The sequence below is a fragment of the Typopeltis vanoorti genome, chromosome 5 (genome assembly GCF_054136105.1).
Source record: "Typopeltis vanoorti isolate ZY-2024b chromosome 5, IOZ_Tvanoo_1.0, whole genome shotgun sequence".
Taxonomy (NCBI): domain Eukaryota; kingdom Metazoa; phylum Arthropoda; class Arachnida; order Uropygi; family Thelyphonidae; genus Typopeltis; species Typopeltis vanoorti.
Genome location: NC_143553.1, coordinates 74,483,818 through 74,553,289, shown reverse-complemented (window position 1 = coordinate 74,553,289; position 69,472 = coordinate 74,483,818). Strand labels below are relative to the sequence as shown.

Here is a 69,472-nt window from a genome sequence, read left to right as displayed (position 1 = left end):
CCATACTGAGCTTGGGTGACTACAACGATGGCCACAAAGATACAGAAGATAAAGGCAAGTGTTGTCCTCTTCATGTTTGATATCTGAAAAGAAGAAAAATTAAAGTATTAATTTTGTCCAATTTTTTTCTTTTATTATTATCGTCTTCCACCAATGCGTCCATTTATAATCTCTTGTTAATAAAAAATTTTGTTATCAAGTACTCCCATTTTAGACAGCAGGTGTATGGAAACATAAGCACGATCTTAATGAATTGTAGTTCTATGAACTTAAGTATTATCTTCAGAGATTTTGTGTGTTTTTGGCATAGGAAAATCACAAGGGGACAACTGATACCGGCTGGCTCGTTACCAATAATTTAAATAATGAACAAACTAAAAGAACAGTCGCCCATGATAATAATGAACATACAGCTTTTAAATATTTATATGGTTTTGCCATTTTTTTTATTTCAGCCAGCTAGCGAAAAAAACTACTGGTGTAGAGTTTTTTTTTTTTTTAATATTACAGTGAAAAACAGTATTAGAAGATACGCTAACACATTGATTCTACTTTTTACGTTGATGTGTAAGTTATCTGAAGGATTATTAAACTAACACACTCAAAAAAACTATCCATAGCTTCTCTTTCACAATAGGAAGGAACTTATTAAACATGGATTTACATTCATTTTTATGGCAGTAATGCCGTTATAGTTATAAGCGCATACTTTACTAGAACGAGTTAACCAACATTTAATTTTAAAGTCTATATTCATATTTTTGAAATCCCAGCAAATGATAAATGAATTTTTTAACATTCGCCCAGCTGGTTTAATAGTGGACTTGAATGTCTATAAATCTCGGAATTTAGGAAGTATTTACATGCAATAGTTTTGAAAGCAGTACAAAGTAATGGTATAGAAATGTTTGTCCTCCGGGTACTCCGGTTTTCTTCTCCAAAACATAAATCCAATACACAGCAGTTGTGTATTGGGTTTATGTTTTATGACTAGGGTTACTCTCTTTGAGTGGAGGGTAATAAACCAGTCACACGTCGATCGCAGGTTGCACGTGAGTTTCTAGCTGTAGGGCATCGTAGCGTGTTGAGCGTCAGAAAATATGTGCGATGAAGACTTCATTAACACAATCACGTGACATATCTTCTGCGACTTAGTTGTATCACGGAGACATAATGAAGTACTCAATCCATCACATGGCATTAAAACGTAAGTACTAGACTCGAAATTAGTTCGAGGAGACATTTCTGTCATTCTCGTTTTTCTATCTTGATTTGCATAATGACGCGACTAAATCGGCTGGGAACACGAAAAGGCGCGTGGAAAGTGCAGGAAGAATTCGTAATGAAGTACTCTGCATTAAGATATGGCGAATTCTCACAAGTTAGAAATCACGAAATATGCCAGAGGAAATATTTCCAAGTTTCTTTATGTTAATAAAGAAATCTTAAGTACGTACTTATGAGTGCGTCTTCCTATTATCAGGCATTCCTGCCCTCTTATGAACCAGAACGGACAACATGCAAATGAAGAACATTCTAAAAAACAAAAACAACAAAATAATAATAAATAAAAAATCCGTTAGTGTCTCCACTGTGGTGACCTGTCGGACAATGACGTTGTCATAACTGTCATTGGATATCCGCTAATCCAAACATCCCACCCAAACTGTTTCTTGTTATTATTCTTCCCCTCGTTCAACAATGAGACGCCGGCTGCGAGAATTTTCCCTCAGTCGGTGTCTTATCTTCCCCCGCAAAACTGGTCTAAAGGGAAAAAAAATTTACGGAGTTCAAAGTCTTACCTTTCTTTCCCCGGCGGATCCCGATGAAAATTCTACGCAGACTCTGATTTCAGATCAAGTAACACAGCTTTTTATTTCTTTTTCATATCCTTGACCTTCGTAGAATTTTGCGTCACTTCATCACGTAACAAGTCACTGTTGTTGTGTCCTTCCCCCCCCCCTCCCCTCCCCACACACTTTTTTCTTTCCTCCGACACCTCCTTTAGCACTCCCGTTCGTCAAGGTCATTTTATACCCACCAAACACAACTGTTCTTCCCCCCCCCCCTTCCCAGTCTTTCCTTTTTCGTCCAGTGAAGTCAAAATACCCTGGCGGCAATCCGGTTTGTTGGCTTAATGAGTGCAGTAGAAATCGTGGGAGAGGGAGGCTTGCATTGGACGGGGGAGGGGGTGAAATGAGACGAAGCGAGACACTTAAGGGGAATACCCAACTGCATTGCACGCATTCAGACTAATGAGTGGAGGAGAAAGTCTCACTTTCTCATACTTTGGGTTACTGCTGGGAACCTTGGGGGGTCCCTCGAACATTTCAAAGGAACACGTTCAGAATATATCTCCACAAATCTTCTGTAAGATTGCAAAACACTGAATCGACATGCCTGCCTGAACTAATAGAAAGTTATTTTGTCAATAAACAAAACAGTAAATTATTTAAATTAGGGGGATATTAAATCCCACGTTGTTTCAAAACCGAATAAGAAACTCAAAGATCGGAATCCAAGAGTATCATGCCGAATATAGTAAACTATAAAAGTTTCGGCGGATTATAGCGTAAGCTAAAGCACGTAGTTCAACACTAGGACAACTTGTTGCAAAGGTGGGTAAAGTTCTGATCACTTTTCATAGTATTTCCCATAATGTAAAACACATCTCCTAGGAGATGTATGATGTTATACATTATGTTGGAAGGTCACTACCCAGACCGGTTCCGACCTTTATTGAGATCTCATCAGTGAGTAGATAGACCAAATTAATACTGAGGGTATAGCGAAAAGAACTTATATACTCTGCTATACGAGTTGTCACTGATGTCTGCTATACGAGGTCTCACTGATGAGACCTCAATAAAGGTGGAAACCGGTTTGGGTAGTGACCTTCCACCATAATGTATAACATCATACATCTCCTGGGAGATGTGTTTTACATTATGGGAAATACTAAGCATAGTGATCAGAGCTTTAGCCACCTTTGCTACGAGTTGCCCTAGTTTGTACTACGTGCTTTGGCTTGCGCTAGTATCCGCCGATACTTTTATAGTTTACTATCTCCTAGGACAGTGGTGGCAAACCTATGGCAAGCGTGCCAGAGGTGGCACATCAACGATTTACATGTGATATCCTTTTTTTTACGCTTATAAATTATTCAGCCTTTTTTAATTGTTACAATACGTACAAGTTAAATTTTGTTTTACAGGAGAGAGCAGCTATGAAGCCATGAATTCTATTGGTGTGGTATTAACAAAAGATCACGCGACCCTTTAAAGACAAATGGAACCGACAATTTTTGAGTTGAAATGCTAATTCTCTTCAACCGAATTCCATAGCATCTGTCATAACAACATTCACTATATATTTCTTAGTTTTAAGACATTCACAACGGGGTGTCGTTTATCGTTCCGACAGAACTTCTCATTACCGGGGGGGGGGGGGGGCTCTAATCACACAAAGTTTCAACCCTTGGTTGATTTTTATTGCCTTGTTTGCGTTTGAGCTGGAAGGGGAACTCGCACAAGCATTACATGGCATGTTTCAATTCGTGGTAGAATTTTGTTTGAAGTAAGCCTTTGTGATCTGTCATAATGACATCGAGAATTTCAAATGCAATCTAACAAACACTTATTTCATGTAATTGAAAAATTAGAAGCGTTTTAGTTAGATACCGTGTTTCGGGTGCAATATATGGTTTTGCTTGCATCTACAGAGCCTAGTTTCTGTGAGAGGGGTATATGTGATTCATTAGTTAGCACCTTTTTATTCCGGCTGTCTCTAATTGCACTATTTGTTGAGAAATATATTACACAGAGTGCAAAAGCCTTGTACCTTATTCAGGATACAATAAAACTATTTTTTTCCTTGCATCTACAGTATATAATGGCAAGTAATATTCGAAGGTAAGCGTTTGCCGACAAGTCGATATCCTTCTGCGGCATCCCCTGCTCCGCTGACTTCTATGGTGAGTTCAATGCATAAATATTTTTCTCACTACCTTTTTTTTTTTTTCAAACCAACATCATTAAAATCAATTTAATAACACAATAATCAATAATTTGATACTGAATAATATTATAAATTTTTGGTGATCAGAATGGGAAATCTCAATGAAACTTACCACGAGTTAATTTAATGATGTTGGCCTGAGGAAACTACAACATTGTAGCATTAGTCCTGTGATTGATAACTAATTTAAATGCCTACTTTTATATTTGTCGACATGCTATACCGTATACCAGGGGTTCCCAACCCTATGCCCGCGGGCACCATAGCGCCCGTCGACCAATTTGTGTGTGCCCACCGCAGTTCAACCGTGTGCCGTATAGTTTGAAATAATCACGCAACAATTCATGGCATGCTATATGACGCATGCGTTAATAACACATGACGAATATTAAACGCATACAATGTAAAGTAGACGCACGTTCGAAGTTGTTCATTCCAGTTTAGGAACTGGAATATCATCATATTCTCCTAATTATGAAGCACTGGCCAATGAAATGCAATGCCAAAGATCACACTAACTTCAATATATATATTTAAATTTTTATATAATGTAAACTTTTAAGTAATAAAACATTTGATTATAATGTAAACTTTGTATGTCTTCATTTAACAAAAGAATTCAAAAAATTTGCTTGAAAAAATAGATGGCGCCCGTCGCCCTATCGGTATTTTAGAATGTGCTCTAGGAAACAAAAAGGTCGGGAACCCCTGCCGTATACATTAAGTGTATTAATACTCTTTATGATTATGCCGTAATTAATTATTAATACTTATTTACTAAAATAAATAGCCAAAAGGCTTCACATTGGAAAATTATATAAATTCAACGTTATTTCAAAGCCGACTACAGAAATAATGTTGAAATAATGTTGGATTTAATATCCACTTAATTTATATAATATTAATACTTATGTTAGTTTAATGTATGAACTTTAAAAAAATGGGAACGGTATTTACGAGTAAGTTTGTTGGGACTGAACCCTCTAATACAGTAAGAATAAATAAAAATAGTCTATAGAAAATGAATTGAGAACGACTGATCCTTAGAATTCCCTGATTTTTCCCTTTTCTAATCGCACGTGCGTTTATTATGCATTTCGCACCGCGCATCCGCCAGTAGGCAGAAATAAGCAGCGGCAAGTGCATTATTGTTGCGTATGTGCACTGTTTTGTTTTTGCTACTGTAAATGGGAATTATAAAGATAATTTAATTTAGGCATATAATAAAATGTTGATTTTTTTGAAACTATAAAAAATGCATTTGATTTAAGTTTTAAATTATTTTGTTACAGTTCTACCGAACAAGGCTGGCGAAAATAAAAACGAAAATGATCACAGTCAAGCAGCAGAGAGTTCCAAAGCTGGTGGACTGAAGAGTATGGCATGATTAATAAAGACAATAAAGCAATATGCGTTTTATGTTCCGGGACAGTTGTGTACAGAACGTCGTCAGTAAAATGGCATTATGAGACAAACCATAAATCGCTCCTTGAGAAAAGCAAGGACGAACAGAAAGAATTTATTGCTCGGGCAATTAAAAATAGAAATATCCAGTCAACAACCCTAATGAAATGCTGTCGTTCAAATATAACTGCTGCTAGTTTTCTTTTTGCCTCAAATGTAATTGCTAAACACGGAAAACCTTTTAGTGATGGGGAATATATAAAAGAAGCATGGTTAAAATGCGCACCAGTTCTCTTTGAAGATTTTGAAAACAAGGAAAAAATTATTCAAAGAATAAAAGATATGCTTTTGGCTAGAAACACGGTGAAAGATAGAATCATAGAAATAACTAAAAATATAACTCTTCGGCAAAAAAAAAGATATAAAATCTTCTGGTTTAATTTCTCTTTGTCTTGATGAGAGTACTGACATCACTGGATCAGCTCGTTTAGCAATTTTTATTCGTTATTCTATTGGGAATAACATCAAAGAAGAATTGATAAGTTTAACATCATTAGCAACAACATCAAAAGGAATAGATATTTGCAATGCAGTTGTAAATGCACTTGCTGAAAGAGATATAGATCCCTCCAAAATTGTATCAGTAACTACTGATGGTGCTCGCAGTATGACTGGAGAGGAAAATGGGTTCGTCAATTTATTTATCAAATATATTGGACATTCAGTTCTGGGTTTTCATTATATTATACGTCAACAGGTTTTATGCGCAAAGGCTAGTTTCAAGCCACTGGAATATGTTATGAGCATTGTAACAAAATTGGTCAATTTTATATCGGCACGCGCTTTAAATAAACGAAAATTTATAGAATTATTAAGTGAGGTAAACTCGGTGTACAACAACGTCCGATGGTTAAGTCGTGGGAAAGTTCTTTAAAGATTTGATGAGTGTTTAGATGAAGTCAGACTTTTTTTACATAATGAGAAAATCATTGAAAAATACAATCAATTAATGAACGTCGAATGGCTTTCGAAATTAATGTTTTTTACTGATTTCTGTTTAATTTAAACGAATTAAATTTTAAACTGCAAGGTGTTAACAAGACAATTATTGTCATGTTTAATTTAATCAAGGCATTCGAAGCTAAATTACCAATTTTTAATCGTGACGTCATTTCCAATACCTTCCGATATTTTCCAAATACAAAAAAAGTCTTTGCAGATCTAGAATCCCATGAAAAAACAGATCAAGTTAAACTGACAAAAGAGTTTTCTACAGTTATTCAATCGATAATCAACGAATTTTCTTCAAGATTTACGCAGTTCAGGCAATTTGCAGAGACATCAAAATTTATTTTGCACCCGGACACAACATCAACAGATAAACTCAATTTGGAGATTTTCGAGTGGCTGAATTTGGAGGATATAGAAATGCAACTAATCGATTTTCAATCTACTTCTATATGGAAACAAAAGTTTGTCGATTTGAGAAATGACTTGTAAATAATGGAAAATGATCGATTATTGGGGGCAATTAAAAAGAATGCAGAAGAGGAAATATTGAGAACTTGGAATGCCATTCCTGAAACCTTTTGTTGTTTTAAAAAACTAGCGATGGCTATATTATCAATTTTCTCCTCTCTATATGCTTGAGTCATTTTCCGAAATGAATTTTATAAAAGACAGTTTAAGAAATAGAATGACTGATGAATCTAGTTCCGCTTGTGTATTACTAAAAGTGACAAAATATGAACCTGATATAAAGCATTTGGCATCTAATGTACAACAGCAAAAATCTCATTAATAAATTGATATATTGATAAATTAATAAAAGGTTCATATTGATTTGTATACGACAATGTGTGTATGCCAAATTATGAGTTCATTTTTATGAAATTCTATATTAATTTTTAAGCTTGTCTCAATAAAATTCTGCAATTTTGTATTAATTAATGTTAATTAATTAATTAATTATTGTTGTATTAATTAGCTGCTGGCGTGCCCGGCACGCTAGCAACTTGACTTGTAAATTTTTTGGCACGCGCTGGCACGTCAGCAACTCCATTTGTAAACTTTTGGCACGCGGACATAAAAAGGTTCGGCACGACTGTCCTAGGAGATGTGTTTTACATTATGGGAAATACTAAGAATAGTGATCAGTGCTTTATCCACCTTTGCTACGAGTTGCCCTAGTTTGTACTACTTTGCGTGCTTTGGCTTGCGCTAGTATCCGCCGATACTTTATAGTTTACTATATTCGGCATAATACTCTTTGATTCCGATCTTTGAGTTTCTTATTCGGTTTTGAAACAATGTGGGATTTAATAGCCCCTTAATTTAAATAACGTTTACATCGCCGAAATGAAGCCTATTGGCTCTTTATTTAAGTAATAAAACAGTAAATATTATAGGATGATCCAAATCAGCATAAAGACTAACCAGTCTTGGAACATAGTTGATGTATGGGTTTTATAATCGGGGAACTTTAAGAGGATTCATCGAATTTTTAATATGCAAAACTAATTAAGAATGATCAATTCTTATAATTAACAACTTGAAAAGTGAAGTTAGAATCATAGATGTAACCTGTTCTACTTTCAGGCTGCTCACCTTCCAGTCAGTGATTTCAAATCAAAGAGGGTAAAATCTAAAAACTGTCCATTTCTGTCTATGCATGGCACAAAAGACTATTCAAGCATAGCAGTCATGTAATTAATTTCATTTCTATGTATAAAACTGTCCTCCATTAACTATCACAACTGTTTCTTAATATTCATTGCAGTGCGATCGTAACACTTTTCATCTACAGTTTGATCATATAAGAGTTCAACTTTTCTTTTGTTGTTCCCGTCTTATAGTTCATTTCCTAATTAGTTCGCATGCCCAGGGCCGGTGGAAGCGGGCATGCAGATCATGCGGTACATGCGGGCGCCGCTAGGTAAAGGGGGCGCCTCCACCGGGGCAGGGTTCATGAGTTCATTTTTAAGAAACAAAATTTTTATCATAAAAACAAAAAATTCTTAGAATGATCAATATTAAAATAAATAAGGCCGGATACACGGAATAAAAATTTTTAAAAAAATTGTATATTGCCGCCTCTTTGATCAGCCAGCCGTTTACAATTTTGCAGCGAGAGTAGGCTAAATGCTTGCCTAAAGAATGTTGTGTCTACTGCAGTCTATTTAATGTGAAACGGTGAACGGCTTTTATGCGTACCAGTCATATGGTACGCATCTGTAGGCTACTGACAGTAGCACAGTACGGACTATTATTTCGTCTCTGTGTCGTGTTGTGTAATAATTTCTTGTGGGTATAAAATAGAAATGGAATCAAAAATTAAAAAAAGTTATCTGGTGCACAAAATCGTAAGCGTCATGCTGCGAAAGAAGCAGATATTAAAAAACAAACTGGGGCTCTTAATAAATTTGTTAAAATATTGAAATATTCTGGTGCAGATTGTAACCAACTCGATACATCAGAAATCAGAGTTGAAGAACCGTGCACTTCATCCAGTTTGCATGAAAGTACTATTGCAACTATTGAACAAGATGTATGATTTAAGTGAAAAATAGTTAGGAGAAGATTTAGTTGTAGTTGACCATGGAACTAACACATTGTTAGTCTCTGTAAATTTAGAAGATCCAGGTGAATGGGGAAATATTGATGAAAAATTACGAGTTGTTTTAATTGAAATGGGGCCTGTTCAAAAGAAAAATATAATATATCCCGGAGATACATATGGTCGTAAATTTGGCGACACGTATTATAATAGAAAAATGGAAAACGGGTAGCTCGTGGCAAAAACATGGCTCATTTATTCCGAAACTTTAAATTTTGTTTTTTTGCTTTTGTTGCACCTACTGAATCAAGTAGTCTTGTAGAAGATTATAACGATTGGAGAAATGTAAATACAACTTTGCATAGATATGAGACTAGTTTAACTCACATGAAAAATTTCTTAAAATGGAAGGAACTTGATAAAAATTTAAAACACAAAACTACTATTGATTGCCAGACTCGAAGCATGTATGAAATGGAAAAGAAACATTGGACGAGTGTTTTAGAACGTTTGATTGAAATTATAAAATTTCTTGGTAGCCAAAATTTAGCTTTTCGTGGATCATCTGATAAATTATATGAAAGGAATAACGGCAATTTTTTTTTTTTTAAATTAGTCGAACTTTTTGGGAAGTTTGATCACGTTATGGAAAATCATGTTGAAAAGGCCCTAGAAACAAAGTACACTATTTGAGTAAAGACAGTCAAAATGAAATATTGGTAACGCAAATCAGGGATACAATTTTATTATTAATTCGAAAATCTAATTTTAGACTCACACCTGATGCAAATAAAACAGAACAAATGACCATTATTATTGGCTTTGTTTCCTGTGACGATGGAATTGTCAAGATCAGGGAAAACCTTTTAGGTTTTGCAGATATATGAGATTCCACAGGACGTGGTTTATGTGCAACAATAATGGAACAACTGGAAAAATGGAACATTCCGATTGAAGACATACGAGGTCAAGGGTATGATAATGGGGCAAATATGAAAGGGAAAAAAATATGGGCTCCAAAATTTGCTTTTGAACAAAAATCCTCGAGCTTTTTACGTGCCATGTGCTGTCATACTCTAAATTTAATCATTAACGATACAGCCAAAGTGAATGCAGATACAATTCCTTTCTTTGTAATTATTCAAGAAATATAAAATTTCTTTTCATCCTCTCACAAACGTTGGGCAATCCTTTTAAAGTTCGTAAAAAATTTAACATTGAAACAGCCATCAGAAACGCAGATAGGAGAAATTTATGATGCACTTTTTGAAATTTTAAATAATGAAAATTTTAATAAAGAAACTCAGTATGAAGCACAAACATGTGCTAAAATAAGGGACTACAAATTTATTTTCTCTCTTATAACTGAGCATGATTTACTTAACAGAATAAAGCCTGTGAGTAAAATGCTGCAAGACAAAAATATGAACATTACACTTGCTTTAAAATCTGTCGAAAACTTAAAAATGTTCTTACAAGAGATCAGATCAGATACAAATTTTAAAGAAGTTATAAAAACGGCAAAAGAACTGAGTGAAGAGGTGAATGGAGAACAAGAATTTAAGACTGGTACGGAAGTTCGACGACGAAAGAAGACACGACAATTTGACTACGAGCTCATGACGAAACGCCACAGTCGCCAGAATATAAATTTGGAGAGAATGTGTTTTATACTTCTAGACGTTGCAATGTGTTCGTTAATAGAACCTTTTGAACCACTAAAAACATATTATGATAATTTCTATTTCTTGTATAGATTACTACAAATTAATAACGAAGATTTACGAAAAAATTGTGACGATTTAGAGATTCTCTTGAAAGACGGCGACAATAAAGACGTAAATGCAATAGAACTATATGACGAGTTATGTGCTTTCCGGGATATTTTTCGGAAGGATAATTTAAATATTCAAAACCCTTTCGATATTCTTAATTTTGTTGATTCCAATAATTTATCTTTTCCTAACTTTTCGATTGCTTTAAGAATACTATTAACCTTACCTGTTAGTGTAGCGAGCGGTGAACCTTCCTTTTCCAACTTGAAATTGATTAAAACCTACTTAAGAACAAGTATGTCACAAAAAAGTAGTTAGTTTGGCGTTAATAGCTATTGAAAATGATGTATGTGCGGAATTAGAAGTTAAGACCATTATTTCTAATTTTGTGAATATGAAATCGAAAACATTAAATTTTAATAAAAAAAATTTCAAGTATATTTATGTAATTTAATTTATTTTCTGTTATTCTGTAAAGATGTTATTTTTTGAATACTTATATTAAATGTTCTAATTATTTCTGAATTATTTTATTATTTTCTCATCAATCTTGAGTTTCTTTTAATTTCCTAAAAGATAGTTCCATTTATAAAAATTATTAAAATTTTTTTACAAGTTACTAAGAATTTAGTAACTTGTAAAATGCAAGAATTTTTTAAACTTTAGTTCAAATAAATTTTAACTTTAATTAAAATTCATTTTAATTTTGTTAGCGATTCGGGTCGGTGAGAAGGCTATAATCCCTGTATCATTATATTCAACGATTAAAGTAAAGTGGCTTTATCAAAATTTGCTTTAACTTTTGAGAATTTTTTGAATATTCGGGTTTTTAAAGATTATCCTGCCTAGTCAACCCCCCCCCCCCCGGTTCGTTACATTTAGCGAACCAACGTGTGGCTGTTCTGTCAAAATTTATTTAAGAAATTTCAAATAATTTAAATTTTTATTATCTTAAAAGAACACCCCCGGATCGTTTCAGGGTGCGCTTAGATAGAAATTACATGCGGGTGACAAAGAATCTAGCGCTGGTTCTGCGTATGTCTAATTTAATTCTTGTGTATTTAGTGTAAAAGTATCTTTGCGAAGAAAGAAACTTATGATTTTTCCTTCCTTGCTATTGCCAGTTATTGCTTATTCATGTCTGATGCGGCAATTTCGTTGGCAATATCGTAATACTTGCTTACTTACCAAGATCTACTGCATTCTTCAAGTGAATTATAGCTTCCTTATTTCTTTCATCGTTTCCCATTTTAGTGGCTATTACATCAACTCTTGAACAAAAAGAGTAATTATAACTGCAATTGCCTTTTTGTGAAGTCTCCAACAAATATTTTTTTTTATTTTTGTTGCTCTTTCAAAATCATCCAAAGCATTGTTGAAAGTGCAATTGTTGATACGTGATTTGGTTCTTTAATTGTCATGTACGAGTATTGAGATATGACATCTGCAGGTCACCTTCTAAAATAATCGTAATGGTTGTTTTCGGCACGTGAATTGATGACACCTCATAATGCAATTGTTTCGTCACAATGAACCTCGCTTGCAATTGCGTAGGCGGATGGGAAACCAACCTTGAACTGTAATTGTTGCTAGCAGACCACGTTTTTACGGTTCAGCTTACAACAGACATCATCTGTACAATACGTAATGTTCTTGGCTTAAAATAGAACATGAAAATCACAGGGAATGCAAACTGGAATGTGCAATATCGTCTTGGTAAACACAAATGCACGCAAAAAGGAGAAAAAGTTCTTCATTTAACCGAAGTCTTCTAAAATGAATAAAATATGACTACAGCCAGAGAGGAGTGACATTGCGTACGGACGGACAGATGAACAAAATGCATCTAGAAGGTGGTAATTGGTTTGTAAAATGAATATAATCTATCTCTCAATTACAATAAACTGATTGCCATAGTATACAGCCGCATGGACTTTTCAATAGATTCAAATCTTCTTCTCTATAGGGTTATACAGCATCGTGGAACTATTCTGAAAGAATGTTCTGCTGACGTTCCTCTCACCTATCTTTATAGGAGATGAAATGAGTAGGACAACTCCAATGTTAACATCTCTCCATTTGTCACTCAATCCTTGGAATAAAATTGGATTATACGCTGATGCTGCTATCTCATTCTTATTCTCTCATCTATTTACTATCACTCACTATCTCGTTTGACAGATTTTTAAATCGGGAAATGTTCCTCAACAATTTTTTGTACCACATAGTGTGTGTGTGTGTGTGTGTGTGTGTGTGTGTGTGTGTGTGTGTGTGTGTGTGTGTGTGTGTGTGTGTGTGTGTGTGTGTGTGTGTGTGTGTGTGTGTGTGTGTGTGTGTGTGTGTGTGTGTGTGTGTGTGTGTGTCGTATGTCTTCCTCGGGAGTTTTTCGTAGGGCGAAGAACAGTCCCAATATTTACGTGAGTTCTTATTATGCAGTATCATTGATCAAGGCGGTTTTAAACTTCAACTGCCTACCGATATCTGAAAGTTTTCTATAATGAGGTCTTCTTTGTTTCTTTCCAACCTTCTGCCAATTACATTACCCTTATTATACCGTACAGTATAGCAATCTTTGATTGTCGAGATAATCATAAACGCATTTAACGAAGTTTTATTTTGTGAACAGAAACGAAGCTAACCTTAAAAGAACAATTATAGTAATTGCTCGTGTGTAGTGCGCCCTCTATACTCTGTTGATAATATATCTATCCTTGACGCCACTTCAACTTGTGGAATGTGTATGGGGATCTTTAATTAGTGGGAGAGAGAGAGAGAGAGAGAGAGAGAGAGAGAGAGAGAGGAAAAGTGAGATAGCTGGAAAGGTGTCATAAAAGATCACGTGATTCGGGAATAGGAGATGCCTGCGTGATAGTTGGCGTTGTTATGGAAACATATCCTAAACAGAGCACATGTGGAAAAGTGTTACCATCAGATATCAAATATAGTAACTGCATGGCATGTTAACTAAACAAACCCATATCATTTTTGTATGAAACCATGCCTAACTCACATTCATTTTGAAAAGCGACATTAATGTCTCTATCGCCCTAGAAGAGATTCCAATCCAAGGCTTTCTAAATAAAACTACATTATTATCATTCCATCTACACTACAGAGCAACGTATTTTATACATGTACCAAATTTTATGACAATACAAACCACTCGATCCCTGTATGGCGGATAGCACTTTATTTTTTTAAGGATAGAGAGTTAAATCGATCAGACATCTTTTCATTATACTGTGGAGGTAATTGAAATCAAGTAAAAAAATGACTTTTAATAGGATCTAACATGCAAATACAGTTTCTATAAATTAAATTTCAAATATTCACACATTCAAGTAAACACTGCAGATTTCTTATGTTATTTCATATAACAATTAACAACAATGTCCAGTTCTTTACAAAGTAAATGGATTATTGTGCCAACAATCGATCTGTATCGACTGTTGCACAACAGTATTTTTCATGAATGATTCTAACGATTACCTTCAATTATTCCTATAGCAGATGTCCTGAATTTATATATAATGCATTTGCTTTCGGTCACAGAAAGTTCGAAAACAACATGGAATGCTCAGAATTTTTTTGTTCATCTTTGACATTCTCGGTATGTTCAAATATAAGTTAGATGGGAAACAACACCTTACTGAGAAAATTAGTTTTTTAGTAAATAGCAGTACAAAGTGCTTCCACATACAATGGGTGATCAAATTATTAGAGCCACAGTGCGAAAAAGGTATTTTATGAGTTTTGGCTATATCACTCCTGTAGCTGGGGTAGCATCTTCGTCTCCAGTACCTTGATGTATTGATCCTACTTCACTGTTCAAGCCCAAGTCTTTGATGCGTCGGCAGCTGTCATTGAAGATATGCCAGCATCCTGCATCATTTTTGTAAGAACCCTCCGAGCTGCCTTCCTGTTTTCCACTCAAATTTCTCCAATATTTTCTTTCGTCCCGTGGAATGGTAATTTTTTTTCCTGCCACATTTCTTCAAACGCTTCGGTGCCAATTCAATATTTGCATCATTTTTTTTTATTCGGCCCACTGATGCTCGTGAAACATTAGCAATTGATGCTATCTTCCTTTGAGAATGTTCAATATTCATAATGTGCTTAATGTCGACAAAAATGTTTCGTGCTTGAGATTATCAAAAAACAAAGACGAATTTAAAATTGGATGAATCCTTTTTATTGCAAATGGTATCGTATGAAATAGTTTCCCACATACCACATAAATTGTCAACATTTTCATAGCAGTTTTGTAATTATGCTGCATTTCTATGTAGAAAATCTCATGATGCGTAAACGTGGTTATTTCTTGCAGGTCCTTTTACCTGTCCAGGTTCAATTAGTCACACGTCATAAAACTTCCACAACCAAAGCATGAACACATATATGTGAATGTATTACTTTAGGAGAGAAAAATATGAGTTGTTTGGCTACAAGGCGAGTTTTCTTGGGGGGGGGGGTACTTCAGTCTAGTATACTATACTCTGTAACGACTATGCATTCCTTTGGTTTGAGAGAGACCTGGTTCGAATGCGGTCTAGGACGGGAAGAACCTTTGTCAGCTGTTCTTATACCGATTTGGATGGTGTTTCGTCCTAAAAAAAAAAAAACACACGAACCCACAAGAAGAAGAAGAAGAAAGCAATTAATAGACATAATACCCTGGTATCACAGCCTTAGTTGCTCTTGCATTGGTTCAAATCAAACAAATCCAACCTGAGATTCTCTTTTTTTTCCCGTAATTCATTCACTAGTAATTGAACAAATGTTGAACGTTTGAGGAGGTTCGTCTCGTTCACCTTTTTATTGTATATCCCGGAATACAATACAAATAAATTAACTCTTAATGGAAGTTTCTGTTCACAGTATATAAATTTCAAATTCATGTTAAATCCTGTTCCTTGAACCCCATTTAGAAAAATCTCTTAAAGAATTTTCCTAAGAAGACAGACTGAGAGAGGAACTGATAATCTAAAACCACTTACCTGCTTAGAGAAATAAAACTGAACGAGTGTTGTCACTGTATTGTGTTGTACTTCTATTCCCGTCTTCTATTTATGTTCGTATCCTTGAAGGAAATTATGAAAATCTCAAGGAATCATAAGTTCCGAAAAGAGAAATATTCTATCAATAAATGTATTGTACTTCTTCATGAAAATTACCTGGAAGCTAATTAATTCACTTGAGCCGAAAATCCTTTTAATTTGTTCCAACAGCTCAACACTGCAAGCAACTAACAAAAGGTGATTGGTGGTAGGCATACGCATGATGGATTGGGTAGATATTTCCCGTATCTTCATGAAATCGGAGCGAGTGGGGGAATTCTTTTAGATGCGCCCAAGAAAGGAGTGGAATATGCAACACCCAAGTTTCTTGACAAGGCTATGATTGATGATGGCTTAAGTAACGGACAGTCAACTCCAATTGGTGAAGATGCTTCGATAAGGTACAATCTTATTTAACACTTAAATGCTACCAAAAGGTCTCTAAATCTGTTTGTCTGTTTAGCGATATGGAGTACTGTTTGTCTGAACATGAATCCACTGAACGATTCTCAATTAAATGTAATCGTTCATAAAATGTTTTATTTTATTCTTTTTTTCCTTTCGTTATGGATACAGGAAATGAATAAACTGAAAGGCTTCGGGAAAGACAACGCGAATGCCGAAAACGATAAATGAAATAGACAGGCCATTTTCAGGAAAAAAAATTCACATGAAAATATTATTTTTGCCATCATTTGCTACTATACGGCAGGGTCTTCAATAAAGTAATTAAAAAACAGATTTGAAAACAGATCGAATGTTAAACATTCTACACCCACAGACATCGTCAATAAACTACATATTTGATGACATCTACCAAAACACCAGAAAAACGTACTTTTTGTAAATTTGAAGAGGAGAGAAGTCATTTCATAGCAATCAAAATCATATAAGGGTTGAGGACTTATAGTATTCTGTAAAGTGGGTGAACTAAAACTGGAAAAACAGGATAAATTTATTAATTATTTTTATTTTTGATTGAATGACATCGCATACATCATGGCTGACCTAAACTGTTAGCAATGCATCATTTATCCCCAGTTGAATAAAGTCGAAAATACTGATCATGGTAACCTATGCCAGAAGATTAATGCAATGGATCGCACCTAGTGGGGTCAGAAATTCGACTGTTAAGTGTTGCGAATTCGGTTATAGTATGGATGTTCATGACTTCTGGGAAGATGGCTGTTATTAGAGATGTAAGTAGTAGGGTAGCCACTTTGAACAAGATCAAGATCAAGATAAGATAAGGAATCGTGACGTGATTGGTTGTTCATTTGATGACGTCATTGTGGGTGTGACGTCATGAGATTGGAATGCTAGGAATTTCCCTGGAGGCATATGTGTCAGTGACGTCAGTTCTTGTGTTTTGGTTCACAAATGGAACTATGGGTGATGATAGAGAAAAGAATTTGTGTTGTGATTGGTGGGATACTTTGAACCAGATCAAGATTAACATAAGATAAGGGATCGTGACGTGAACGTTTGTTGTTATCAGATGAAGATAAGTGACATCAATGTTATTTGAAAAAAGTGACGTCATTTGTTAGTTGTAAATAAGTGACGTTGTTGTGAATGGAAAGGGAGATATATTAGTGTATAAGGAATCGTGTCGTGATTGGTGGGACACTTCTGACCAGATCAAGATCAAGATAAGATAAGGAATCGTGACGTGAATGTTTCTTGTTATAGAGTTTGGAATGTTTGGAATTTCACTGGGGCCCTCGTCTGTCAGGGACATCACGTGGTGTTTTTGGTTTGCTTAATGCATTGTGGGTATATTTAGAGATAAGATTCGTGACGTTATATGTTTGGAAATTTCTGGGGAACATATGTCTCTCTGTGATATCACATGGTGTTTTGGTTTGGCTATGGAATTGAGGCGATGTTTTTGAGATAATATATCTTGCCACAGGGTGACACACATCTGTAATTGTCATCATGTTTTGTGCTTGGTTGTCTATTGATGGCTGTAGTAATTTTTCAATACATTTTGAGGCATTTCTTTCCTGTTAAAGGGTGGGAATTCTTAGAGAAGAGTAGAGTCGTGATGGCGGCTGTGTTTATGGTTTTCTGAATAATTTAATTATATGCTAATGTGACTCAAACATAGAGTTTTTTTCCTTCTATAGATGACAGTACTAAATTTCCAATACATTTTGAGGTATTTCTTTGCTGTTAAAGGATGGGAATTCTTAGAGTAGAGTAGAGTCTAGTGGTGGCTGTGTTTCGAGCTTTTCTGAATAATTTAATTATATGGTGGTGTCCCTCAAACACACACACACATTAGAAAAATACGAATTTTCAGTTATCATTGGGATAATTGATTGCCAATTTCATTTGAATAAGACTTCAAATTTATTTCCTAAAGAAATTTGTATTTCTGATGGAATTATTATAAGATATGCATTGACAAAATCACCTTGTATTTGGAAAGAATTACCTGAAAGAGTTAAAAAACAGAATCATTGGTTAATAAAATATAACCATCAGCTGAAGTGGGAAATTGGTTCTCTATCTCTGGAAAAACTAAGAAATTTGATGATAGAATCAACATGCAAATATCAAATATTACTCGCCAAAGGAAGAGAAAAATCAAAAACATTAACGAGGGTTAACAGGGAGGCCTGTTCTTGATTTAAATGAAATTGGATGCCCAAAACGTGAAAACATAACATGCACTTTTAAATGCTTTTGGAAACATAACGAAATATTCTGTGCTTTTAATAATTCTCAGAAGTATATGTATTGGTTTCAAAAAAAAATAAATATGCAACCCTTAATTTTACTATAGTAATAAATTCCCAACAATCACCAGATGAAAATTAACTTTCAGATGAGAGTCAAATTGTCAAAAACCACATGATGTTAATCCTACAAGCATGGGAAGAAGCTTTGATCAACAGTGCAAATTTAACAATAAGAAGATTAAGGGAAAAATACATTGTATTTTTCACTTTATTTATTTCTGTATGTTAGATTCAGTAAATACAATTTGTAAATAATATTTCATTCAAATAAAATGTGTAAATTTAAATGAACAATTTGGGTGTTGTTGATGTGGTATACAATTTAAGTAAGACCATAACATTTTTTTTTCTCCTTGCCATAAAATTCATGCCACAAACTAACCAGAGAATTTTTTTTAAATCCATCAGTGAAACTGTGTCAGTTCTTGGAAGCAAAAGGAAATGGGTATTAAATTAATAGGCAGAATTTTAGTGGAGAATATTGCATATGAAAAGTGATATTTAATTTATTATATATGTAGATACCTGTCATTTTCACTTTATTTAATTTCTGTATGTTAGATTAAATAAATACAATTTGTTAATAATATTACAGTTAAATAAAAGGTAACATACAAATTAACAAAGTGTATATTACAGAGCTAATATTCATTTGAAATAATAAGAAATAATTATTTATTTGTTGTGCTGGCAAAAGAAATTTCTAAAACAAAACGCTATGCGAGTTCAAAACCTTGTTTGTCACATATCTGTTACTTAAAATCACTAATGCTAAAGAAAAAAAAATAAATTTCAGTTACAGAAATAGGTTAAGAGCACAAGGAATCGCAGGTAAACTTAATAGTCAATATTGGTTTTAAAAAAATTAAATGTAAGCATTAATTTACTACAGCAATAATTTCCCACGGAAATGAAGAGTTCCAACCTAAACACACGATTTCTCTCCCATGTACAACAAAAATGGCGACCGGATAAAAGAGATTATAGAGCTCATATTCGTTTGAAATAAATTCCAGTTTTCTAACTACACCAAATGTAAACAAACAAACAAGCCATCTACTTGAAAACAATAAGTATATAAAATCCTTAATCAGAAATGAATAATTTTAGGATATGTGTCATAAGAATTTTACACTAGAAAAACAGTTGTACTTCCCTGAACTGATAAAACAGCACAAAACATCAAAGGGAGAATATGCGTCATGAAAAAGGTGACGATTGGATTGTGGTGTGTGATGTATTATCTAACCCTCAAGTAAGACCAGGAGAATTCCAATCCTTCAGATGAAAACGTTTAGGACATCTGTGATCACAATCATGTGAATGCTAATCACTTAGTCATATGCAAGTGTTTGAGAAACAACCAACAGTGGGAAAAAGATACCTTTGAACAATACTGTAACAGGATGTGATTAATACAAACAGATTAAACTACAGTTCCATAGTCGTTTTTGTGTTGTGAATATATGTTAGCCCCAGTAACCTGTAATGAAATAGTCAACTGTATTTTCAGACTTGTGTTTCTGTTCTGTGCTGTGAATATATGTTAAAAAAAATCAACAATTTGGAATATTCAGAAAACTTAGATAGTACCAAGATGTTCCCATTCTGGAAAGAATTGTAAGTTTATTTTTTTTAAAACTTAAACATAACAACTGGTGATTGTAATTTCAATAATCACTGCTCGCATATTTTGGTAAACGTAATTCTAATACTGAATAGTTTTTTTTTCATAAGAATAATCATAGGTTACATATTAGAATATCAACATGGACACATTAGCGACTTATCACGTCTGATGTGTGTGTGTGTGGGGGGGTGTATGTGTGTGTTTGAGGGACACCACCATATAATCAAATTATTCAGAAAATCTCGAAACACAGCCACCACTAGACTCTACTCTACTCTAAGAACTCCCACCCTTTACCAGGAAAGAAATACCCCAAAATGTATTGGAAAATTAGTACCGTCATCTATAGAAGAAAAAAACTGTATGTTTCAGTGATATTAGCATATAATTAAATTATTCGGAAAACCCTAAACACGGCCGCCATCACGACTCTACTCTACTCAAAGAATTCTCACCCTTTAACAGGAAAGTAATGCCCCAAAATGTATTGGAAAATTAGTACAGCCATCAACCAAGATAGACAACCAAGCACAAAACATGATGACAATTATGGATGTGTGTCACACTGTGGAAATTCCTAGATATCTTATCTCAAAAACATCGCCCACAATTCCATAGCCAAACCAAAACACCATGTGATATCACAGAGAGACATATGTTCCCCAGAAATTTCCAATCACATAACGTCACGATTCTTATCTCTAAATATCACTCGCAATCCATTAAGCAAACCAAAAGCACCATGTGATGTCCCTGACAGACGAGGGCCCCAGCGAAATTCCAAACATTCCAAACTCTGTAACAACAAACTTTCACGTCATGATTCCTTATCTTATCTTGATCTTGATCTGGTCAGAAGTGTCCCACCAATCACGACACGATTCCTTATACACTAATATATCTCCCTTTCCATTCAAAACAATAACGTCACTTATTTACAACTAACAAATGACGTCACTTATCTACATCTCATAACAACAAACATTCACGTTACGATTCCTTATCTTATCTTGATCTTGATCTGGTTCAAAGTGTCCAACCAATCACAACACGAATCCTTATTTCTATCATCACCCATAATTCCATACGCGAACTGAAACACAAGAACTGACGTCACTGACACATATGCCCCCAGGGAAATTCCTAACATTCCAATCTCATGACCTCACGTCCACAAAGACGTCATCAAATGAACAGCCAATCACGTCACGATTCCTTATCTTATCTTGATCTTGATCCGTTTCAAAGTGGCTACCCTCCTACTGATGTAAGGTCAGATGAATAGTGTACATGGAAATATTTGGAGGAATGGCGAGCTTCTGTACGTGAGGAATTGAATTGATTCAGTAAAAGTTGAAATGGTTAATCAGACTGGTTTTCTGTTGAACAATAATTACTGGAAACCCCAACAGAATGAAAATGCTGTTTCATCGAGATGCTTAATCACAGACTTGTAGAAGGATAAGAAGTTCTTCAGGTTAAAAGTATCAGATGGAGCATAATACGAAGTCCAGCTTTTTGGACATTGAGACAGCTAGATGTGTAAAGTACGTATGCCAAAAAAAGACACCATTTTTTTTAAAAAAAATTATATCTCTTGTTGATTAGACATTGGGTGGTATCCATTATAAGATCAGGTCACGAGGTTTATTTGACGAATGGAGATTATGCGAATAGGATTTGTGGTCGGTGAAATTCCATTCTACAGTTTCTTCTCATTATTGGATTTAGAGAACGTAAGCGAATCCAATGAAAGCACCTTTAATAGTACAGTAGTCCATCTAAAGATTTCAAGAAGTCCACTAAGAAGATTAACGAAATGTAATATAAAGGAAAGAGATATTAGTGATAAAAATGAAGTTTAGATATCAGAGGATTGTGGAGAAAACTGAAGAATAAAATTAATTCAACAACGTAGGCATAAACAGAGATTCCATCAAATTATAAGATACAAGAGGAGCATCTTAGAGTAATGTTTAGGAAGTCTTCACTCAAATGTCCATAGAAATCGTGACAGTAATAATTTCTTTATGTCTTTCCAAGCAGCTGTCCAGAAGTGCATTAAAATAAGATAAGAATATCTCTTGAGGAATAACTGTGGCAGAATCCTAACTAGCCATCATTAGCGGACAGGAAATATCCAGGTAGTGCAGAAGTGCCTATTGATGATTTTTTTTTCTTTAGTTTCCACAGGAGACTTAATGGGAGAAAAATAGTTGAGTAATTGGCAGATACGGATTTGTCTCAGTTGTCAGTGGATTAGGTAGATATTGACAAATTTCCAAGATATGATGTAGTCGTATGTTAGTAGAATTGGAAAGTGTAAGAAAGCTACGAAAACCGTGGGGAGGGAGGAGGGGGGGAGTTTTGTAATATACTTTTTGAGAAGTGTTTGTCGGATACAGTAGAGACAACGTGGATCGATATTTTCTGATGATTCACTGGCAGTAGATTACTAAGGTACTCAGTGTGGTGTGATGGTTTCAGAAGATGTTTTCAGTGTTCATCCAAGTTTGAGAGTGATAGGCGGTCACTTTTGCATTTGGCTATGTTACGAGACAAACTATTCAGATATAGAAGAGAAGAGACAAGAGGAATATATATATAATGTCGTAAGAAAGCAAAGTTTTCACATTGAGTAAGAAAAAAAGATTAAAGAATAAAATTTCTTAGCAAATTTCATTTAAATTTTAATCAATTGCAAAAAGTTTAAAATTTTCTTCTAATTAAGAATATTTTAAGAATAAGATAATGCACCTGTTTATTCTTTGTATATATGAAATATACAGAATCTTCATTAATTGAATTTGCCATCCACACTATAAAAATTTGGTGTGATGCATAACATGAATTCCTGGCGGGTAATGGATAGCAATGCTCTAGCCAATGAAGTTTTAACTGAGGCTCGGCTATTGCTGTTACCCTCCTGCCATGATCAGAGCTTTAATAGCTCAGTAACACCTTATCCTTACAATGTCCTCTACAGATAACGGGGAAGATGAAAAGCATGTTTGCTTCGCCCGTTTAAGCCAGTCCTTATAAGGACTAACATGAATTCCCAAGATGTTAAAAAGTAGACTAGTAGTCGTGGTGATTGAGAAAATATAATACTGTATTTGAAGAATTATAACCCACAGGTAAGTAATAGACATTGAATGCGATGAGTAACAAATGCAGATACATATTCATTATTCCAGTTTTTCAAAAAAAGGCGAATACCTGGACTTAATCGTTTTTTTTTCAATCAAAGTAAGCCTTATTTATTGTGTTATACTACTTTATTGTGTTTATGGAAGAGGCAACTAAGCCGCCGAGGCTAGTATATTATACACCACTTGGAAAGAAGTCAACGGACACTCCCATCAGCAGGGTACCTCTTGCATTTATACCAGCTAGAAACACGTGACTCGTTACGTACCACGTAACGAGTCACGTGTTTCTAGCTGGTATAAATTGGAGGAATACGATGCTCCCAATTCAGCTCAACTTTGTCCGGATGAAATGGCTGCCAGAAGGGAACTGACGGAGTTTGAAAGAAGCGTTGTGAGAGGATGCCATGTTGTAAGCCTATCTGTTCGGCACTGTTGACAAATTGACCATCGTAGGTCAATAATCAGTGATACCATACTGAGATAGAAGTGCTGAGAATCAACAGTAAGTAAGAATACCGCAGTGGACGACCTGCCACACTCACGAATGTGACCATAGAGTGCTACAAATGATAATACGTAAAAACCACCATTCGTTGGCCGACAAGTTGAATGTCAGGACATTGACTGGAACATGAATTTGCACAAAAACATTCAGAACCAAGGCTCACAACATGGATTTCCATGGCAGGATCGCAAATATGCAAGACCTGCATTATCGTAACCAAGATGCAGCGTCGTCCTCAGTGGTACAAAGAGCGTGTACAATGGGACGTGAAAGCTTGGAAAGCTGGTTTATGGAGCGACAAATCACGCTCTACAAGGCAGACAGACTGGTTTGGGTATGGGGGATGCTAGGTGAACGTCTCTTACCATAGTGTGTAACCCCAATTATGAAATTCGGAGGTGGGGGGTTGTGATGGTATGGTCCTATTTTTCCTGGTTTGACCTTGGACATCTATTTCTGGTGCCACATTGAACTCGGAGAGGTATCTAAACATTCTGAACAATGCAATGCTTCCTACTTTGTGGTGTTTCTACGGAACTGACCATTGTCTCTTTGCGCACTGTCTTGCTGAAGGAGACAATGGTCACTTCCGTGGAAATGCCACAGCAGTGTCATAAGGCTGCTGCTGTCACGGTGTGGTCTGTGGACATGAACGTCACCACACTTTATGGACCTCCATAAAGCCCTGATCTGAATCCTATTGAGCATGTGTGGGATGAACTGGAGCGTCAAGTGAGGTCAAGGGACATCCGTCCTACAAAAGTCTAGGACATTATTACATCCCTACAGGAAGAATGGTCCAAAATTCCCATTGATCGTTGTCGAACGCTTCTGAAAAGTCATCGCAACGAAAGGAGGTCCTACATCTTATTAATGTAACTAACGTGGCTGTTTGTTCCTCACACTATGGTGTCCGTTTTGACTTCTTTTCAAGCAGTTTATCTGTTAATTGCGTGTTCATCAGTATTTCTTAAAATATTAAAACTAAAAAATATTTAAATTCTAAATGAATAATTTCTTTTATTTTTACGGCTATTTTGCCTGCTTTCGTTTAGGAGTGTTTTAATGTCATTGTTTTTTTACTCAAGAATTCTTAGGGCACTGCAGATGTATTTGGAGACAAATATATGTAGCATAATAAAAGAAAATCCGCACATACCTTTTTCTTGGATGTTGTTGCCTATCTTCTTTCTGCGGTGTGCATACTTCTGCTGTTATGATGTTGAAAGGGGGAATGGGGGGGGCTTAGGCAATGTGGGAGACCTAAATTGAAAAAAACACGATTTTTTTTGTATAATATATACATATATTATTATTAAGGGTTGGCGGAGGGCTTTTTTTGTAGGGTGGGAAAGGATGAAAAGGGGGTTGAAAATAGGAACTGTTTTTAGAGGAAGAGGAAGGGTTTATGGGAGAAGGGGACCATGGAGGAGGTTCCCGGAAATAATATCTAAATTAATATGTCTACTCTTTCGATCCAACGTTTAAACCATCGTCAGCTTTCTAATTCTACAGAACGTTAAGACAACCTTTTCATTGTATGATAAACCTGTGTTTTATTATTATTATTATTATTATTATTATTATTATTATTATTATTATTATTAATGAAATAATGATGGATTTAATATCCACTTGATTTACATAATATATTAGTTCAGGGCGTGTGTGTGTCCATATATTATTATATTTGGAAATATAATTTACATTTCCAAATAGAAATTATTAAAGATTACATGCCAATAAATTTTAATTTAATGACTCTGAGCTGAGCCTCTGTGGAGCTAAACTTTTAACATACACAGGGCCGGCGGAAGCGGGCATGGAGAGCATGCGGGAGTCCCTACGAAGGGGGCGCCGACACCGGGACACCGTTCATAAGTTCATTTTTAAGAAACAAAATTTTTATCATGAATATAAAAAAAATTTAGAATGATCAATATTAAAATAAATATTGGCCGGATACATCGAATAAAAATTTAAAACAATTGTATATTGCCGCCTCTTTGATCAGCTGGCTGTTTACAATTTTGCAGCGAGAGCAGGCTAAATGCTTGCCTGCAGAATGTTGTGTCTACTGCAGTCTATCTAAAGTGAAACGGTGAATGGTTTTTATGCGCAGAAACGAATTTTCGTACATAACATTTGTTGCTAGTTAACCAGTCATATGGTACGCATCTCAGTAGGCTACTGACAGTAGCGTAGTGCGGATTATTATTTCGTCTCTGTGTCGTGATGTGTAATAATTTCTTGTGGGTATAAAATAGAAATGGAATCAAAAATTTAAAAAAAATTAGCTGGTGCACAAAACCATAAGCGAAAGAAGCAGATATTAAGAAACAAACTGGGACTCTTAATAAATTTGTTAAAATATTGAAATATTCTGGTGCAGATTGTAACCAACTCTATACATCAGAAATCAGAGTTGAAGAACCGTGCACATCATCCAATTTGCATGAAAGTACTATTGCAACTATTGAACAAGATGTATGATTTAAGTGAAAAATAGTTAGGAGAAGATTTAGTTGTAGTTGACCACGAAACTAACACATCATTAGTCTCTGTAAATTTAGAAGATCCAGGTGAATGGGGAAATATTGATGAAAAATTACGAGTTGTTTTAATTGAAATGGGGCCTGTTCAAAAGAAAAATATATATCCCAGAGATACATATGGTCATAAATTTGACGACACCTATTATAATAGAAAAATGGAAAACGGTTTGCTCGTGGCAAAAACATGGCTCATTTATTCCGAAACTTTAAATTCTATTTTTGCTTTTGTTGCACCTACCGAATCAAGTAGTCTTGATTCGGTAGAAGACTATAACAATTGGAGAAATGTAAGTACAACTTTGCATATACATGAGACCAGTTTAACTCACATGAAAAATTTCTTAAAATGGAAGGAAGTTGATAAAAATTTAAAAAACAAAACTACTGTTGATTGAGAGACTAAATGGAAAAGAAACATTGGACGAGTGTTTTAGAACGCTTGATTGAAATTATGAAATTCCTTGGGAGCCAAAATTTAACTTTTCGTGGATTATCTGATAAATTATATGAAAGGAATAACGGCAATTTTTTAAAATTAGTCGAGCAGTTTGCGAAGTTTGATCCCGTTATGGAAAATCATGTTGAAAGGGCCCTACATCGAAATAATAGAGTATACACTATTTGAGTAAAGACAGTCAATATGAAATATTGGAAATTTTAAGTAACGCAATCAGGGATACAATTTTATTATCAATTCGAAAATCTAAATATTATACCATAATTTTAGACTGCACACGTGATGCAAGTAAAACAGAACAAATGACCATTATTATTCGCTTTTTTTCCTGTGACAATGGAATTGTCAAGATCAGGGAAAACGTTTTTAGGTTTTGCAGATATATCAGATTCCACAGGACGTGGTTTATGTGCAACAATAATGGAACAACTGGAAAAACGGAACATTCCCATTGAAGGCATGCGAGGTCAAGGGTATGATAATGGGGCAAATATGAAAGGGAAAAAAATATGGGCTCCAAAATTTACTTTTGAACAAAAATCCTCGAGCTTTTTACGTGCCATGTGCTGTCATACTCTAAATTTAATCATTAACGATGCAGCTAAAGTGAATGCAGATACAATTAGTTTCTTTGCAATTATTCAAGAAATATACAATTTCTTTTCATTCTCTTACAAACGTTGGGCAATCCTTTTAAAGTTCGTAAAAAAATTAACATTGAAACAGCCATCAGATACGCGATGGGAAAATAAAATTAATGCAATTCGCCCTCTACGATATCACTTACGAGAAATTTACGAAGCACTTTTTGAAATTTTAAATAATGAAAATTTTAATAAAGAAACTCAGCATGAAGCACAAACATTATGTGCTAAAATAAAGGACTACAAATTTATTTGCTCTCTTATAAGTTGGTATGATTTACTTAACAGAATAAAGTCTGTGAGTAAAATGCTTCAAGACAAAAATATGAGCATTACACTTGCTTCAGAATCTATCGAAAACTTGAAAATATTCTTACAAGAGTATCGATCAGATACAAATTTTAAAGAAGTTCTAAAACGGCAGAAGATTTGAGTGAAGAAGTGGACGGAGAACAAGAATTTAAAACTGGTACGGAAGTCCGACGACGAAAGAAGACACGGCAATTTGACTACAAGCTCATGACGAAACGCCACAATCGCCAGAAGATAAATTTAGAGTGAATGTGTTTTATACACTTCTAGACGTTGCAATGTGTTCGTTAATAGAACCTTTTGAACAACTAAAAACATATTATGATAATTTCAATTTCTTGTATAGATTACTACAAATTAATAACGAAGATTTACGAAAAATTTGTGACGATTTAGAGATTCTCTTGAAAGACGGCGACAATAAAGACGTAAATGCAATAGAACTATATGACGAGTTATGTGCTTACCGGGATATTTTTCGGAAGGATAATTTAAATATTCAAAACCCTTTCGATATTCTTAATTTTATTTTGTCCAATAATTTATCTTTCCCTAACTTTTCAATTGCTTTAAGAATACTATCAACCTTAACTGTTAGTGTAGCGAGCGGTGAACGTTCCTTTTCCAAGTTGAAATTGATTAACAGTAGGTTTTAATTTAAAACCTACTTAAGAACAAGTGTGTCACAAAAAAGGCTTGTTAGTTTGGCTTTAATAACTATTGAAAATGATATATGTGCGGAGTTAGATGTTAAGACTATTATTTCTAATTTTATGAATATGAAATCAAAAACCATGAAATTTTAATTTTAAAAAATGTCAAGTATATTTATGTAATTTAAGTTATTTTCTGTTATTCTGTAAAGATTTTATTTTTTAATACTTATTAAATGTTCTAATTATTTCTGAATTCTTTTATTATTTTCTCATCTATCTTGAGTTTCTTTTATTTTCCTAAAAGATAGTTCCATTTATAAAAATTATTAAAATTTTTTTACAAGTTACTAAGAATTTAGTAACTTGTAAAATGCAAGAATTTTTTAAACTTTAGTTCAAATAAATTTTAACTTTAATTAAAATTCATTTTAATTTTTAGTCAACACCCACGGTTCGTTACATTTAGCGAACCAACGTGTGGCTTTTCGTTGTGGAAGAAATTTCAAATAATTTAAATTTTTTATTATCGTAAAAGAACCACACAAGCCCGGATCTTTACAGGGGCGCTTAGATAAACAATTATCTAAGCGCCCCTGTAACGGCGGCATGCGGGCGGTAAAGACACTAGCGACGGTTTTGAACATACACATTAAGAAACAACACTTTGGTAAAATAAAAATAAATACATTTTATTAACAAAGTTCAGTACATGGTAATTTGACAACATAAATTTTAGGAAAAAGGGTTTCAGAGTGATGAATGTATGAATCTTCAGAATCTGTAATTAATTAGAAAGATATCAAAGACTACCATCGGCCCCAACCCCCACGTTGTTGCGGATTTCTTCTGTAAAAAATAAAAAAAAACAATTGAGATCTCTTTCAGAGTGAATATTTTATCAAACAATAATTCAAACTTCTTAATTATGTTTATATTATCTACTTTGTTTTAATTTATAATAATTGCTTTCAAAAATATTTAAAAATTTATTAGAAAAAAATTAAAAATCGCAAACTTTTTAAATGATTTTTATATTGCGAGAAATAAAATAGTTTATTTTATATATCATGCTAACAATAAAATTATAAATAATAAAAAACGAGTCTTACCTATAGCCTCCCATTCCTCCTCCTCTATTAGCCAAATAGCTTGGCCATCCTCCATGAGGTACATAAGGTCGGTATTGTCCGTGGACAGCAATCAACAATACTAAGGTAACCAACACGCAGATCATAATGATTGTTGCCTTGTTCATTGTTAAAAACTGAGAGAAAAACAACAATAGCAATGAGATTACATCGACTTTGTTATGATAATAAAATGAACAACTAAAGCTTTATTATTACAATATTAACTTTCGATCCTAGTGGAGTTTTTACAACAATATTCTTCGTTAGTTGGTTCAAGTTAATAGTGAGAAGTCTGAATACAAATCAAAGTTTTGTTATTTGAGAGTTAACAATGACAGCCTATTGATAGGAATGAAACGCAATTTATAGTCTGCAATTTATAGTTTTTTATGGAACTTTCTTCGTTTATTACACTAACTCGCACTATATTTAACAGCGTAAATGTACATTTTTTTTTCATCTGGAAACATTACTGAGGAGGAAACAATACGTGGAGGTGAATCACTTCCTCACCGGACAAACACGCTTCTCCTTAGGCAATTAATTTCCACTTACAGTTTTCATTTCTTATTGCATTCTCCCAAAGCGGGACCTGTGCCAAAAATGAGAGGAAAGAAAGAAGGAACAAAGGAAATCCATTTATTCTCATGCTGTGTACGATGTGAGTTACTTTCTATGTATTTCGTTAAAATGCAATGCATGTAACTGGCATAGTAACTCCAATGAGAAAACTGAAGAAAAAGACAGATGAAAAAAGGAAAATAGAGAGAGACAGAAAGTATGAAAGTAAAGAGTCTAGATTGAAGAAAAGAAAGATAGAAAAGCAAGAAAAAGAGAAAAATACATGGAAATAGAAAGAAAATAGGAAGGAAACAAAAAAAAATAACGAAGAGAAGGATGGAAGGAAAAACAAGGAGTAGAAAGACAGAAGAAGAAAAAGAATGACATAAAAAAGAGAAGAAAAAAATATATAAAATAAAAGAAAACAAAGGAAGGAAAGACAAAGAAATAGAAAAGCGGAAAGAAATTGCGATAAAAAGAGAATTACAGGAAAGAGAGACAGAAAGTATGAAAGTAAAGAGTCTAGATTGAAGAAAAGAAAGATAGAAAAGCAAGAGAAAGAGAAAAATACATGGAAATAGAAAGAAAATAGGAAGGAAATAAAAAAAAAATAACGAAGAGAAGGATGGAAGGAAAAACAAGGAGTAGAAAGACAGAAGAAGAAAAAGAATGACATAAAAAAGAGAAGAAAAAAAATATATAAAATAAAAGAAAACAAAGGAAGGAAAGACAAAGAAATAGAAAAGCGGAAAGAAATTGCGATAAAAAGAGAATTACAGGAAAATATAGAACAATCGCAAGAAATAAAGAAGAAAAGAAAATAAAAGAAAGAAAACAACAATGAAAATTAATGAAACAGTTGGAAAGTAAGGAGATAAGGTACGATTCAGTGAGACAAAAAGAAAGGAAAGTGAGATAGTGGAGAGAGAGAGAGAACGGAATTCGTCATTTTCAACACACTTACCTGGATGGCGAAACGACGATGCAAACCAAACTGTGATCGTCCACCAAATTGCGACTCAGTCGATCTTCGCTACAAAATCAGCGTTTCCGTCTGCCCCTTTATTTATATTGGGGCCCGTAAGGAAACTTTTGGAAATATCGGGGGGATTTACACTTTTTTTTTTATTTTAGGGAAAAATCACTTCGATTGCACTTCCTTCGACCAATTACCCGATAGCCCGTTCGGATCTTCGGCAACTTGAACATCCGCTCTTCCCTCCCCTATTTCTCCTTTTGTCCCCGAAATGTCAGTACATGTAAGCAATCCAGCGAAGTCGTAACGTTGGCGGTGGAAGAGCGCATGATGGACGACAAAGGAAGACATGATACGTGCCGCCCCCCCCCTCCGCCAATGTGGTTAGAACGGAGTAGACTTTTAGCACGTGCCCACGAAAAGGGGATGGGAAATAATTTCCAAATTCCTCGCCGCTCATGTGACCCTACGGAGCGACTGGTGCCTAAGCAATCAGCGGCCAACTCTGACCTATAAAGGAGTTGTTTTTCTACTCTTGCAGGTCTCGTAACCTTGAAAGGAAGATCATTACGTGAACCTCTCTCTCTCTCTCTCACACACACACACACTGTTGTTATCAATCCTTGTTTTCTTTTCCCATTTAGATTTAGTGTTGCTATTAAAATCTTTCATTTGTGGATTTTTTTTTTCCTTTGCTGATAGTGTATTTCCAGACGGCTTTCTATTTTGATAAGAAACCCGAATAATTTTTTTTTTACGGCCGTCTGGATTGTTAATACGAGTCTATAAAAACGCTGCATTCATTCGATATCCTTGTGTTTTAAGGGCTAGCCCATGATATGCGTTTCTTAAGATGGTTTGATTGTTTTTTGAACGACGTATCTGAAAAATACGACATGAGGTCAGATAAGAAAAATGGAAAAACCCGGAAAATTATCGGGAAAATGTCTCTGACTAGTATCTTGAAAACAATCAGAGGATAGGAGGGGAATAAACATACATCGTTCAACAGAAACACAAAACCCTGCTTCCTTCAGGGTTTGAAAATTACCTCCAAATCTCAACCGTCTTTTTAAAAAAAGACAAAAGTGAACACTTGTGAAAAGCTAATAACTTATCAGGTAACAGGATGACTACTGAAATATATGCAAACTCTTCAGATCGAACCCATTGTTCTGAACAAAATAATAAACAAAAACTGTTCTTGCTGCAGCCTAGATATGACTCCATTGTTGCAAAAAATGTAACAGAAAACAACAATGCATGAGTCGTTAGCATTGTTGATAATCAAAACTCGGCTTTTGATGAAAGTTGCTAATAGAAATCCTATTTTATTAATAACTCTATTTATATTTTTTTTTGTTGATTTCTAATCTTTATTCAAGAAACCAAAACCAAACACTTTCATTAGACCTCATTAGTGTACGATACTATAAGCGCGCCACAAAATGGTGTTGTAAAAATGTAATTAAACATAACATAATGGTTTAATTAATGTCATTTGTTAATCCATTAACTGATATTTTAAGTTAAATAGAGTTGCTTTAATATGCAATTATCCAAATATGAAAACAGACATGAAATAACGCAGTCATAAGAACGATCAATATTTGTTCTTTTTAGTATGTTTTTCTACACACTGATAAATTAGAAAATAATATTGTAGGCTGAGTTTAAATATTGCCAATCTTTTTCTGAAGCTATTCTCTTTTATTTTGTTTAAACAATGTAAAAACACTCAGGAAAACCTTTAAACTGTTTGTAAAACGTGTGTGTTCAGTTTATGGAAATGTAACAGTAAACTTCGAAGGGTTTTTTGTTATTTTTTTATATATATACGGGATCTGTGGTCTAGAGGTGAAAGGTCAATTCAAATAGTTCTTGCTTAAATTTGGAATCAATTATATTATTCGTTTTAAAATTGCAATCTTTGCCCACATTTTAAATGAGTCACGTTTTTATATACATTTTAGCTTAACTTTTTTTATAATTTTTCTTTATTTTTAAATAAACATAAAAGAAATATAATAATCCTTTTAATTATTTTTAAAAATAATAAGCTGTGCATAAAACGGTATCAATGGTCCAATCATCAAATAACATGTCATTACATCATGGATGAATGGGAATTGACCTTCGTTATTATGCAGATAAATGACAGCTAAAAATTTGTACCATTGCCCATGACAATGTTATAAATATAGGTGGCGCTGTAGGGTTCGCAGAAGGAAGAAAATGATCAATAGAACAGCATTTCTTGTAGCGCGCCGATTTTCTTCAAACTAACTATAGACTCAGTGTTTTCGAAATTCATCAAAGGGTAGACTCATTTCAAAGAAGGCACTTGAAGAATTCTTCTGTTGCAACTCCTTAGCATTAAAAGAGACACATCAGTTGAATCTAATTCAAGACTGTCCTACAAGAATGAAAAAGACAAACATCATCGAATAAATGCATACATCATAAATATAGATGTATCAGCAGCCGTTGCGATCCCTAGTTTTAATATAAAGACGAAAGAATGTGAATATCTCAGTGGATCACTTATAGTTCTTTGTGTATGTAATATATATTGGGATCCATTAAATATGGGTTCGGTAAATAAAGACACCTATAATCTCTTGTTTGGTATTTATTTAATGAACATAAAAATATACAGTAATATAGCACCGTATATCAGCAACTAACCCCCCCCCCCCATTCGTGCACAAACTTTACAAAGAAGATGATCTATAATGTCCTATAGATGGCGCTCTGAAGTCATATCACTGGAATATAGAGATCAATGTCCTAGTCCCAATCTTCCTCCAAATCTTCCCCTAGAAAAAAAAAAATGCATAGTTCATTAAAAATCTATTAGAACAACAACAGAATCTTAATTTAAGCATGCTGGTTTAATTTGTGCTGTTCGTTGTTTACGACTTATACTGTCGGCAGGGGCGCGCCAGTAGTGTCTGGCGCCTGTGTGCAAAACTTTAGTCGGCGCCTCTATAACCAGGAATATCTTGCGCCTGTGTGCAAAACTTTAGTTGGCGCCCCTAGCCCCCCCCCCCCTCCAATAAAAAAATCACTTTAAAAAAACATTTTTTAAAAGTATTTCCTCCTCTTTGGCGCCTGTGTGCGTCGCACACATTGCACATATGGCCGGCGCGCCCCTGACTGTCGGTGTGACAACCAGCTTTGATCTCACTGGGTTAATACCAATTGAATAAGTGAATCTAATATTTATTGAAATTAGTACAATCTTCGTACATCCATAAAATATATTCGACCACAGACTAATAATTAAGGTACTAACCAGTATTTCTACTGTGTTCTCATGTGACATGAAGTTCAATGGTTAAGGTCGATAGTGACAACCATTGACGTTAAATCCTACCGGACTCCTTCCTTCAAAAAGGGAAATACGAAAGATGGTATTGCAATACATGAGGGGAAGTTTACATTACTCAGTACTTCCCCAAATTGTGTAACTACATTTATATGAATACTTTTACTGACACATCGAAATATAAAATTAAAAAAAAAGGGTACTGGCAGATGTAATGTATGTTCCAACTTTACTCACTAGGTGGCGTAAGTTTCAAATATCCAACAACAACAATAATAGCTGTTTATTATTACTTGCTTTGGTTATTGCCATGGCTGGCACTTCGACCTTTGACCCCAAAATAGGAATTTATATTTCCTTTTTGAGTTGGTAATTGGTTTTTTTTCTTTTTCTTTTGTCAGCGTTCACTTAGCCAAGGTCATTTTCGAAAACAGACCATGAATATTGAGGTGGTTGTTCCGAGCAGATGGTAACGTCCTCTGATCAAGGCTGCTCTTTAACCTTCACTTTTAGCGACACCTGGCGGCAGATGCTCATAGACAGGTGGTTGACAAACTCCAGTTGGTGTTACTATCAGGTGGTTTATTATACGGTTCAGATAACCTTGGAAAATTCACACGAGCGTAGACGTGTGGGTATGTCGTAGTTGGATTTGATGGTTTGGATAATAACCTTGAAATTACTTTCAAGTAGTTTAGACACGAAGTGTGCCCCCCAACATTGACTTGAATAATTATATGAAAATGAAATTCATAAAATGAATGATTTAATAAAAGTAATTACCATAATCCTCCATGAAGTCCGTATCCATATCCACCATGACCATATCCGTAGTGATGATGATGATGATGATCGTAGTATGGATGATAATGATAATGAGGATATCCTCCGTAACCTAGTCTAATTCCTAGGTAACCATCTATGCTCGTTAAACTAAGCAAACAAAGCAACAGACAGAAGCTGATAATGATCGTTGAATTGGCCATTGTCGTCTGGAACACAACAATAAAAAATAAATCTTGGAAGCGTGCCAAGATTAAAATGACGCAACAATATTGTTTTTAATGTTGAAATAAACTGTAAAAGACATGAATATAATAATAATAATAATAGAGCCATAGACTCGGGTAATAATTCCAGAAAGCGAATATTACAATAAAAACCGCGTACAATAACTGAACGATATAGAACAGTAAAATACGTTAGAAATCTATAGAATTGTAGAAAAAGCAAGCGGTAGTAATTTAGCTTGAGCTATTATAGTCAGTTTTCTTTTTAACAATGAAAGCACGCAACCAAACTGGTAGAGAGTCATGGTTACCAAGGCAACCGTAATTCTCAGTAGTCGACTAGTAGCTCGCTGATTGTCATACATCCTATGATTACTGACAAGTCGCACGCCTGACATACAAAAGTTTACAAAAAAAAAAAAAAAAGTACTTCCTGCGTTTAGAAAAGGTACTCAGCCATGAAACGCTTGGCTTTCACTCTCACGAGATTTCTAAGGAAAATGGATTGCTTCGAGTGCCCCCTGAGCGCACGATCTTTCAGACTTACATAATTTTTTTTTTTTGTGTGTGTGTGTGTGTGTGTTTTATTGGTTGTGATGAATGAAAAACACTTGAGTGTAAGCTAGTTACGAACTGTCACTTTAATGAAGTAGAGCCTGAGGATTATTGTAAGCATTTGTCCTCGACTTGATAGCATCTGAGTAGCACTTATAAATAATTGGTAAATTCTTTCGTGGTTCAGCACCTGAGATTAAAAAAAAAAAAAAAAAAAAGTCGTCTTAAGAAAGAATTGTATGCTACTTGTCTTTTGTTTCTACATGATTGCTTTCAACCAGTCAGAATCTTAATGAAAGTTCGGACCAAGACATGTCTGGAGGGGAGAATTTATGTTGTTTTTGAGCTACTTACAATCGGATATTACAAAGGAGGCAGAAACAAGTTAACGTAGATTAGGGGGGGAGAGAGGGGGTTAGCAAACTATACATTACCATGGACGCTACCTGCTAAGTTGTACAAAGGAGGTGGGGGAACGACACCGAATGCATGTAATCCAAGTCTCAACAGATTTAGAGCCTGAAATATTGGAAATATCAACTAATTATTATTACTACTCTAAATTTAGAAGTTATTGAGTAACCGATGTCGGTTACTGGAGGTTTGCAAAAGTTCCATGATTGGTTACTAGAATTCAGTTTCAGGAACTCTCAGGTTTTATAGATTGATATTATTATTGTTATCTTCTGCATATTCCATAGGCAATAGTTGGTTTTTTTCTCTCTTGATGCTTTGTCCTTTGTTTAAATTTGTAGAAAGAAGGAGGACCCTAATATAATTTAGACGTGCAATTCTGAATCATGTACCAGACTCGTTTTCATTGTGAAGTCTTCAAACTTTCTTTTTTGCTGGTTTGATGTGAATCAATAAATCAAGATGCTTTTGACATTAGGACGAAAACTCTATATTAAATTTTTTTTAAAAATATTACTTAAGGGTTAAATCCGGAGTGAGTGGTTATTTATTTAGTTACGGCTTATGTTTCCATTCATGTAATATAACCTTTAACCCTTTTCATACAACAAACACTAATATACTATAAGTTTACAACATTTAGCGGAAGAAGATACAAATAAAAATTAATTTAATAATTCTATTAAATAATTTGGCAAAATTAATTATTTACTAAATATTTTAATAAAACTTAAGAATTCTTTAAATTTTTTTAGAAATTTATTAAAAACAAGAACACCAAAATATATTTTATAGCTCTGCTTCCTATATGGAAACCCCAAGTTTAGCAAATTCTCGAAGAAATTATGTAAACCCTTGGAGGGTAATGGATGGCAATGCTGTAGCCAATGAAGTTTAACTGAGGTTCGGCTGTTGCTGTTACCCCCCAGGGGCGCTGAGATTCGAGAGTTTTGAGTTCGTTCTCTTAAGGTTTTTGCCTTAAGGGAGCAATTTGAGTCTCCGGGGAAAGTGTTCTCCGGCACGGCCCGCTGAGGGGCTTTGTCGGTGAATGATTTCCTTCGGAATATGAGCGGTTCTGCTCGGTGGTGGTGTGTGGGTGGAAGGCCATCACTGAGTGGAGCCACAACTGAGATGGACGGTCTTTCGCCCACGAGTGAGTGGCCTAGGGATCGTCGGAATTTTTAGAGACGGCTTTACCTTTAAATATGGCAATGCTGTAGCCAATGAAGTTTAACTGAAGTTCGGCCACTGCTGTTACCCTCCTGCCATGATCAGAGCTTTAATAGCTCAATAACACCTTATCCCTACACTGTCCTCTACAGATAACGGGGAAGATAAAAATTATTCTTGCTTCGCCCCTTTAAGCCAGTCCTTATAAGCAAATTCTCGAATACGCATAACGTTACTGACTGGATGGGTGAAGCAAAATTTGCTTTTCATATTCATGTGGGGTATTATTGAGCTTTAAGCTCACCCTTAGAGGGCAGCGGAGTTAGCTATGTTTTGCTAGAAGTAAGATTTGTATTTGCAGTACATTGCTTCATTGTAGTTGGCAGCTTGCTAGAACAGCGGGTTTGGTGAATGCTCGTCTTGGTGAAGAATTTTTTTACTAGACTGGCCAGTTGGATGAGTGAGGCATTATGCTTTTCGAATTCCCCTTCGTCTGTAGAAGAATTCTCAAATATTGCAAGTTGGGGTTTCATCTAAGAAGCAGAGCTATAAAATATATTTTGGTGTTACTGTCTTTAATAATTTTTTTAAAAAAAATTTAAAGAATTCTTAAGTTTTATTAAAATATTTAGTAAATAATTAATTTCGCCAAATCATTTAATAAAATGATTAAATTAATTTTTATTTGTGTCTTCTTCCGCTAAATGTTGTAAGCTTTTTAAGAATGGGAACATAAGCCGTAACTAAATAAATAACCACTCACTCCGGATTTAACCCTTACGTCATATTTTTTTCAATTTAATATAGAATTTTCGCCCTAATGTCAAAGACATCTTGATTTATTGATTCACATTAAACCAACAAAAAAGAAAACTTGAAGATTTAACAATGAAAACGAGTCTAGTACATGATTCAGAATTACACGTTCTAAATTATATTAGGGTCCTCCTTATCTGTACAAATTTAAACAATCAATTTAGAAAATAAATAAATAATAAACCTCTCATATATGTCGCTGCTTGTGTAGTAAATTCATATAAAAGAAATGTAACAAGAATAACTGAAAGGGTGATAAAAGTGTATGTTGTTTTTTATGAACTTTCCATAGCCATGATCGGGGACGAGTTTTGCATAAGCAACATGGCTAAGAAAATTATGAACATGTGTGGAAAGTTTTTTTTTTTTTTTAATTTTGAAGAAAGAACTGTAGTTAATGTTGCTTCTATAATTCTACATTTGTAAAGGCTAGTAAGACCAGCTTACTTTTAGCTAATAATAATTATGACAACGAAAATGGAAATAAACCGAACGTGTTAATAATATCGTGACTACCGGTAGTCTGGTTAGGTCTGTGTTTTCTGATTCATTTTCGTACAGCGTCTTGTGTTCACTGTTGTTTCGGGAACATTGAAATCACCTTCAAGATGCGAAATATTTATCAGTGTAAGGAGTAGAAGTTAGGCGGTGGTAGTAAAGGTATCGAGACACATTATCTTGATGGCATGATGATCAAGAGTGGAGCGTACAGAATAAAATGGCTGGATGATAATCATAAAAGCACTCGGAAGCGAATTAATGTGAAAGGTAAAGATGATGACAGCAGAGTAAGAAGAACGGGCTGCTAGCAACATCATGTAGAAACACTCAGATGATGGTTCCAGCGTTTACTGAAACTTACGTTTGTATTGTGCTCTCCCCAGGTGAAACGTGCATAAAATTTGTTTTAGTTATGGTAAATGAAGCGACAAATGCAAGTTACTCACAATATTCTGGAGAACTGAATGAAATTAAACTGATGGGTTTATGTTACATATGAAAAACCATCAGAGAGAGAGAGAGAGAGAAAGAAATAATGCTATACGCATGATGTAAAAACTCACCTATTCTCAAGTACTGCAAGACGGCCTCGAGGGGGGTGCTTTCTGATCCGTACAACTTCCCTTTTTATTCCTCCTTCTTAGCCTTGACCTCAGTCAAACTCACGAGGGTCTACTTCAAAGCCAGCATTATAGAAGTTCATCACTCTCGCTTTCTCTCTCTTCTTTAATTACCATAAACCATGAGGTATTTAACATCGTCTCCACCCCAACCCCTGTGGCGTCTCAGGTGATGAGGTCAGACTACCCGGAAAGTGATCGAAGACCGAGCCTTAAACCCAGCAGGAAAGTTGCACCACTGGATGAAAGGGGGGAAAGAAGGGAGGGGAGAGAGAAAGTGCAAGTATGGCCATCTGGAAGAAGGAGGAGGCGGGATTTCAGATTCTCTACGGCCTACATCTCGAATCCCTGACAGCAACGCTACTCGTTTTTGTTGTCATGGAGATGAAGAACTAACATAAGGCATAGCTCTCTCTCTCTCTCTCTCTCTCTCTCACACACACACACACAAACTCACCTTATCCAGGTAATTTCTTGTATTTCAATCACGTGAACTTCGGTAATCCATTTACAAATTTTTGCAAAAAAAAAAAAAAAACGGGATGCCTGCCTTTTTTGTTTCTATATGCTTAATTAATTATTTATTCACGCTTAATTCTAATTTTAAAGCAATAAAAAGGAACATCCCCATGAGATACTGTAAACATTTAGTTAAAATTGTATTAAAAAAAAAAAACGTAAATTAGTAGGCGAATGTCAAATATTACATAATAAGTAAGAGAGTTGCTATCATTATCCATTTTACCTGCATTTCATAAAATTCTTTACTCATCTGATTTCTTTTATTCCCTTTCCAATCATGAATTTAATGCGATTTATTATTTCTCTCTAGCATAGGCCAACAAGTGAAGAAATTGCTGGAGAAAATCATAAAAAAAGCGCATTTAGTAATCCCAGTTTATTACAGCAATTGAACCGTTTGTGACGTACATATTTAGATATGATTTTCTTTTGCTTAACCGCTATCCTTTAAAAACTTCAAATCGAAGCGACCGGACAATTTTAATAGTGATTCCAAATTTTATCAAGCCAGAGAAAGAATTAATATTTTTTTTCACATTGTTTTTCCGATAAAAATGGAACTCTAGGACATGAGCTGTGTGCCATTGCTTCAGATAGAAATTTCTATTTGAAGTAATTTCGAAAAAATTTGACTAGTGGATCAAAAGTTATACAATAATTTATTAAATTTCAACTATTTTGCTTATGTAATCCACAGATTGTTTTGTTTTTCCAAATTTTATCGCTACAAATGGTCCTGTGGAAGAAAACTAAATTGATGGACAATTTCATGACGAGATTCTAAGCATAAACAAATCGAAGACGAAAATTATCTGTCGCTAATGCGTTTCATCATTCTCTGTCTTCTTTGGGTGTAGCTCCATTGGGAATCGTTGACTTTCATCCTGCAGCGTTTGTTTGTATCCCCGCATAGATACTTTCACGTGCGTGTTACACAGTTACCGCAGACCTTGACCTATCTGCACACGTGTCCTTGTGAAATGTCTACTGCCCGTTTGATGCCACGTTGGTAAAATAAAAAAGGGAGGTCAGCCACCTTGTTGCTATGGATACACCATATTTTCCCCTAAGATACTTTACATTGATACCTTCCCTCGGTTATTTTGCAAAAAAAAAGTATAAAAAGAAAAATGAAGGGGAAAAAAATAGCCACCAGCATAAAGGCCTCTGACTAAAAAAATTGACATATTTTCTCGACGTTTGGATCCTTCAAAATTTTTTTCCCACAGTTTAATAGCATGGTACGTAGCTATAATCATTTGATCAACTACCTGTGGTTGAATTTTAAAAGCATCTAACCATAATACATAAACCTTATTGACATCTATTCAATTGTATCGCATATTTTCGATGAAGTGGCAGAAAAAAATAATCTTTGATAAATTTATCCCCAAAATCCGATTTTAGTTTATGTTGGACAGCTAAATGTATCCTTTACCATCAAATGTCATTATGCCAACCATCTAATGCAGCTCAATTTTCCATTGTTGCATAACTGCTATCACTATGGCACGAACTAGTAATGTTGTTATGACAACAAGATTTTTACATTAAAATAGTAAAATTAGAAATATAATAACGACCATTTGCATTTGAAATACGTCATCTTCGGTGAATATTCTGAAATAAAAATGACGTCAATTATGACATCATAAAATTAATTTGATCACCAAATAATTTTTAAACAATACAAGTCTGCATTAGTTAACAGTATTAAAACAATATTTAAAACAAATGATCATTTGTTCTCTGCAGTTAGTAAAACTATAGTTGTGACTTAAGTTCCTAATTTAAGTCGTAAAAGAAACTAAATTTTAAGTCACATTGTGATTTTTTTCTTTTGTTTCTATATAGTCCAGAAACACTGTTCTAGAGACTGAAGGTGGAACTTTTTCAAGTCACTTCAGGCCTCCAATTAAGTGGAATTTTTCTACCATCTGAAAATAATAACAGCCTGTTAGTTGGAGAACGGATACGCTTGGATTTTTTTTTTATTTCTGCACTTTTGTTCCTCTAAAATATTATAATTCGCATTAATATCTAACTAAATTCATTAATTTAACCTAGAGTACTTATTATAATAGTATAATATTATTATATATATATATTTTTTTTTTTTCAAATGATTATATCAAATTAAAATACAATATTGAATTTTTTGAAATTATGAGCTATTTACAAGAAAACTTTACATCTTAGTATACTCTTTGTCTCACCTTCCGTTTAGGCCTAATTGCCTATTAACATCAGTTATTATTATTATATTATTAAGAGATACCTCCAGGGGGTCAGAGATTCATCGAGGGAGGCCATATACTACACACACCACCTATCATACTTATTCTTGAATTCATTCGCACTGCTTGCACTCACAGCATCCAATGACAATCCATTCCAATCACACCACCCTCTCAGAGAAAAATCTAGCCCTCGCCCCCTTTCTTAGCGGCCTTCATTCTTAGCTTCCACGGATGCCCTCTTGTCCTTTCCCCACTCTCTATAAATTGAAAAATTCCATCAACTGTATGACCCTTTCAGCAGTTTGTTAGTCTCAATCATATCTTCCCTCTTTCTCCTGTTTGCTAGTGTCTGCAGTCTACAAATTCTCAATCTGTCTTCATAATCAGTATTCCACAATCCTGATATCATTTTTAATGTTATCAGGAGTGTGGTAACTCTCTCCAATATATATCAGAATCACAACGGAAATCAGGTGATCAGACCTGCGCACAATAGTCCAAGTTAGGTCTTAACAAGGCCTGTAAAGAGGCAAAATGACATCCTTATCATTACACCTCAAAGTTCGTTTCAAATATACTTCGGATATTAATTATTGATCCATAAGGTGATTTTGCACCATCTCTGTGGCTTCCTCTCAATATCTGTGTTTTCTCTATTTTATGCAGAAAAAAAAATTGAGTTTTCGTGAGGAAAAACTCTGCTACTTCTATTTGAAACTTACTAAATCACCTTCAGTTGAAATGACCATAAAGAGTTGTGGTATATACACGTTTTTCACCAGTGTCTCTCCATTCGAAGGACATCGTTGCTTTCGATTGCGATATGGAGACAATTGATAATTATTTGCGCATTAAATTAAGTTTGAAACATCACTGCTGCTGTGGTTTTATTTCCGGAAGCATGTTTTATGGACCAAACAGTTATTTAACGAGAAACATGGAAACGGAGCATTTTTGGATCCAAATAGGCATTTATTTTTCTCATGGACCTTATAAGGATAAGGACTGGCTTAAAGGGGCGAAGCAAGAATGCTTTTCATCTTCCCCGTTATCTGTAGAGGACAGTGTAAGGATTAGGTGTTATTGAGCAATTGAAGCTCTAATCATGGCAGAAGGGTAACAGCAATAGCCGAGCCTCAGTTAGAACTTCATTAGCTACAGCATTGCCATCCATTACCCTCCAAGGGATTGAATGAATTTCAATCAACGCATCTCACGGTCATTTTTCTCATGGAGAATAACCAGTGTTCTAATAAATAGCTGAATGCTAAGTAATCAAATGGTGTATCGGCATCACTTCAAATATTATATTTTATTATTAGATAATTTTAAATCAAACTAAATATTGTCAACTTATTTTATTTACACACTTTTATTATATAAAAATTAAATATACGTCAAAAATGCCTATGGATATTTTTATATGGATTCATATAAAAATATAGTTGATTTTAATCTCTAAGTGAGGTACGTTATTTTGTGTTTGATTTTACTTATTTTTTTATTTATCACTTTGAATATACATATTTATCGCCCTACATAATCAAGTCATTTTGTTTCTCTGTTGCCCACTAAGGTGGAGTTTATTATTATTATTATTTGACAAAACATTGATTACCTATACACTAATCTCTTCCAAGTATAAGACATGATTCCATCTAACATAAAAAAACTCCTACATCACGGTATCTGTGAATCTCTACTCAGGTACGGTATAACAGCCTACGCAAACACATCAAACAGCCACCTAACAAAATTTGAAATATTACGCAGGAAAATCGTGTCAACAGTGATTTAGAGACCGTATACACAACAGCCAATATCCGAAACGCTTATGGCTACACACAGAATCCTGAGCATTAAAAACCTGAAACACTACATAATGTTACTAAGAAATTATTTCAACATCACCTATCGAAACAACAGAGACACATATCGCATAACACGACTCACAACAACTCTTTACATCCATAAAACCTTCAAAAACTCATATGGTTCTTTTGTGAGATCGCATCTGATACCCACTCTACTCAACAACCTACGAAGAAATTTAAACACATAGACAAGTATAGAACATTAAAACACGAACCCTGGAAAATATACCAACACAGTTAATATACCATTAACACTTATGTATACACATAACAAATCACCAGCATCCAACGCCTATATTACAACCATATATAGTACCAAAACCTAAATAGTGAAGGCTAATTCTACTGTCTTCATAAAAGCTAACCCTACCTTCGAAGTAGGGGGGGATTATCCCGCCTCAATCAACTAATCCTCATAATCAAACTGCAAATTATTGTAAAGTATATGTCAATATTGTGTGTATAATAATAAATGATGATACTGATATGTAAAAAAAATTATGTGTATTTATATTTAAAGAAAAAATATTAAAAGAAATAAGGTACTTTAAACTGCGTACAGAATTTGTACAGAGCAGAAAGTGTAATATGTCTTAATTGTACATATGTAAATACTCTGTATGATAATAATAGAAAAACAATATTATTATAAAAAATACATTATTATATAAAGTAATTATATCCATTGTTATTGTATATATAGAGTGTAAAAATGCAAAAACCATTTGTAACAATCATCATTGTTAATATTATAATATACGTTGTAAAGAATTGTAATATTAATTATTATTATTTAAAAAACATTATGTATAAGTATTCTGTTATGCAATTGCGTTCATGTAATGTATGTAATTTATCCGAGAAAAAATAAAATGTTAAAAAATATTATTATTATTATTATTATTATTATTATTATTATTATTATTATTATTATTATTATTATTATTATTATGAGAACTAGCAGACTCATTCAACCATGCTTTCACAAACGACATCGCACAACTCAAAAAAGACAATCTGAACAAAAAACTACTTACATAAAGTCAACAACAAACGATGTATTTTCCACCTGTAACAAAACAGGAACTGAAAGAAGCACTCCTACAACTAAAACCAAAGACCACTCCAGGAATATACAAAATAAGACTCACAGACCTTATAACATACTTTGAACAAATAAATCCAATACTTTTGAAACTCGTGAACATAATATTCGACACAGGCATTATTCCACAACAACTAAAAACTGCAGTAATTACGCCAATATACAAACACGGCAAAAGAAACGATACTCAGAACTAGAGACCAATAGCTACACTACCTGTGATCTCAAAAATTCTAGAAAAAAATAACACACCAGACTACAGAACTATTTACAAAAGTACAAAATGATCTCATAAAACCAATACGGCTTTCAGAAAACAAAAAGCACCATTACTTTATTAGAAGACATCGCCGACACAATAAACAAAGCTCTCGACAAAAACAAGTACGCCGTCCTTATACTGCTGGACCTAACCAAAGCATTTGACACACTTGAACATCACATACCACTCACCAAACTATATTCAACAGGTAAAAGAGAGGAACACCGCATACATGGTTCCAGAACTACCTCTCAAACAGAACACAAGTAACAAATGTAGGTACATGTCACAGTCGGAGTATACAAGTAAAACACGGTGTACCTCAAGGTGCCATATTATCACCCACTCTATTCAACATATACACATTAACGATGTTCATAACATATCCGTAAGAAGTCAAATATTTCACTATGCAGATGACACTGCACTACTAGCAATCCACACAGACATTAACACTGCTCTCTGCAAAGCACAACAAGACCTAAATGAAATCACAACATACTTCCACCAAAACGTAATTCTAATCAACGGCACCAAAACACAGATGTTGATAATACACAACCCAAGAATCATACGCCCTGCATCACTATCGATACATTGTCACACATCCCGTTGCATTAACGACAAAAATACCTGCCAATGTTCCGAAATCAAACCTGTAACACACGCAAAATACATCGGTCTCTATATAGATTCCCACCTTAAATGGACAAAACATATAGAATATCTACACACCAAAATCCGGATCATCGCAGCAAAACTATTGCAAGTTAAAGACATTATTCCACCCAACATAAAAAAAAAACTCCTATATCACGGTATCTGCGAATCCCTACTCAGATACGGAATAACAGTCTATGCAAATACATCAAACAGCCACCTAACAAAATTAGAAAAACCACACAGGAAAATCGTATCAACACTGATCTGGACACCTTAAACGCAACAACCAATATCCGAAATAGGTACATGTCACACAGAATTCTGAGCATTAAAAACCTGAAACACTACATGACATTAACAAGAAATTACTTCAGCATCACCTATCGAAACAACAGAGACACATATCGTATAACACGACCTACAACAATTCTCTACATCCCCACACCCTTCAACAACTCATACGGTTCTTTTGTGAGATTACATCAAATACCCACACAACTCAACAACCTACCAAGAAAGTTAAAGCACGTAGATAACTACAGAACATTAAAAAACGAACTCTGGAAAATATACCAACAAAGTTAAGAAACCATTAACACTAATATACACATCGCAAATCACTAGCATCCAATGCCTACATCCCATACATAAACAGTAGCAACAACACAAATAGTGAAGGCTAAATCCCACTCTCTTCATAAAAGCTAACCCAAGCTTCGAAGTAGGTGGGATTAACTTGCCTCACTCATCTACAGGTAATCCTTATAAGTAAATGCAGAAATTTGTATGTTTTATCACTCTTTCTCAATTATTATTATTATTATTCTGTATACTCTGTATTCGAAAATTCTGTATAGTCTTTATTGTTCATATTAGAAGAACATGTGTTGTACATACATAATATAGAAGCAAAAAAGTATTATTAAAAATTTTAATTGGAATCCAATGTAGAAAATGCAGCACTTAGTGCTGAATTCTGTAAGATTATAAGTTGCAATGTCACTCAAGATGTTTATTGTATGTGTAAATATTTTAGCAATCAATAAAATATTATTATTATAAAAAGATATATTATTATAGCCTTCTATCAGGAGACTCGAGTTCATCCAGATTGGCATAAACAGCAGAAACAAAATCATTGCATCAGATTGCGCAACTATTATGTGTAACACCAGAGTTACCCCATATTGTCATATTGTGTAACTATGGCAACTCTAACAAATCAGTCTGTTTAATATGTGTATATTGGAGAGGAAGGTTCAATAATCGTATTCTCGGTAAGGAGCAATATTAACTCGTATTTTAGATGAGTGCAGTTATACGGACGGAGGAATTCTCAACTCGCCCATCGAATAATAATTACATTCTTTACTGTTGCTATGTCATTTGAACTCCAGGTGGTCGCACAGCTCATACCTGGAGATTTTTTATTACGTAATTACGCATGGTAAGATTATCCACGAGATAATCTTTCACCGTCTTCTGACTTCCTCCACGCCCATCCCTGCCAGGCGCTATGAAAAAAATAAAATAAAAAAGTGAAACACCGTAGAAGGCGGGATGGGTAGAAAAACGAATGTGTTGAGATGGCGAATTGCCTTCCAGCTAAGGAGTGCAGGTGAAGGACAATCACGTGTCGGAAAGAGGTCAAGTACGAGGTGGGTTTTTGTCGTCCGTTCATGGTCACAACCAGAGAGCCATCGCCCTAATCGCAATCACGGTGACATGCGGAGCGCATCGTGTCGCATGAAATATCTGGATTTGGGCCCCTTAATCATAGCCCGTAGCATCGTCTCGGTTTTTGCTCAAATTCGTGTAAATAGGACCGACCAGGTGGGTTAGATCCTCGTCAACAGCAGTGGATTTCACAGCTAATTAATATTCACGAAAAAATGAAGAAAAAAATCTCTCTTTCTCTGTCTGTTATACGAAATATTAATTTCCTATGAAATTGATATTTTTCCCCTTAAGGATCTGGAACACCATCTACAATAGCCTTCTTTCCTATAGCCAACAGTCACTACATTTTACTGGCTTTTGTACATCGAGAAAAACCCTATAGTCTCCCCCCTAAAGCCATCATAGCAAACCTCGTATACCGACAGAATTTTCTCCCTGGAAAATCGAATTTTTATCTTCAAAAAACAGACTAACCGATTATCTTCATCTTCATGTGCAGAATGCGACTGCTTCTTCAGTACAGAGTTCAGTTCTCATTAGATGAAGCCCATTCATATCAAGTTTGGTCGATTTCGCTTAATTTTATCCAATTATATATATAAAGTCCATTAAATTTGTCAATAATTTTGGCTGGTGTGTGTGTGTTTACTATGAATGGCACTTGCCTTTGTTTCCACTGTAAGGGAAGAAAATAACGTGGTTTTATTTTATCGAAGCGGGACTGCATTTGTTATGGGGAAAATGCACAGTGTCAAAATAGATGTTATGTCGTTGCTAGGAGCAGGTAAATGACGTCAAAGTGTCAGTAACGACGAACAAAGAATTCCTTTGTGACTTGCGACTTCTAAAAGAGGTGGGTTGGTTCGGTAACGAAGTGCCAGCATTTCCAAGAACGGCAATTGTTGCATAAGACAAGTCTTGTTTCTGAAAGAATTTGGGAAGCTTTTCAGACAATAGAGACCTGGAAAGGACATAGAAGCGAAGACGAATGGCCCTTAATTACGTATTTTCCTTGTTCGTAGCTCTGCGATGGTCGCACTGCATGCGTGACCTTTGACCTCGGTGCTATACTAAAGTACTTTGTTCGTAATACACACGGAGGACTGACTCCACTTGCACGGTTATGGCTCTGTTAATTGCTTTTGAGAGCTGCATGCAGTGACCTCTGTGGGTACGTAAGATCAACTTCAGTGTTAATTTCTAATATCTCCAGCATTTTTTTTTAATTAATTGGTAAATGGTTAACGCGAATATTCGTATTATTGATTGTCTTCTTTAATTCGGAACCAACGACCACAAGGAATGCAGCAATTAGTGGAATCCTTCTGTCACATTAGCTGCTATTAGTACGGAAGTCTTTTGTCAGCTCATTGGCTGAAAGAATTAGTTCGAAGTGTCAACGAATGGGTGCTTTTAAGTAGAAAATAAGATGAAAGAGAGAGAGAGAGAGAGAGAGAGAGAGAGAGAGAGAGAGAGAACGAAAGTATTTCTTCACAGTTAATTAACAAAACACAAATATGGCATGCTCATCTTAAGTGAACGTCTTTGATCTGGCTTTGAAGTTTCCTAAGCAAAAGTTAAGTCTCGATAATCCAAAAACGAATCGCCTTTTTTGGTTCTCTCTTCATGAATTACACGCACGGTTAGACCCTAATTATGTGCCGACATAAAAGGTGTTGGGATTAATTACTTGTCGTTCTTAAGTGAGAAAACATTGAAGACGTGTACTCCAAGGGATGATACCAGCTGTTATTCTTATGCTCTTCACAGCGGTCAGGGAAGAAAGGGTTTTTTTTAGCGATAGATTAGCTCAAACCAACGTCTAAAACTTGTATTTATGAGTTGGAAATTACTCAGCAGATTTCCATGAGGTCAAGACATTCTTGAGGTTCATAATATAGGGAAAAATCTACATATGCATTAAGATGTCTGAAAAATCAACCCGGTTGATATCAGGAAAATTTTCAATTACGGCGAATTATCTAACAAGCATTCAAGTTTATTAAATGATCAACTCCACTGACGTCACTCTTGACACGATCAACAATGGATTATATAATTCCTTTCTTCTGTGGGAGTTGATATAAATTCCCACTCCTTTATTTCGATTTATATCCAAAGATTTATTCTATAAATCTAAATTGTTATTAAATAGGCATCTGATATAAAACTTCATCGGACCCTAGACCGGATTCTACTTCATGTGTTTCCAACTCATTATTTCATTCCATATTTTATCTCAAAATATGAAAAAAAAATGCTATTTTATAGAAATACAAGATTTATAGGTTAGGAGAATCCTCGAGCTCTTCCGTAGCTCAGTCTATGCTCTTGGGAAGGATGTGGGTTCGATTACAAACCTCAAGAACGTTCGTATTTGAAATTCACGGGCAATGGATCTTTTAAACGAATGGTGTGTTAGCCCGCTACATCATCTTTTTTTTTTATTACAGAAACTCTTATTCTCATTATAACAGAAAAACTAGCCAAAGAACACACACACACACACACACGTAGTATATAAGAATGCTTCCCTGTGTCAGTTTGCTGATGTGCGGGGAAGCATTCTTCATGATCACAATTTTGATTATTATAACTATACCGAAAAATCAATTGTTGTTTATTGATTTGTATTACCACTGAACGCCGATGGTAATAAAGCTACTGTAAAAGGAAAAATCTTGACAGATGACTGTACTACCAGTACGACTACCTCAAAGCATAGCTGAAGAATGACACGTTATTTCCTCTTTCACCTCTTGGTATGCCACAGGTCAGGGTTAGGCCTTGCCTCTCATCAATAACATGTGATAGCCCTGTCGAAATTTGCGGTCACTTCAAGGGCAACAAGAAGGTTATGACAACCATTTAACTGGATCTCTCCTGTGGCGATCACAACATGGGGAAATACTAAAGGGAATAAAAAAATAAATAAAAAAAACTGATTACTTCCTATGACCTTCGGCTTCCTGTTTGTTAGTGATTAGCGGCTATAAATGCTACTGTTACGTAACTCGGTTGTGCAACAGTGAATATTTGCGGTGTTGACAAAGTGCAATCTTCCCCTTCTTGCTTCACCATGAATAAATAGAAAATTAACTAAACATAAACCATCCGAGTGACTCCAGCAGGTATTCACAAAGTGGTGCAGTAAACTAACTAAGTTTGTTAAATAAAATATTTAGAAAAAAACGGTGCTGATGTGTTAAAGATTCTTCCAGGAGAGGGAAAGGCATTAAAATTCCATTTTTTGTATTTTTATTACTTCCTTTTTTGTTTGGCAGGCTACTTAGAATCTGCTTGTCATTGTTAGTTGTCCTACCTCGGCATAGACTAGGAACACGTAGTCACAAAGCAAACAAGAAAATTTTATAAATACAGAATTAAAAACACCAATAGACACCAAGGACATTTTTATGTATGATACGAAAAACACAGATTTAATTGTTTATATCTAAAAACATTTAATTTGTACCGCAAAATACATTAATACATTTACTATAATTTATTTTGTACTTCTGTTTATGTATATCAATCTTCTAGCTTCAGTATAAGTTTGACTCAGCGGTAATTTATTTCTTTCTGATAAAATAAGTCTGTTTATTTGTTGAGTATATGGCATATCCTGTTCCCATGACAACGATAGGTGCAATTGATGAGTGCATCTTTCCATTGTTGTCCGTCATCATGTAGCATCAATCATTACAGTTCTTGTAATGCCATTCGAGAAGACGTTTTTAAGTTAAATCTTCTCATTAAGCTCTTCATTTTTAGAACCAGTAGATTTATATTTAGATTTTAGAGAGAATAATTATATTTGAATCGAATAAATACTTTGGGCTAATAATGAGCGATGCAAGGCGTAGTAGTTAGTTTTTTTAACACAGTTTATCCCCATTTTTATTAGTTGCCACATAAAGAGAAGCATTATCCAGTTACACACATGCGCAGTAATCGCTCTAACAATATCCTGTAACTCACTTCAAGTGAATGAAACGTCGAGGAGCACTGAAATATGAAAAAATAGGATTTTTTTGTAAAAAAAATATTAAGAAAGAAAAGTGACCTCGTGGGGGTACACTCACGCACACATGACACGTGATCGACAAGAAAAGATCGTTAGGGGTCTTCTATTCCAGTCACCGAGTAGACGAAGGTTTTTCAGTCTTTTTGTCGCCGGTTCTCGAATTATTAGATTATCAACCATTGAACACAAATTGTCTCATAAAATACGTACACCAATGAGAATTTAGAAATACGATATGGTAGCAATTGGCTGCAGTGCTTTCGTTACTTGTAAGTCTACACATCGTCGTTACAAATGAAATATCGCTAACGATCAACAGTGGAGACTATTTGTCTACTGATTTCCTAAATTCAGTTAGGACTAAAGGGAGTTCTGCTTATTACCTTTGGATAATAAAAGACTAGAACATTTTCTGCATTTCATTAAATGAGGGTAATCTCTTTTTTGCAAGAAGAAAAATCCTTTCTTAAAAAGGACTTACCTCGTTTAGGTCTTCAAAAGAGCAGTAAACAATATCTGAGATATTTTTGCGACTGACTTGGTAATTGAAAATGATGTTGACTAATTGCAAGTAAATTAAGCAATTTATTCAAAGATGAATTTTTCTTTTTTTGCTATTGGTTGATATGATTAGACAGATTTTGCATTAAAAGATATGTTTTTTAAGTTCGAGAATAGTAAATTATATATTTATTTATATAGTTACAAAAGCACAGTAAACAGATCCCATTATAGGGACCTAAACTAAACGCCACATTAACTTCTTTCACTTCTTACTGGATATACACTTCTTTCCAAGCAGTGTATATCCAGTACGATATTTTTATCTTTAAATTCCTATTACATCAGTTTTTTTCTTCTTATACCCATATGAGGCTGGAACGTACATAATGATTTATATCATCACGAAAATGCAATATAAGATATTCGGAATTTTATCATAAGGAAGGGGGGGGGATGTTATCTAATTCATTATGAGAAAGAATAAAGAACAAAAACAATTGTATGGTTCATCAACAACTTAACTGATAGCCAATGTTAAAGCCATTTTTGGAAATAGTTAACTATTTTATTAGCAATAAAACTCCACCATGGTCCACCAAAATATTTCGTTTTTGGTGTTTTTTGGTTCTAACATTAGCCAGTCATTCAAAAGTATGAATATACTTGCTTGTAAATGTCATACATTCTGAAGTACGATCACATCACCATTTTTGAATGAAGGTGGCTCCAAGCAGTGATGTTCACTGCTGGTATGTCGAAGCAAAATTCAAGTCCGTGTTAAGACAGTGAAAAGATGGTGTGTTGCTAAAACTGGAAATAATAATAATAATAATAATAATAATAATAATAATAATAATAATAATAATAATAATAATAATAATAATAATAATAAGGAAAATTTTTATGGAATTTGGAAAAAGAAGACTTATTTGGAAAACACTCAAAAACCACTTTAAAGTGGAGTTGACTCGTGATGTTCATGGTTGTTCCTTGAAACTCATTACGAGGAAAGTTGAAACATTTCCTTGTATTGAGTTCCTTGAAAGTCATTTCGTGGAAATAATCCCAAGGGCTCGGTTATACCCGAAATTTCATTCTCACTGTTTGGGGATGATAAAGAAATTATAGTAGTGGTATACAGGGATGGATGCCTGCAGGAAGGTGATGCTAATAATTATGAAGATTGCAGAATGCAGAGTCATCGAATAATAAGCAGTTTTACACAAATACAGAAGGAGGCAAAGTCACAAAATTTTGTGGTTATATATCCTTCTTATATCCACAGTTCCAAAATACGTGTTGATGGAATGTGCCTTCAGTAATTTGTAAGACGAAGTTCCTTCTAAAATTCATACTTTGTCATTTTTCAAAAGGGAGTAGACAGCACTCTTTCGTCCCTAACGTCTTGGTAATCGATAGGGAGGTAGCCAGTTTCGACTAGTCATCATCTTCGAAATCGAATGCGTTCTCTCGACAGGTTGAATCACCAGATAGCAACCTACATTGCTAACTCTTGCTATTTTATTGTATGTACTTGGGAGCGTGTGTTTTTTTTATTCTACTTTACAGAGTTGCAAGATTTCAAACCTGAGCTTCTTCCTTGTGAAAAATCTTTACTCTTCTAAACTAAACTCCTAAAAAAAAACTAAACATCCACTAAATCTAGAATTGGCTAAACATTAGACTAACAAAGTTCCTTAAATCAATTAATAGAATTTATTACATGGTGGTTCTTCTGCAGATGTGACATGGAATATTTATTACGAGGCTATGCAAGCCTCTAATGTTCGAATATGGCAAAACAAAAGCATAGTTGAGATCTATCCAAAATCATGTGATTATGCAGTCTCAAAAAATGACGCAGCTGCATGGTCTTTGAAGAATTTAACAATCCCCTATGTGGTTGCGCAATTTCAAGGTATGACTATGCATTTACATAGCAACACGTTCATACAATATACTACATTGCATATTATTCATGTCCTCATGAAAAGCTGACAGCCTCTGAAAATTTTAGTACCCTCGGTGAGTTAATGATTTTTATTATCATCTGGGAATCCTCCTCTAGAGATCAAAGCGGACACTTGTATTCAATCAACATCAGGCTTCAAAAAAAGGTAAGACGGTAGTCGCAAGTCATCTTACTTCTTAGAAATCATCTACGACTTAAACACATTTAGAAACATGCATTAGTTGAATCCGCAATCTGTCGGTTGCCAAAAGTCATTATTCACTCAGCCAATCAATGTAAACGTACTGTTCCCTTATATTAAACTGCACACTTAATGATTCTCTGCCTTTCTCTCACTGCTTTACTAATCTCCCTTACACTGAATCATGACACAATTCTACTAAGATACGAAAATGATGCTTGTATTCGATTAAAATCATCACCAGATGTTTATATTCCTTTTAAAGATAAACAAATCACACTTGGAACGTTATAACTTCAGATAAGTTTTCAAACTGATTAAAACATAAGAACTAATTAATATTTTTGGAAATAAAAATAAAAGGTCACAATAATTTTCTCGTTTAACTGAAATGTACTCTTTAGAATTATTTTAAAAACGTTGTTGGACAGTTTGGGATATTGAGACGGAAGTGTCATCATACATAACATATTTCAACAGTTAAATGTGAAATAATTTCTTTTAATTACTCTTAGAAATAATGATGGATATTTTAATTTTGATTATTAAATGTATGTTAAATATTTAAAACATTTTATAATATTTTAAATTAAATCAATACAACCTTTAGTGTAATATATCATATTATTATAATTCTATGATACAGCTTTTCATATACATAATATATATATACATAGTATATATATAAAATCTGCACACTTCTTCTACTTGAGTCTTCCCTTGAGCAGGATCTTCCAGTCTTCTCTGTTCTTTGCTGTTCGAAAAAGTTCCTTATATGTTCTGCATCCCGAAATGTTCTTTATTAATTTCAGTCAGGTAATTCTTGGTCTTCCGAGTCTTCTTTTTTGAGTGGAAAAGTATTGATCAGGATGTCAGGAAGTCTGTCTGCGTCCATGCGTACAGTGTGGCCATACCATCTCAGTTGTTGTTTTCTACTTTTTTTTCTATTATTGTCTTTTTATACAACTTGTCTGACTGTGCTGTTCGTTTTCTTTTCTATCCAACTTGTTCTGTTTATTTTTCTTAAGCATTTCATTTCAAATGCCATCAGTTTTTTTCTACTCTCTTTTTTTAACTGTCCACGCTTCTGCTCCATAGATGACTGTTGGTTTAATTATTGCTTCATATAATTTGATTTTGGCTTGCGTAGATATCTTGTTTGTTTTCCAGATTTTCTGTAATTTTCCCATGATGGTCCATCCTATCCCTATTCTGTGTTTGATTGTTTCGAGTTCATCTATTGTTTCTGTTAGTTTCGATCCAAGATATATGAAGTTGTCTACTTGTTATATTTGTTCTCCATTTAGGGCGGCTGAGATGGTAGTTCTGTTTCCCCCCCTATTTTCATCACTTTTGTCTTTTGTATATTTATTGTCATGTCATACGTTTTACAGGTTTGGTTTCGTTTAGCTTGTTCAAAAACCTTTGTAGTTCATTTGGGGTTCTTGCAATAAAGACGAGATCATCCGTATATTTGATATTATTTATGTTTAAACCATTGACATTGATTCCAGGCTCATTGTCTATTGCAGAGGTCGGCAACGCAGTGCCCGCGGGCGCCATGGCACCCGTGGTGAATTTTTAGTGTGCCCTCAGAGAAATTATTGTAAACTGCTTTAGGAGCTCGCAGCGGTAATTTTCCAGCGTAGATCGCAGTATAATCTGAGAGATACATTCGTTACTAGTATGTGCTAAAATGCAAGAAAACATAAAGAGAAAACACTGCAAATATAATACATGATGGTAGAAATTAAGTGAATATTGAATCCAACATTATTTCATAGCCGAATATAGAAACTACAAAAGTTTCGTGCCGAATATAGAAACTACAAAAGTTTCGTGCCGAATATATAGAAACTAAACGTTCCGTCGGATGCAAGCATAAGTAGTGCCTTATGGGCAACTCGTAGTAAAGGTGGAGCAAGTTCCAGACTGCTTTCCTTAGTATTTTCCATAAATGTAAACACATCTTGCAGAGGTCAGCAACCTTTTTAATATGAAGAGTGCAATATAAAATTTGAAAATTACGGAGGGCTCATGACACAGGCATTTTTTCTCTCATTTCAGGCTTAGAGATTCTATGATTAGTTGTTTTTTAAAAAAAAATGAGATTTCAAATTTTATTATATTGACCATTATAACATTATTTTATTGACCTCGCTTTTACAACATATTTTTGTCACATATGAATGAATACAAAATACCATAAAAAATAAAAATAAAAAATGAATACAAAAAGAATATTCATGTTAACAATTAGCATGTATCTGTCAAATCAAATGCGAGCGCCTTGCTTTATCAATCATAATGGCAGATGTATTTGTTTATAATGCGATAATAGTGTGGCCATTTCTAAAAAAAAGTAGTATAGAAAGACATTTCAAAACCATTCATGCCAATTGTAATTTTAAGTTTACTTAGTTAAATCAGGAGGAGTCGGCAACCCAGCTCCCGCGAGCTTCATGGCGCACGCAGTATTGCGCCCTTCATAGTAAAAAGGTTGCCGACCACCGGTCTATTGCATTCTTTATAACTTCGTCTAGATATATGTTGAATAGGCATGGGGATAATGGGCATCCTTGCATTACTCCTTTTTGGATCTCTATGGGTTTTGTTGTGAGTGTGTCCTTTTTTAATTATTGCATTTGTCTTAGAATAATATTTTATCAGAAACTGTATTATATATTTATCTATTGCTTTTTCTAGTAGAACTTTAAGAAGGATTTCTCTATTGAAAGCTTGTTTCAAGTCCACAAAACAATAATATAGCTCTTTATGGTCTTCCCAGCTGAGCTCTGCTAGTTGGTGCAATGTGAAAATCTTGTCTATTGTTGAATAGTTTCCTAGGAAACCAGCTTGTTCTATGCCTAATCAGTTCTTCATAGGTGTTTTTTAATCTATTTTGTATAATTCTTAAGTATATTTTATAGGTGTGGGAGAGTAAATTGATTGGTCTGTAATTTCTAGAGTCTCTTTGGTCTCCTTTCTTGTATATTGGGATGATCTTTCCAGTCCCCCAGTCATCTGGCATCTCTCCTGTTTGTAGTATTTTATTGAATAGGGTTGTTAAATATTCGATAGATGTGCTGCCTCCATATGACCACAGTTCAGTAGGGATAGTACCAATGCCTGGTGCTTTATTGCTTTTCATCTGTTTTACAACAGTCCCTCGATTAATGCGCCTAATGCGTTCTTTAAAGCAGGCGCATTAATCGAAAACGCACTAATCGAATATAATGAATGGGAAAAAGATTCGTTCCACACTTTGTAGAGCTTCGCTTGGCTTGGTGCCAAGAATAGTCGATTCATGCTAAAGGGGAGAAAGAAATGAAGAATTTGGGTATCGAAAAAAATGACGCACTAATCGGGGGCGCATTAATCGAGGGATTACGGTATTGCGTATCTAACTTCTTCTTGTAAAATTTTTGGGTGATCATTATTTTCTTCTATTGTTGGCATTGTAGTTTTGTTTCCTTGGTGAAAGATAGTCTTAAAATGTTTGACCATATTTTTCTATCTTCAATATTCCCGGTTTCTGTCATCTTGTTGTTTATTGTTGTTACTGCTTTTGCTGAGAATTCCTTTGTCATTTCTCTTATAGTGTCATGGAAGACTTGTTTTGTTGGTATTTTGGCATTTCTTAGCTTTTTCTTCAAACCATTTTTCTTTGGCTTTTTTGCATAGGTTATCAACCTTATTTTTTAGTGTTCTGTATTTTTCTCTATTCTCTTCGTTATTTTGTTGGTTTACAAGTAGCTTGGTCTCTCTTTTTTTCTTCTATTGTAGCTAAGATTTCTTGGGTTATCCACTGTTTGTTTATTTTGGGTTTGGTATACTTAGAGCGTCTTTTGCAATTGATAACACTGTTTCTTTTCCTTCTTCCCAGTATTTTCCGCTGTTCTGGAAGATGGAGGAGGGTTTTAATTTCAAGCACATCTGTTCTAAAAATCGATAGCTCAAGCAAACTTTTAGTTTTGATAGGTTGATGTTTTCTTCTTTTCTGATATTGTTTTTCTTGTTGAATTTTATCTTCACTTTGGCAGTTAATATTTCGTAGTAAGTGTCGAAATCAACGCTTCTTAATGTTCGTACATTATTTACTGAACTTTTCCATTGTTTGTTTATGATGATATAGTCTATGCAGTTCTTTATATTACCATCTGGGGATGTCCATGTATATTTATTATTAGGGCGTTGATTGAACAATGTGTTTGTAATCATTAGATCGTTTGCTTTACAGAAGTGGAGTAATTGTTCTTCTCTGTCGTTAAGCTCCGTATCCAAATTTTCCCATCACATCTTTTTTTTTGTTTGCTGGGAACTGTGCTATTTTAGCGTTAAAATCTCCCATCACTACCACGAGTTCTATATTTTTGGAATTATCTATTTCCTGTTGTAGTTCTTCATGGAAATTTTCTATTTCTTCCTCTGAATGGTTACTATTTGGATTATTTTAATTGTTCGACCTTTTTTCTTTTGCTTGAAATTTGGCTGTGATTATTCTAGGAGACACTAGTTTTATTTCAATTACCGAGTGTAAGTTTCTTCTCGATTAATAATGCAACTCCTCTGTGTATGTTATCTTTTCTTCCTGAGAAGTATAGTCTCCCTTCTGGTAAATCCACGAATCCATCTCCGCACTAGTGTGTCTCTGATAAACCTAAAATACTCAATTTCAGTCTTTTTAAATTTTCCTGGACTAATTGTAATTTTACTGGTCGGTATAATGATCTTATGTTGAGGCTGGCTATGCGTTGCATGTCCTTTGCTGACCACATTGCTGATTTCTCGCTTACTCGATGTGGTCTTCGAGTAGCCGCGTCGGCTGTCCCGTACGCAGTATCACTATCTTGGTTTGTAGACTTTCTCAGGGTCATGGAAGTAACTGGCATAATAATATAGCCAGCTTGCCATGCCTCTGCTACATCCTTTGGTTCACGACTCTTTATCCTTTATTCAGAGCAACCCATTTGGGTTTCTCCCCATCCGCCACCCGAGGGACGCACCTGGAAGGAGTGTGGTCTTCCCCAAGATCTGTACACTAGCAAGCCAAATTTCACAGGGTGGTGTCAACATCATCACTGCCAAAGAACAAGGCAGATATTGGATACTTTTTAACCATCATGATCATCAACTGCCTGATAGAAGCTAACGCGAATGTTTTTTCAAAAATCTAGCTGCAGTGCGTATCCATCTAGGCTAGACCTGTTTTGGAGAATCGGTATATTTCCGATTCTCCAAAACAGATTTGAAAAATACCTTTCCAATGGAAACACACACACACACACACACACACACACACACACACACACACACACACACACACACACACACACACACACACACACACACACACACACACACACACACACACACACACACACACACACACACACACACACACACACACACACACACACACACACACACAAATCACCCTAACAATTGTAATGATAAACCACATTTTTGCAACCAGTCTGGTAATTTAATAGCCACACCTTGTATATTTGATTATATTAAATCATACCACAGAGAGAGAAGTTCTAGAGCCTATACTACCCATCTGCGGGGATGTGATTCTGTAGAAGCAATCAGGCATTCCATTAATGACTGCCCACGTCCTTTAAATGATCTCGATGAATATGAGCAAGGCGTTAAAAATTCCAACTTTCACGGTCGATGAGGTTCCTTTTTCTCCCCTTGAACAAGGAAGAGAGAAAATGGATATATCTGACACTTTACGGAAGTTATATAACACTATTATTGGTGCTCTCTCTCTCTCTCTCTCTCTCTCTCTCTCTCTATTCAGCGTTCTCGTCTTGGAAAAAGATCTTTTAGGTATACCAGACTTTGTAGAACAGTGGTACAACCCAGCGATCATCTTCAAATTAGATCGAGGTAAGCTTCAGATTCGGTTTGTTTATCAGTTTATTTGAGTATCATCAGTGTTTTTTCTTTTTAATTCGCTTCCCTCTATCCCTTTAACGAAGTGGAACTTCTAAGCGAACCTGAGCTGCGAAGGTAAAGTCGAAGCGAAAAGCCCCAAAAGAGTGAGAGACTCTAAAGCGCCGAATTTTTCACTCTCTTTTTCAGTTTCTATATTAACACATACATAAACACAGAGCACAGACCACGCTCTGGGCGGAGGTAGATAAATTGAAGTTATACATAACTTACGATTTAAGATCAGTTACTGGTATCTAGCACAATAGATTAGTGATGTATTTTTGTATATTCTGCCTCAGCATGTCCTACTGTATACTCTTCTTCGTTTTTCCTATATCGATTATAAAAATATATTTATTTTATTGTTGGGCAGTATATTCTACTGTACGTTAAAGGTGTACACTAAGATTCCAGAGATTTTCTCCTTGTACAAGCACAGTTGCGCTTGCAGCAGTCTATGGTTCGACACAGTGGTGGTTCCGGACTGCTGCTAAGCACAAGTAAAATTCGGAATAGCGTCGTCGGATCGAACTAAAGTTGAGAATTCTGGAATGATCCAGGATAGATTAATCGATTTTGACCTTAATATCCATGCCCAGCTAAGCATCGGTGATGATGATGATGAACGACAGATGGAGCGAGTTCTATCTAGAAAAAATAAACTAGGGCTTAGTGTTGACGAGATTGTTTTCGCTTCACTGGAGAATGACAAGGAAATTAGTGCTAAAGACAGTAGTTGTGAAAGATTCTGAGGATGGAATGTTTCAACTCTACATGGTTTGCCAATTGCAGAGGAAGAAATGAATTATCGAAGCAACCAGAAGTAGGATTTAAAGTCTGTAAGAAAAGGTCCTTTATGTGTAGGCGGAAGAGGTGGGAGAAAGTACAGAACCCTAGGGAATTTCGAATTGGTAGAAAAATATCAACAATCGAAGTCTTTCAGTAACATGTAGTGAACTACCGGAGAGAAACTGAAACACCCAATTACAAAGAATAGAAGGTGAACCATACGGTCTAATTGCGAAGTAGATTTTCTTTATAATCAGACACAATCAAATGTCTTGGAAATGTGAAGAGACCGTAATAGTCTCTCCAAATCCTTTAATGGCTTAAGTTCAGAGGTGTGTAATGTGGACGAGAAGATATGCTGTAAGTAGAGAAGAAGCCTCTACATCTTTTTCATTATTTTCTAGAAAACCGAGGTGAGTACGATGGGAAGACAATAGTCTAACAGAATTTTCTGCTTTTGGAACGAGCTGTATGAATATGTTGTGTTTCTGGGAATTGAATAAGGATGTGGGAGTACAGAGGTGATACAAAAAAAAAGGTTGTGACTTTCAAAGTAAGTTTTTAGTACAATTAAGGAGCTATACACGTAGAAATCAGGACCAAAAGATTTGTTGGTAGTATCAAAGCTATTGAGAAGTTTTCGGATTTCTTTCTGATTAAAGGGATTCGAAGTAGTGGGCACTTTTTTCATGCAGGAGTCAAGTAGGAGAAGAATAACTCCAAGAGGCCAGCTTTATCTTTGAGTAATGTTTGTTATAATCAATTCTATCATCTGGGAGTGTGTGTCTGAATGAAGAGAGAGAAAGAGAGAGAGAGAGAAGCATGGAAGGACAGAAGCTGCACCAATTGCTTTCCCAATTAACCAAAAGGACAAAACTTCCGTTTGAATAGGATAGATTTTTTATTTCAATCACACCCACGAAAGGTTGTAAACAATCTATAATAAATTAATACTGTAGTCAAATGAGAATAAGATAATTTAGTTTTCCTGCTGTTACATGGAATATTTCATGCTTCCTGTTTGGTCTCCTTATTCTTGCTTATTGGCTTGCGATAAGCAGGATGGTGACCTCACGCAAAACTATTAGAACTATCTAAGACTTTCACAAACACCCATGCTTATAATCGTATGGAAACCGACGACTTGGTTGATGGAGAACGGAAGCGCAAATCTGTATTTTTTTTAAAACCATCATGTTAAAGGTCAGAGCGTTTTCCGATCGATTTTGGTATAGATTCGTCTCTACTTCAAGAGATCATACCCCTGGTTATTTTTTTCTAACTCCACTTTTAGCTACGTTAGGTAATACATTGTTATAGACCCTAGACACAATATGCAGTATGTGATATGTATTTTGTCGGAAAGTGCTAGGTCCTATTAAAGGGTTTTTCATTAGATGAATAGATCCCAGATATGGGAAAGTTTCTTTTTCTTTCTCGTTTCTTAAATTTGGCTTTCTTTTCTTGAAAAAAGAAAAAAAAAACGTGGGACTGAAATTAAATGGTTAATAAATATGACACACTTACCTCGTGGATTTTTTTTTTCATGCGACTGTAGCCTACGACAATTTTAAACTTATAATACATTAATCCTTTTTCTATTAATAAAATCATAAAGGATGATTTCTTTTCTTTTTTTTTTGTATTAAGTAAGACTCAGGTAAAAAGACTTCACCTATCATTTTCAGTTACATATAGTTCATCAGGTAGCAACAATTATAAAACTCACAATATTCTAACTTTTCATCATATTTTAAGCAATTACTTCTTTCGTAGGCTGCAGTCATAGGATACCTCCAGGAATAAGGAGTAACCAACCTATTCCGTAGGATTTCAGTTCCTAATGCCTACACAGTAAAAAGTGTAAGTTTACGCGTGAGCGTCAATTACGATAGAATATCGCTTGATAGTTTGGCCAGAACATGTGAAGTTTTTTTTCCTCTTTTATCTTAAGAAAAATGCAGTTCTCGAGGAATTGCCGCCAGAGGTCATCTCAATCTCGTATTAAATGAATCTATTTGAATAATTTTAATTACAATCTTTCTCTTCGCTGGATTAAATAGTATCATTGCGAAAGATTTTTAAATTCTTCGAGCAGTTTTAATCACTTGTTTTAATTGCTTTACATTTTTTCAACTCTTTTAAATGAAATTTTTTTTCTTTTAGTAATATTTTAAATAACAAATAGCAAACAATTCTTTTGCTTTTGTTAAAAAAAAAAAAAAAACAGCAATAGTATGCTTAGTTTAATATATTTCGATTAATATGCGTTTTCGCTAATAGATGGCGTCACGTTAGTGAATCTGAATTGTTTTTACTATGGCTGACTTATTTCTAGAAAAATCCAACGTTTAATTCTTCTAAATTCCTTTAACTTACATTAATAAAAACGTACGTGGAATCATTAATTTATAATATTTAATCAAATGCTTTAATTATAAATTCAGATGCATTAGTTGAAAAAAATTATGTTCACATGAAAAATTAGAATCCCAATGCTTAAATAGCGGTGCTGTAACAAATTAATTATACGAAGTTAACAAAGTAAATTTCGGCATATGTAAATGGAGACTCATTAAATTATAGTAAAAAGAAACCTTATCATAAAAAGAGAAAGAAATTCCCGGAAGCTGTTTAGATATCGAGGAACTGTAATTAAAAAAAAAAATGAATAGTACTACCCACATTTATGAATTATTGAAGAGCCAATATAATAGATTTCTCTCTCTCTCCTGAAATAGATTAAACAGCTCATGAAATGAACAGGAAGAAAATATACCTGGCAAGACTAATTCATAAACACTCACTTATTTCCTATAGTTTTTTCTGGTATACTGCAATAAGTACACGAGACTAGAAGCTGTTATTTTTTCACTCTTTCATTAACACAATAATAAAAGCCTTTCCATTCGGTATACTGGGCGTATGATGAATTACAATGAGTGTTTTTAGTAGAATTTAGAATTATTCGCTGGTAGAATTGGTTTTTTGTGAATAGGAATACATCTTATATTGGATGCCTTTGATTAAAAGTTAGCATCATCCTTTACGTTTTTCTAGACATGGATGAGTGATTATTGATCTCTATTCTACTGTAGTAGATTAATGACCAAAAAAACATTATCACGGTTAACTAACCTTTCAAAAGTAAGCAGTTGACTGACAGAGGAAGACGGTCAAGGATCTCCATGCTTCAATGAAGAACATTAACGAAAAATCACTGGAGAACAGAAATTCTTGACCTTGGAACGTACGATCGATCAAGTAGTGTGAGACTAACAAAAAGATAACAACAGAACAAAGTTGGAGGGGAAAGGTGAATGGTCAAAATACCTTGTATTCATTTTAACAAGGATTGATTTGTATCCTTATTAAAGGCCAATTTATAGAATCTGAATGGAACGTCATTTAGCTTTCTAGTGAGTTATCCACATGGAACGAAAGAGGGCGCCATCTACACTAGGTATCAAGACCTCAACCGGGGAATAGAACAAACAAAAAAAAATAAAGTCACGACTTAAATATATCATTATTATTATTATTATTATTCCTGATACCTCCAAGGAGTCCGAAGACTCATCGTGGGAGGACATCTACAACTGTCTCTACACCTAACCTCTACTACGAATCAACGCCATCTACCGCCCAACTCCAACACCACCACAACTAGTAATCATCTTCATATTGAAATAAATATAATTTATTTACTACTATCAGTTGTAGTATTACATTTTATTAATCCTTTCTCGATTGAATCACAATGGTTGATAACATCCAATGCTGCGATTCTTGCTAATTCCTACGTGTCCCTGAAGAAAAATAGTTGAAAATAATTCTAAAATTCTAACGACTTAAATATGCACAAATAAAAGACCAAAAGCTCTTCTGTAATCATATCTTTTAACTAGATACCAACCGAAAAGTGCAAAATCGGAATTATTAAAGTCAATGAAAGTGGATTTTATTCATAGAAGACAAGTGGAAACCAAATTAAATATATGATATAAATTAAGAAACACTTAAATAGAAAGATCTGAAAATATTTCACTCTACAGCAGTAACGCTTATTACAATAACGCTTATTGTTATTACAAAATAACAAGACTAAACCTTAATAAATTAAAGACTTAATTCTGTATGATAGTCGAATAAATGTTAGTTTAATATCCAACGTTTCACTGAACTGATATCGGTCAGCATTTTCAAAGGAATACACTGGTAAGCAATAGGAAGTAAAATCATATCCAGAAAATTAGCTCTTCTTCTAAAAACCATATAATATCAGAGTAACCTTTCAAAAGTTTATAAGATCACTGAAAGATAGCCATCCTTTCTACAAATACTCTGGAGTTTATAGCATACCTTGTTCTTGCGGTATTAATTACATCGGACAGACATCTAGAAGTTTTGATACAAGAAAGAAAGAAAGAACACATAGGCTATGTAAGGAATAACAGATAAGATATATCAGGCCTTTCCTCACACTTTGCCTCTACCAACCATAATATTGAATGGGATATGAGTCATATGCCCTACATAGAAGAGAACTACCATTCCAGAACATTCAAAGAAACTGCTACAGTTCAACATGTAACTTAAATAAGAATCAAGGCCTAATCCTACCAGATATATGGAAAACTAACTCTAATCAGATCATTTAACCAAAAAGAAATGAGCTTTCATGAAAATTACAATAAATATCTCAACAAATAAAACAATGTACTCGCGACACGCGTATTGTATCACGCAAAGTGATAACTTTATGTGATACAAAGTGATAACGAAGTGATAAATTTTTAGAATTGTCGGTTAGTTTCCTAGTTTTTGTTACTTTCTATCACCTACCAGTGTATTCCTTTGAAACTGCTGACAGATATCAGTCAGTGAAACGTTGAATATTAAACTAATATTTACTTGACTATCATACAGAAAAAAGTCTTTAATTTATTAATACTAGTAGTCAAGAAAAAGATCATAATAAGACTAACCGTTATTATTGTTATTATTGAAAATTTTGAGTCTTGTTATTACAATATGAAAATGTTGAGGACTGATACAGGAGAAGGAAAAACAACGAATAAAAAGATTTTTGGTAGAGCCGATAAACCTTAGATAAAGTGCACCTAAAGGGATGTGATCACTTCAAATGATTAAAACTTATAGCGGTTGTCCTAATACCAAGTTATCGGCAAAAAGACAATGCTTGAGAAGCAGTCTATTCACCAAATAGAACATTATTATGCAATCGTATTTCTTTATGTTTGCAGGTGTTGCAACATATGAGGTCACATTGGTGATATTATGGTCTATAAATAGAAGCTCCTTCATTTATATCAGATGGAGACTCGTACAGGATTCAAGAACATTCTTCTCAGTTTTCTACACATCTATAGCGGAATTGGTGGTATACAGAAACCAAATCCTGTGGCTGTGTTGAGGCCATCTTAAATTACAGCTCTTATTTTTTCTTGTTGAAATTAATAAAACATGATAATACAGAATTGCAATCATAAGTGTACGTTATTCCAGTCGTGCTTCTTTAGATTCTTTATTAATGTGATGAGATCTAGGAAAAGTACGCCATTTTTCTCTTCACACGAAGTGGCTTAAACATTGGCGACTTCGGTTGAAAATAATTTCCTTGCAACTAATCAATTTTATTATTTAAGATCATCTCGTAAACATCACATGTGGACCATTATTAGATGATTTAAACAAAGCTTTAGTTAGTCTTTTAAATGGAACATGCAAGCATATCCACGAGTCATACAAGTAGTTTTTGCATAACTGAGTATACTGACACCCACCCACACCCACACCCACACACACCCACACACACACACACACACTAGAGTTATTAATAGTAAAGTCAAAACCTGTATGAACTGTATGAAAATGGAATGGGGTTTCAAATTTATTTCGTGCGCAAAATAGATTCAAATATGAATCATTGATTTTGTAAACTAATACACGTCCCAAGTGGGAATATCAGTTTCTAACAGACAACATAACACATGAAGCAGAATGTTTTTGATGCTTTGCAACGAGAAAACATTGGAAAAGATAACCAACCTTAATGTTTATTGAAACTTGCCTAATAATGTTTAATTTGATCTTTATAAATATTTGTTGTTTGGCACTTCAATAAGGAAAGAGTATTTTGCATTCTCCAACTTTAAACGACTTTTCTAAAAAAAAATAGAATTGTTTTCAACGTGGTTCGTGTTGAAAAATAAATTAGCGATTTGACGACCTTAAAAGATTTAGTTAAACATCAAGCTATTGAGCCAAAATAAAGAAGCAATCAGTATACAAGATAGACAAGACCAAAGAGCTTTTTCACTTTCGAAACACTCGGATTCTCAAAACACAATTTGATAACGATTGCCCATTCTCTGTTCCTATGTAATCACGGAGGTGACCTGAAAGGTAACCTTCACCTGAAATGCAACTAAATAGTTTTGCCACATGGAGATTTCGCAATTTGCTGTCTTCCCTAGTTTAGTTATCAAGCTGGAGATAAGCGAGTCACTGGACAAGGACGAATACTTTGATGAGAATGGGAAAGTGTGGTAAGGCAATGACGGACTATCTGTACATGATTGAAACAACAATCTGCCACGAGGAAAGAATGAACGTCAGCTAGTCGATATTCCGTACTACCCCTGCCGAGACTGTCAATCTGATTTCTGACGTTAGGAGATACGAGTGTCAGTGTCATATCCCAACGGTTTTCATTTACTAGAAATGAAAATGGGGAAAAACATAAAGGAACAGGATTAGGAAATACACTAGGTTGCAAAAGTTAAAGACGTTTGAATGTTTCACAAGTCAATCGTTTTCACAGACCTCATTACTTGGTTGGCCCAGTTTTACTTGCGATGCTACTTTCCTGGATAAATGTGTCAATTAATGTTGATGGATCTTTATATTTTGGTCCCCTTTCTTCAGATAAATATCACTCGTATCTTAATGAATCTAGATATATTTATCACTCTTCAACCGAAGTTCTAAATCTGCCTGTGTTCTGGAAAATTTCGATCGGAAATCTGTAATGATTAATCTAGCCATTCTATTTCCATTTCCAATTTTCTCACATTCAGGACATTTGCAAGCATCCACAACAAGAAATATTCACTCTTTACATAATCTATCTCTTCAAAGTGACGTACTTTTAGCAAATAGTTCCGATATGAACGCTTCTTCACTTAGCATCTTCCAAACAATAATTTCAAGAAATCTAAAATCTGCAGTTATTTATCGATTACCTACTCCTGGTCGACTGCATTGCATTGCTTCAAGCACGTTACTTTGAATTTGGGATTAATGTCACTGTCATATACAGCACAAGGTGATCTGCTTTTCAGGTATAAATTGCATTTACAATATCTGATGATCCATTTGCAGTTGTACATATCATGTACACCACCAGATGATCCAGTTTTCAGTTGTACATTTCATATACTGTATAGCACCAGATGATTCAGTTTTCTGATGTATATTTCCCGTACAACATCAGATGATCTTGTTTTCTAGTATACATCAATAAAACACGTGGATACAGTCAAACCAATACAGTCAAAAAATCGTTTTTCGATTCCTCTTGCGTTTCCATTACAAAAGTCGATTTAGCTGAACGCTATTTACAGGCTAGAAGAATGCTTTTGAAAACTAGATTGCGTTACTAAATCACGATAAGTGCAGAGTCAGGCGATGCTACAGATTTTGTCGTGAAATGACGTGTTTCTGCCTGTCTGGAGTCGGACCCATGTTGGCCCAACTTTTTTTTTTTTTTTTGGTCAAAATGCTTACGAACCAACCTCCTGAAATTTGGTAACTTCCGATTAGGAGAAACATATATATAATTATTGTTTATATAGGTATAAAATATATCTAATGGTATACAGGTATATCTTTATTAAGCCTAAATATGCTTTTTTTATATATATAAACAAGTTAAATGTTTACATCGTTCTTCTCTGGCAACTGTAATTAACAAATGTCTGTCAGGCCACTCACTTCTTCTTCTAACCCTTAATTAACTTTCGAACTTTGTTGATATTTTTTCCAAGGATCATTCAAACTTTCTGCTAGATAAAGAACTCAATAAATGGTTTAGCATGTAACGTGTCACAACCGTCAAGCAATTCCTG

The 69,472-nt window shown here is 34.6% G+C and overlaps 2 long non-coding RNA genes across 2 annotated transcripts; both read right to left on the bottom strand.

Moving 5' to 3' along the window:
• Positions 1–29,189: 29,189 nt before the first annotated feature.
• Positions 29,190–31,213, bottom strand: LOC150106539 (uncharacterized). The gene is made up of 3 exons (XR_016548358.1): positions 31,126–31,213; positions 29,580–29,734; positions 29,190–29,316 (listed from the first exon to the last, which is right to left on the bottom strand). It is a non-coding gene; the product is annotated as an uncharacterized LOC150106539 (long non-coding RNA).
• A 2,620-nt stretch (positions 31,214–33,833) lies between these two features.
• LOC150106538 (uncharacterized) lies at positions 33,834–39,664 on the bottom strand. The gene is made up of 3 exons (XR_016548345.1): positions 39,498–39,664; positions 35,252–35,460; positions 33,834–33,956 (listed from the first exon to the last, which is right to left on the bottom strand). It is a non-coding gene; the product is annotated as an uncharacterized LOC150106538 (long non-coding RNA).
• Between the last annotated feature and the right edge of the window lie 29,808 nt (positions 39,665–69,472).